The 72089-nt window shown below is 38.5% G+C and overlaps 2 protein-coding genes, 1 long non-coding RNA gene and 2 other non-coding genes across 8 annotated transcripts; 3 read left to right on the top strand and 2 right to left on the bottom strand.

Moving 5' to 3' along the window:
* Window positions 1-921: 921 nt before the first annotated feature.
* LOC136229682 (11S globulin seed storage protein Ana o 2.0101-like) lies at window positions 922-4826 on the bottom strand. Its single transcript, XM_066018594.1, has 4 exons — window positions 4550-4826; window positions 2833-3035; window positions 1948-2148; window positions 922-1360 (listed from the first exon to the last, which is right to left on the bottom strand). The coding sequence occupies exons 1-4, from the start codon at window positions 4824-4826 to the stop codon at window positions 986-988; spliced, it is 1056 nt and encodes a 351-aa protein (XP_065874666.1). The 3' UTR covers window positions 922-985.
* A 43294-nt stretch (window positions 4827-48120) lies between these two features.
* On the top strand, window positions 48121-54728 carry LOC136230018 (uncharacterized). Of its 4 annotated transcripts, none has more exons than XR_010689238.1 (4): window positions 48121-48721; window positions 52098-53152; window positions 53248-53303; window positions 53495-54728. It is a non-coding gene; the product is annotated as an uncharacterized lncRNA (long non-coding RNA). The 4 variants fall into 4 exon arrangements; XR_010689237.1 differs by having other exon boundaries at window positions 48122-48721; window positions 52098-52290; XR_010689236.1 differs by having other exon boundaries at window positions 48122-48721; window positions 52098-52290; window positions 52937-53303.
* LOC136231401 (U6 spliceosomal RNA) lies at window positions 48131-48233 on the top strand. Its single transcript, XR_010689793.1, has one exon. It is a non-coding gene; the product is annotated as a U6 spliceosomal RNA (small nuclear RNA).
* On the top strand, window positions 48440-48543 carry LOC136231407 (U6 spliceosomal RNA). The gene has a single exon (XR_010689799.1). It is a non-coding gene; the product is annotated as a U6 spliceosomal RNA (small nuclear RNA).
* On the bottom strand, window positions 48905-54004 carry LOC136230017 (ABC transporter B family member 15-like). The gene is made up of 7 exons (XM_066018945.1): window positions 53807-54004; window positions 53507-53561; window positions 53240-53424; window positions 52699-53156; window positions 52078-52618; window positions 49367-51312; window positions 48905-49274 (listed from the first exon to the last, which is right to left on the bottom strand). Exons 1-7 carry the CDS (start codon window positions 54002-54004, stop codon window positions 48905-48907), a joined length of 3753 nt encoding a protein of 1250 aa, XP_065875017.1.
* Window positions 54729-72089: the final 17361 nt, after the last annotated feature.

Raw genomic sequence — 72089 nt, 5'->3', positions numbered from 1 at the left:
GTCTAACTTGCGCATTTTTATGGTGTTTATACTCTCAATCAAGGTCATTGGGTTCGACTAATGGTATTTAAAGGTAGGGGTGAGCATGGTCCGGTTCGATTTAAAAACCGAACCAAACCGAATTGGATCGAACTAAATTACTTCTATTTTTTAAGATCAAATCAAACCAAATTATAATTCGGTTTGGTCTGGACCGAACCAAATTATTTCGATCCGGTCCGGTTTGGTTCATGTTTGGACCAAACAAAGCACTAGAGATCTACAACTACTTGTGCCTTGACTAACTAAATAATTATATAAAAACAATAATCATATAATTAGTTTTTCTTATATATATATAATTAGTTGAGAGAAAAAAAAACATATTTAATTGTTTTTTCTTTTCTATATATAATTAGTTAATTAATTTAAAACCTTAAAACTAAAAGTAATACGGTTTGGTTTTGTTTGGTTTTAGACCGGATCAAACTGAACCGAACCAAAAACCAAACTAGCTTAAAAATTAGGACCAAACCAAACTAAAATATAATTTGGTCCGGTTTAGCCCGGTTTTTTCAGTCCGATTTTTTCGGTCTTTGGATTTTCGGTTCGGTTCTGCTCACCGCTATTTAAAGGAACATTTAACACCATTTACTAAGGTAGAATTGAAGGTATATTAGAACTTAACTTAAGTAGATATCATACTCAGTCAAGATGGAGTTCAAAGAAAAATACAAATGTTTAACAATATAATTGTTTAACTTGATAAATATATCTCTATTATGTTTCAATCTATGATTGAAAGTTTATAGAGTTGTTTTTAATCATATGCTTAAAGACAAAACCTACGTTTAGCAAAAGTTTACGTACCTTTCTCTTCACAAAGATATAATCCATATATTAAGAAAAATTATTTATTGCAACATGAAATAAATACTCGGCATTAGTTTATAACAGTTGCAACATTATTCATAATATTCTAGAAAACGGTTATGTGACTTTCTTTTCAGATATATTTTGGTATGATTTTAGCTAAAGATGTCTCTTTCCTTCCAAACTTCACCTTCTTAGCCTCTTCTTTATTAAGTTGGAATGCATTTCTAATAATCTCCAATGGCAAGCAATTAATGACTGAGTTTCGACCAGAAAGCTCAGAGGTGATTGGGTTGGCAGTGGTCTTGAAGGTTGCATATTCGAACATCTCACTTTTTGCTTGTTCCGCCATCAAAAAGCTATGTGGTACTAGGAGGAGTTGTCCTTTCCTTATAATATCGTCGAACACATTCTTTCCATTGTCATCCACTACTTGAATATGACCTTCACCCTTCATCACGTAATTTAATGTATAACTATTTTCCCAATGGGGTAATCTCATAACATCCTGCAAATTAACATTATACAATTTTACAATCAATTCAACTCTAATAATTAAAGGAAAAAACACAATAAGAATCTCTGTTCTTTTTTAATTATTCAGCTCTTTATTTTCCAATTTGTCACAAAAAAAATCTTGATTAATTATAGCTGCACAGTATTAAAGATAATAATAAAAGATATTCTTGGATTTTATCTATCAACTTAAACGTTTAGGTCAAATTGTTCATTGACATGGTATCAAATCCTTTTAGACCAAGTGGTTGACGGTTCAATTCACAAAACTCCATTTATTAAAGGCATGACAATGACTTCTCAGTAAAAGTAATTATTTATGTTATTTCAAATATACTGAAATTTAATGTTTACATTTAATTTTTTTTTTAATAAATAGAGACTTAATTTATGCAATTATATACAGTTGATAGTTAATCGTGCTAAAATAAAAAAAAAATCTTAATAAATACAAATGAGAAAAAAGGCGAATCCTCAAGTATTTTTTTCCACCAACTGGTCCTAAACTATATACTAAAGTGTCATATTTGAATAGCTTAGGACCAGTTTGGTCCAAAACCATAGCAAAAAATTTCTCACCTTTAGGAGAAGGTTGTAAGAAACACTGATTTGGGTAGACTCAAGAATAGGGATTTGGTGGACGTCGATAGTTGTGAAATACCCAAGTTCTGGGATGAAAAGATCTGCCCTTGAAGGATCAGAGATTTTCGATATCCTCGTGTTAATGTTGTAGAAAGAATCTTCCTTAACATTATAAGAATTTTTACGCTTTTGTTGGTCCTGTTTTGGATATGATTGGGTAGTTAGTGAATTTGATAAATAAAGTCCACCATCGGTATTATAGACGGTGTCATCCTTGAAATCCATCTTGTTTTAAAGTTTCATTGCCAACTCATTACTAATGTTGAAAGCTTTATTAATAAACTCCAAAGAAAATCCTTTCAATATAGTTTGGGATCCTCCTATGTTGAATTCCTACAACATATTAAATAGAGAAAAAAATTAAATGCACGGTTAAACAATAAAATAAAAGATATTTAGTGTTTATATATATTATTAAAATGAAAAAAAAATAATAATAATACATTTTTTTTGTTTTTAAGTAGTAAATTCTCTTTGTAAATTATAAGATTTTTTTAATACATTTGTTCGGATTTAGTAATAATTAATATTTTTTACCTTTCATAAAAATGTATTTAATAAGAATCAAATTTGATTTTTTTACAAGCTTAGTTTCTATGAATTGTTATGTGTTCGGATTTTATATACATGCTCCTTCAGTATTTCACAATGTATCAATTAATTTAATGACCAATTAAACGAAACATTTTTTAATAGAGAAAATAATTCCAAAAACAAAATAAAAAATTATTTCAAAACAATGAGAATCTTTATTTATATATGTGTTTTTAAATTATTTATCCTAATTATAATTTATAAATTTTATATGTTATTGTTTCTTACTCGGATGGGGCCAGCATTGGAAATGCGAGAGACAATAATTATAATAAAAGTCTCATTTCCACTATTATAGCCCCAAAAGGTTTCTTCACCCCGTAAAGCTAATACATCACCACTTTGAAGATGAAAAATCTTGTGGCACTCATTTTTTTCACCATCCAATTCTTGAGAGCACGTAGGAATGATCAGACTAAATATACCGCTACCTGCATATTATAAATACAATATTATAACAAGAAAAAGAAATTTAATAAATATTGAATTTGGTATTTAAATTTTGACTTGTTCAAGAATAGATATTAATATAAATTAATCTTTGATAAGGGTAATTCTAGTCATTATACTATAAAGAGTTAAATATTATATACTGTATTTTATTAGACTATTTCTTCAAATGATTAAATAAAATATATAAAATGTATTTTAAGTATTCAAAGTAATAGTATTTTTAAGTATAAAATTAGAATTTGGATATACAATGTAAACACACTAAAATTCAGGACAAAAGATATAATTTACACCTGATATAAAAAAAATAATGTACCAAATATATCTATGGTTTTTGGAGAAATATCAATTTAGGCTTCATATACAAAATAACATTAATATAGGCTTAACGTTTAAAAATGTATCAGTTTAGGTCTCGAGAATGGATCGGACACGTTATTCCTATTGCTACGTGAAGTTCTGATTTCTCCCTCTACATAACAAAACTTAACGGGGTAATATTAATGACATGTCTCGTTCCGTTATCGATGCCTAAATTGGTATCCTTTTTAAATGTTAAACTTATATTTGTGTTATTTTATACTTATAGTCTAAATTGATACTTTCCCAAAAATCACATGCCTATTTTGGTACCTTATTCCATATAAAAAAAAATATAATTTACTCTTGATAAGTAAATGATAAATTAGTAATTTAAATTAATGGAGGGATTAAATTATTGAATAAAGATAAAACTTAAGGACCTCATAATAAATTTAGAAATAATGTACTATGGTTTTTGGGGAAATATTGATTTAGGCTTCACGTACAAAATGGCATCAATATAGGTTTAACGTTTAAAAAATGTATCAATTTAGGCATCGAGAACGGATTGGACACGTTATTTCTATTACTTCGTTAAGTTCTGATTTCTCCATCCGCATACAATTGACAAAACTTAACAGGGTAATATCAATGATGTGTCTCGTTTCGTTATGGAAGCCTAAATTGGTATCTTTTTTAAACGTTACGTAGAGTCTAAATTGATACTTTTCCAAAAAGCACAGACCTATTTTGGTATCTTATTCCATAAAAAAAATATAATTTACTCCTGATAAGTAAATGATAAATTAGTAATTTAAATTAATAGAGTGATTAAATTATTGAATAAGATAAAACTTAAGGATTTCGTAATAAATTTAGAAATAATGTACTTAAATAGCCTCAAATTTCTTGTGCAATTGAAAATTTAACTCCAACGTACAAAATAGTATCATATTAACTCAACGTTTATAAAATTGAACCAATTTAGCATTGGATAACGGAATTTGGCGCTTCAATGTTTATAAAATGGTACCAATTTAGCCCCAAGTTCTTTTAACTAAGACTAAATTAGTACAATTTCACAAACGTCAAAATTAATATAATGTTATTTTATACGTTGAGACTAAATTGATATTTTTCAAAAAATATTGAGACTATTTTAGTACCTTCTCGGATGAATTTAATTAACCTTGAACGACGAAAAAGACTTCCTCGGCATTGATGTAGAGCGGTAATAGATGAGCATTGGGTTTAATGGTGTACCGAACAATCCCTACACCGGCGCATTCAAGCTGGTCGGAATAGGCATTCCAAAATTCGAGAGAACTAGTTTCAGAAGGAATGGAGGTATCAGGTTCCGTCGCTAAAAGAGGAGGGATCACCTGGCACTTTGTTTTAGAAGTAATAGCTCCGCCTCCGCAGCTATGGAGGAGGAAAATAAGGCAGAAGATTGAAACGTAAGCCATGGTTTTCATTCTAAGGATATTGTTGGTATTTATACAACAAACTCATTTATTATAGGGATAAGTATAAACCCCAACATTTTTAAGAAGCCTACGAATGAAATTTATATATAATGGCCCTGTTTGGTAAAGAGCGGTTTTGACCAACTTTAGCGGTTTGACCACTGAAACCGTTGATTGGAGTGTTTGGTGGAGAGAGGTTTGGGAGAGAGTTTTGGGATGAAAACGCTAATTTAGAAAAAGCTTTTAAAATGAGCTTTTTCAATTAGCGTTTTGCAATATTAAAATTAATGGACTTCTTTAACCCTAATAGATAGACTCCTTCTTTTCTCCTGCGCCAAAATTAATGTCCTTATTCGTCTTTTTGTACAAACCGCTATTATCAATCAGCTAATTTTTACCAAACAGGTCTACACAAACAGCTAGTCAAATCAGCTAATATCTAATAGCTAATTCTCAAACATGGCCAATATAAAACAGTAATGATGGAGTTCACGTGTCACTTCCTCTTTTTTTACTGATAAAAAATATAATATAATATAATATATAATATATTAATTTTAATTATATTATTATATTTATCTATAAAAAGATTATTTTATCCGTACTATATCTAAGAGTTCTGCAGAATTTAAATTAATCCATAAAATCTCTTTAATTCTCTGCATATCTATATATAATATAAAACAGTAACGATGAAGTTGGTTGTCACTTCCTTTTTTATTGATAAAAAATATAATATAATTATAATATATTAATTTTAATTATATTATATTATATTTATCTATAAAAAGATTATTTAAAGTAGATGTGAAAATAAAATAACAATATAGCATTGATAACTTGCCGGATCCGATTTGATATTCTCTGTCAGAGTTACCTGCAAAACAGAACCGGAGACAAGATCTCCGAGAAAACTCTCCGACGATCAAATCAGTTTTTGTAAGAAGGTTGGTAATTTGACAATAGTATTGCGGGGAAAATTGTGAGCGTACCTTTTTCCCTCGTTCTTAAGGCCTTTTATAGGTGTTTTTTAGGTAACCGCCGAGGGCGGTTACTCCTTAGTGGGCCACGTTCTGAGGGCGGTTCCCCCTTTTTAGGCCATGTCCCTTTCGTGGCTTTCATGGCAACGAACGTGGTTCTGAGTGGGAGTCTTGATGCTCCGTTTAGGAATTCGGGGCGGTTACTCGCTTCACCCGTTTCTGCTTATTCGGGTCCCATTCGGGGCGGTTACTCGCTGCGCCCGCTTCCTTTATTCGAGTCTCATCCGATCTTAGACCATAGGTCTAAGTATGGGCTGGGCCTGCGAAATGAATATGACCCGGTTTAGCCTCGCGGGTCATCACATGCCTCCCCTTTAGTTTGATACAAGAGCCCTTTAGGGTCTGTTCATAGGGGACGCTTCGTTTTTGCTTGTCTATTCAAAATTCAAAAACTTGTGAATTTTTCCTCTTTCGTTATTTCTTTTCCGGCGTCATCTTTTCCGTCGTTGACCTCTTATTTCCGTCATTTCTCTATGTTGTCTTTCCCATGTAAGTTTTCCTCTTCATAATTTGTACCTCGTTCGGCTTTTTACTTCTGTTTATTTCTTTTCCTCAACATGTCGAACCCCGACCTTGACTTCGCACCGTTCGATGAGAGCTACGTCCGCGAGGTTTCTCATGAAGTTGATGAGATGGTTGATGAAGTTTCAACCAGTTCTCATGGGTCTGATTCCCACCCCGCTGACTTCCTCCACCTGGCGAATACAACCGACGAGGGTCTAGGTTTTGACCCTAAGAAGTTGATTCCGCCACCTGTCCCAACCCCCCGTTTGTTACCAAAGAGGGATAGGTCGGGAAGCCTAGTTTGTCGCGAGACCATTGAGGATTTGCGGGTGCAATATCCTTGGCTCCAAGGTCTCGAGACCATCATTCCCGGGGAGGATAGAGGACCGGGCGATTACCCAAAGGGGTATTTCACCATTTTCGTCGCCCAGATTATCTGCGGCTTCACTTATCCGCTGGCGGATGAGATTGCTTCCATCCTCGGCGGTTACGGAATCGCACCCGGGCAATTACATCCAAATGGATGGGCCGACTTGACCCTGGATAAATTTCTGGCGGATTGTTTGGAGGTTCCTTTCTCGCTTAAAATTTTCTCCAAGCTTCATCATTTCAAGAGTTCGGCGGGGTATTTCACTTTCATCCGCCAGAGCGGATACTATGGTTTTGACGAGAAACTGAACAAGATCCGCGAGTGGGATCGCTCTTACTTTTTTATCAAGTTTAATGAGGGAAATCCGAACTTCCTTCGCCATTGGGGCCGGCCCAATGTGAAGAGTTTGAACTTCGGTTATCCCAGCGAGGAAGAATCCGCCGTCATCAAGTTCCTGAAGAGTACCCCTCCTTTTGTATGGACATATGATCAGGCCTTCCATATGCTAAGGAGCCGAGTAGCGATTGCCTACCGCGAGGGGGATCGCGTGGTCTATATCCCTTATCGCGTTTTTGTACAAGGTACTTTTTATTTCCAAGTTGATGATTTCTTTTAACCCTTTGCAGGGGTGATCCTTTATCTCAAATCGCTGCAGATCGGGAGGCTAAAGCCCTAGCGAGAAGGAAGAAGCGGATGGCGGGAACCGCCTCCGTTGTAGGGGCGGATTCTTCTGGAGGAACGATTCCTTCCATTGAGGCGACTTCTCCTGTAAGGGCCTCCATTTCACAAGGTCCCGCTTCTGCCTCCGAGGATCTTCCTTTGACGAGGAAGCAGAAGATAAGTGCGGATACAGAGTCTTCTCGTCCCAAGAAGAAGAACACCTCCGTGTCCCTTACTGTTGGCGGTACACCCGTATCCGCCTCATCCAAAGGAAAGAGCAGTACCCCAATTCATGAGGTATCCTGATCTATTCCCTCTTTCTATATTGCTACTTTTTTCCTCATGAGCTATCTGCTGTTCTCTTGATATTTTTCTTTACGCCTTTGCAGCCAATTCCCGACATCAGCGGATGGTGGACTAGGACCTTTGGCATGGCCGTGAGTTTTTCTTGCAAGGACATTGTCTCTTCCATATGCAATGTCCTCGGGCGGCTTCCCTCTGCTTCCCGTGTACGTGAACAAGTACCGCTCCCTACCGTTGTGGAGGGGATCGAGAAGCGTTCTGTAGAGGTATATTGTTGCTTGTCATTCTCTTTCAAGGATCTTGTGTCCATTGTAACCGCCTATTTCTATTCGCCCTTTTTTATTCGTGAGCCGTTTTATATGCAGATTATCAATTTCGCTGAGGGCATTCTCCGAAGGGATGCCGAGCGAGCCAAGGAGTTGGAAGGTCTTGGTACTGAATTGGCGACTCAGAAGTCGCTTTATGATGATGTCCAAGGGAAGGTGAAGGTCCTAGAAGGCGCCCTTCACAAGGCTGTGAGCGAGAAGGAGGAGGCTCTTAAATCTCTTCAGGCTAAGTCCGATGAGCTGCGAAAGGCCCTCGATGATCTAGCTGATTCCAATGAGACACAAAAGAAGAGGGCTGAGGAAATTCTGGCTGAAGACGGTGCCCGCATCTACTGGTATGGGGAGCGGATTCATGCCGCTTATGAGCATGGACATCAGGGTCTCGTACTTAACCGCCCCAAGGTTCCCATCCCTGAAAAGGATTTAACTGAGAAGTGGGACAAGCTGGAAGCCGAGGATGCTGATATGGATGAGGTACTCCTCTTAGATTGGAAGAGTTTTCAGGAATCTCCAATTATCGGCGAGATCCCTACCCAGAATGCGGAAGAAGGGGCACCGTAGGACATCTCTCAGCCTGAGCAAGAGGTACCGCCCTCTGAAGCAGTTATTGATTCGAGGGTTGAGGATTCGCTTGAAGTAGATCCGCCCACTGGAGGAGATGAGGGAGTCGCTGGAGGCGAGGAAAGCAATAGGGGTGAAGGAGAGGAAGCTGTAGCATAGTTTAATTTATATTTGGACTTTTTGTATGTAATAAACTGCCCGTATATATTAATTTTCTTTCACTTTCCGCTTTGCCTATACGTGCGATTATTGTCACTTTATTTTCATGTATGATCCTTGCCTTTTGCCGACTTCATACTTGTAATTCTTCATAGTAATTTTTTCTTTCGCTAGGGTGGCCAAACCCTTTTTGTAATTTTTTAGTACTCGTTTATTCGCTTAATTTTATGCCTTACTCTATTATTTTTCTTTCAAAAATAATATAATTATAAGGTTAATCATAAGGTTTTGCGAGTGATGCATAATCATGCATCCGCCTTTCTTTAATAGGCAACACATTTATGTGTTTTTTGAGTTTAACCCTAAGGGTTTTGCGAGTGATGCGTAATCATGCATCCGCCTTTCTTTAATAGGCAACACATTTATGTGTTTTTTGAGTTTAACCCTAAGGGTTTTGCGAGTGATGCGTAATCATGCATCCGCCTTTCTTTAATAGGCAACACATTTATGTGTTTTTAAGAACAATCCGCATTCGGGCGTAACATATTGAATAAATGTAATAATTGAATACCTTTATTGATAAAGAGAAAAGGTTTATTACATAGGTACACCAACTGTGTGGGATCAAAGCCTCATTAAAACCTTTTATCAGAAAACCCAATGGGAAAAACTCATAAAAGGAAAAAGAGTACTCGTCATTTCCTCGAACTACTCGGCCTTTTTATATAGGCGTAGATTCTCTAGATTCCAGGTGCGCGGGAGCTTCTTTCCGCTCATTTCTTCTATTTCAAAAGTGGCTGGTCCCAGCTTCTTGGATACTTTGTGTGGTCCGATCCAGTTGACGCCCAGCTTGCCTTTGCCATCTCTGGATTGTATTTTATCCGCTTTTTTCAAGACCAAGTCGTTCTCGTTGATTATTACTTTTCGCATTCTTCTGTCATGATATTTCTTGATTCTATTGCGGTATACTGCCATTCGCATGTAAGCTTTTTCTCTTCGTTCCTCCACAGAATCCAAAGCATCTCTAATGTTGATAGGATTTTGTGTGTCGCAATAATAAATTATCCGATCTGTGGGCGACTTGATTTCAACAGGTAGGACTACTTCGGCTCCATAAACTAGCGAGAAAGGTGTTTCGCCTGTTGCTGCCTTTACAGAGGTTCTGTATGCCCACAACATATGGGGTATCTCATCCGCCCAACCTGTTTTTTTGTCTCCTAGCCGCTTCTTGATGCCTTGAATCATGGCCCTGTTGGTAACCTCCGTCATACCATTCGATTGGGGATGGTTTACGAAAGAAAAATGATTTTTGATCCCCATGCTTTCACAGTATGCTTTGAACTTAGCACAGTTGAACTGGGTGCCATTGTCGGTTATAAGCTTTTGCGGGATTCCAAATCGCATGATAATGTTCTCTCGTAAGAACTCGATCATTCGCTCAGGTGTTTGTGCGGTTACTGCCTCCGCTTCTACCCATTTGCTGAAGTGGTCAACTGCGACTATCAAGTACTTCCTTTTCTTTGTCGTTTCTGGGAATGGACCCACTATATCGATTCCCCATGTTGCGAATGGCCACGCCGTCATTATAGCGATTTGTTCGGCTCCGGGAACATGCTTTTCATTCGCATGTATTTGACAATTGTGACATTCCGCAACCATCTTCTGGGAATCTTCCACCACCTTGGGCCAGTAGTATCCCATCAGTTTGACCTTTCTTGCCAACGCCGCCGAAGCTTCGTGCGCGCCACAAATTCCTTCATGTAATTCTCGCAGCACGTAGTCTCCTTCGTTGCGACCAATGCATTTCAACCATGGACATGTGTACGATTTCCGATACAAAGTTCCATCCCGAATTGAGTATCGAGCTGACTGCCCAATTAGCTTTCTGGCTAAGCTCTTATCAACCGGTAAATCTCCCTGCTCCAGATATTGGCGAATGGGCATCCGCCAATCTTCATCGTCTTCCAGTTCTTCGATGACCATAATCTGATCGGCCTCGAATGCTGGTGCCGATTTTATTTCCAAATTGCATGCCTTTTGACTCCATGGTTCTCTACTTGCCGCTGCTTTTGCCAATTCGTCAGCCTTTGCATTTTGGCCTCGCGGAACATGCACCATCTCCCAAACGACTCCCTTGTGCGTTAACTCTTGTGTCAATCTGCCGACTACCTGATGGTATTTTACTAGCTCCTCCTGTTTCACCAGATAATTTTTTGTGATCTGGTTTATCATGAGTTTGGAATCGCTGTAGATTACCACTCTTTCTAGGGTGAGTTCATTGAGCAACTTCAATCCGCATATCATTGCTTCATACTCTGCGGCATTATTGGTAGTTTTGAAAGTTAATTTTGCTGCATAGCACAGGCGAATAACCTCCGGGCCCTTGATGATGACTCCCAGCCCAGCTCCATCTGTAGATAATTCCCCATCTGTGTACATGCTCCACTCTTCTTTTTGTGCCTTCGGACATTCATCGTCATCCCAGGTGAATTCGTTCACGAAATCGGCGAGTACTTGGCTCTTTAGCGCTGGTCTCCCTTCATAGCGAATATCGAATTCTCCCAGGCGAATTGACCATTCCATCAACCGGCCGGATGCGTCAGGTTTCTGTAATACCTTTCGCATTGGGATGCCAGTTCTCACAATGATAGTATGCGCCTGAAAGTATGGTTTCAATCTAGCCGCCGTGGTTATCACTGCGAGGGCCATTTTGTCCAACTTCGAATACCGGAGTTCTGCATCCTTCAGGACTTTGCTCACGTAGTACACTGGATATTGTTGCCCTTCTTTTTCTCGCACCATCACAGTGCATATCGCCATATTGGTGACGGATACGTAGAGAAATAAATCTTCTCCATCCTCCGGCCTACTCATTAAGGGCGGATAACACAGTATTCGCTTTATCCCCTCGAATGCTTCTTGACAATCCGGCGTCCATTCAAAGGACTTGGATTTTTTGATGGCATTGTAGAAAGGTAGACATCTCCTAGCTGAGCATGATATGAATCGCCCTAATGCCACCAACCGCCCATTTAGTCTCTGTACTTCTCTTATGCTCCTCGGCGTTTTCATCTCCATTACTGCTTTAACCTTCTCGGGATTCGCCTCAACTCCCTTGCCGCTAACAATGAAACCCATGAACTTTCCCGCTCTTGCTCCGAATGTGCATTTCTCTGGGTTCAATTTGAGGCCATATTTGATTAGCACTTCCAGGATTTCTTTGATATCCTGCGGGTGGTCTTGCATTTTCTTGCTTTTGATGATCATGTCATCAACGTAGATCGAGAAGTTCTCGTCGGATTTTTCTGAAAATATCTTGTTCTTCATCCTCTGGTATGTTGCTCCCGCATTTTTCAATCCAAAGGGCATCACCTTGAAGCAATAAGTCACCTGGTGAGTTATGAACGATGTTTTGATTTCATCCGCCTTCTCCATGGGTATCTGATGGTAACTGGATTTCACGTCGGTGAATGATAAAGCTTCATATCCTGCAGTTCCATCTACCAATATATCAATGTTAGGAAGCGGATACATATCCTTCGGACATGCCTTGTTCAGATCTTTGAAGTCGACGCACATTCTGTACGTTCCATTTGGCTTTTTGACTAGCACCACATTGGCTAACCACTCCGGATAGGTGACTTCTCGAATTGCATCTGACTTTAGCAAATCCGCCACTGCTTTTTCAATCGCCTTTTGCCGCTCAGGAGCATGTCCTCTCTTTTTCTGTCGCACTGGGGTTGCACCTTTGTCTACATTCAAACGATGGGTTGCTACGTCTGGACTTATTCCTTTCAGTATTTCATTTGGGGCGGCAAATGCCGACTCACATTGGACCAGCACCTCGGCAATGGCTTTCTTCGTTTCTTCGGGGAGGCCCATCGCTATTCGCACATTTTTGTCGCTTGAGATGGCGAATAGTTCTGTTTCTCCCAATGCTTCCGCTGGCAACTTCTCCTCTACCCTATCTTCCTCGTCTGGCTTTGGTTCAAGTGACAATGTATAGGCCTGTTGAGATACAAGTTGATCACCTTCAACTATGACTCGCCCTTGGTGTGTTGGTAAATGTAATGTTAAATGCTTCATTGAGATGAGCGACTCCGTTTCTGACAGGAATGGGCATCCCAGAATTATGTTGTAGGCCAATGGGAGATCAACAATTGCGAATTCTAAATCACCTCGCCATTTTAGCTTTTTATCGCCCATTTCTGCCTCCAACACCACCTGTCCACTTGTTTGAGAGGATTGACCCCCAAAACCTGTTACATCCATGAATGTATGTTCCACTCGCTCGTCATTAATTCCCAACTTGTTGAATGCAGTCCGAGTAATAACATTACAAGAACTGCCAGTATCAATAAGGACCCGCTTGACGTCCCATCCTTCTACAGCCATTGTAATCACCAAAGCATCCGCATGCGGCTCCGTGATTCGCGCGAATGAGTAATTGAGGGCATCCCCCCTATGAGTGTTGCTTTTTCGCTGTTCACGGCGAGCTCTTTTTATTGGAGGCTCATAGATCCCGCCGGCTATCACGTTTATCACTCCTTTTTTCTGCTTCTTTTCGGGCCTTGCCTCTTCTTGATGTGGTAACGTTGCTTTCTCGTCACTAGTCTCCTTTCGTACAAATTGATTCAGCTTGCCCCTTTCGATCAGCCTTTCAATCTCCTTCTTCAATTCATAGCAATCGTTCGTGTCGTGGCCGTTCAGTCTGTGGAACCTGCAATATTTGTTAGGATGTCGCCCCAAACTGGTTCGACCTTTTACCTCGGGGAACCGCACATCCTTCTTCAGGGGGCTCTTTTCGATCCAAAGTAACACCTCCTGGCGAGTCGTGTTTAATGGTGTCTGATATCCGCCACTTTGAAAGGGCCGATCGCCTCTTCGAACAAAATTACTTTTGGACTGGGTCTGGCGCCGATTGTCCGAAGTGGATCTAGCGGCATCTCTTTCTCGCCGGGTTTGAGCCCTATGTTCCCTGTTGACATCATCCACTTCCATGAATTCCTTTGCTATTTTCATGAGTTCGGCCACTGTGCGCGGCTTGTTGCGGATGATTTCCTCCCGCATACTCCAATCTGTGGTTCCATCTGCCATGATGTTGCGGATGCTCACGATATTCGGGTTTTGCAATCGCACCAGAATATCGTTGAATGCGACAACAAATTCCCTTAGGGAATTATAGTTCCTCTATTTGATCTCCTTCAGCTGCCTATCCGTCACATCCGCTGCTTTACAGCCCACAAATTTCGCACAGAAATCCCGACTATATTGATGCCAATTGTGAATAGATTCTGCGGGTAAAGATCGAAACCAATCAGATGCGGCTCCGCCCAAAGTTGTCGAGAATAACCTGCAAATGATGCTTTCACTCGCTCCTGCAACATCCATTAGTTCTCTGTAGTTCCTGACATGAGCCTCAGGATCAGAATTTGGATCCTCATAGTATTTAGGTATCGCGGGCTCTTTGATTCTGTGATCTGGAATGAATTCCCGCAACGAAGGGGCAAAAGGTGAATCGCTCTGGACCTCTGCTCTCGGCCTAGGCGAGTACCCCATTCGCTCCATCATGCCTCGTAATTGATCTTCTAAGTCAATATCGGGTATTCGCCGGACTTCTTCCATCCGCTGCTGGTGAATTCTGGGTGGCATCCATCCGCCCATCGGTGTTGAGACGTGTGCCTGTTGGGGGACTAACCGCTGTTGTTAGACGAGGTGCCGCGGCCTAATCTCCCGGGCGAACCGGGGGGTGGACAACCTCATGGCGACGTAAGCGGTGATTGGCGCCGAAAGCAACCAATCGTGGAATCAAGCTGCTCGGTAGGACCGGAGCTCGGAGATATGGAAGAGTCGCCACCCACGAATGGGAAAATGAACACCGATCCCTTGCGGGAGACCGGTGTGGGTTCGGGAAACTTAGGTACGAGCCGAGAAGGCTAGCTCCTTTCCGGAGAAAGGCTACTAGGCACCCCGACATCGCCCGGTTATGAACCACCGACCTCCTACTCAGCATGTTAGGCGATAACGGACTAATCGTATACTTCTTTAAGTTTCAAATTCATTTGAAACCCTTTTCTTTCTCTTTTTGGAAACCGTTTTGAGCACATGATATTGAAAAGCCACATTAGTAAAGAATCACCCATTTATGTTTATACATACACAGAGAGGGGAAAGGAAGAAGTGATTTATTTACAGTCCATTTACGTGTCATGTTGTGTGTTTATACTACACTAACTTATCCCCAAAACAGATTTATTTACATGGTTCGCACCTGAATCGCCGTTGGAACGATTTAGGTGCGTTTTAAAGCCCCGTTTGATGAATTTTACCCGAACCGCCGTTGGAACGACTCGAGTATTTGAAAACGTTTGAGATAAAAAACCTTTTAATGAGAAAACGTGGTTAAACATACAAGTCAATTTTATTTTGTACAAATCCTTTGAGAAAAGGGTTCCAAACTCTATTATTTGCAAAGAAAACGATTTTAATTACAATGATCCTTTAATCCGCCTTTGGAACGGATTAAGGTTTTTAAAAAACGTGGTGTTTTGAAGACGATTTGAAATATTAACAAGAATTACTCTATTTATTTACATTAGAAATCTAAAAAAACCCATTTGTTTAAATAATTCAATTGAAAACTCTCTTTTTGTGATTTATTTTCCCCACTTATTTAATGGACTCTCTAATTATTATACTTACAACAATAAACTTATTTAAATTAATATTTATACTTAAATAAAGCCCATTTGAAACATGGACCCATGAATGGGCTCAAAGAATAAAGAAAATAGTTTATACATACATATATACATTTAAATCAAAAATGGGATATGAAAAACAAAAGTTAATACAAAATGAACTATATGTATATAAAAATAATAAGTACAATATATATATACTTTAAAAATATGAAAATAGTAAGTAAGTCCTATGACTAATGAAATAATTCTTAACCAAAAATAGTTTTATTCAATAATCACTAAAATAACCCAAATGTTTCAAAACCATACATATACATAACTAATATAGTTTTAAATACCAAAAATACCATATGCTAATATATATTAATTATTTCCCCCAAAATACCAAATAACTAACATTTAAAACATGATCCAAATTAATAAAAAAAAGAATACATATATATACTTATACTTATAACATAAAACGGGATAAATAATAATCTACAAATATTCTAAAATAATTATGTATGCTAAAGTTCTAAAATAATTTGAAATGCATATATTACATAATTATATATATATATACTAAGGATTAAAAGTTTAAAAGTTAAGAAAAAGGGACTGAAATGGCATTTTTTACATTTTGGCAGATTTACCGACGGAAAATCCGTCGGTAAACAGCATTTAGTAACAGAATTGGCAAATTACAGCAGCACCCCAATATTTTCCAGATTTATTCAAAAGCTTTAAATCAAATCTAATTCAATCGTTTTGGATTTCCGAACTACCAAAAATGGATCATAGTCGAAAACGGAAGTTCCTAAAACGATGTTTTTATTTTAAAACGTTATTTGGAAACCTCTTTTAAATTAAAAAATCTTATAATTACAACATTTTCGATACCCGAACTACCTTTTTATCGGATCACGGTTCGTATTGGGATATCCAAAACGAGGTTTTTATTTTAAAACAAAACCGAATTTTATTTAACGCGAAACGAAAAAATAAATATGTTAATTAAACAAAATGTGACAACATAAATAAATAACTAAATGAATAAAAACTATAGCATAAAAAAATAGAAGAAGAGAATAAATTAAATAAAATAAAGAGTCTAGTCCTCGGATAATACCTTGAATTCGGTATCTCACAGTCGAAGCCGATTGATTCCACGAACCGCGAGCTCCCGATAAAAATTTAGTAAAAATTGAACTTAGGAAATTTGGAATTTTTGAGAAAAAATATTTTTCTCAAAAAAAATCCACTCTCTCTCTCTCTAAAAATGTTTAGAGCGAGAAAGTTTTTCCCCCAAAAAGGCCTCCTCTTCACCTTGGGATCCGTGCCCTTATATAGGGAAACGGATCCCGGAACAATGGGCGACGCCCAAAAAAATTTGGGTGTCGCCCATTGTGGTTGGGCGGTCGCCCAACCTAGTGTTGGGCTACCGCCCAACCTTGTTGGGCGGCCGCCCAATAATGTTGGGCGATCGCCCAACTTTCGTTGGGCGAGCGCCCAACGCGAGGTTGGGCGCCCGTGCCCAACCCTCGTCGGGCGTCCGCCCGATGCGTTGGGCGTTCGCCCGACGCGGTTGGGTGCCCGCCCGGCGACCCTCGGGGCGTGCCCCGCGCCGTCGGACGCGTGTACTTCGTGGCCACCGAGCGCGCGTTCTGCGCAGCTAGACGCTCGCACGTCGCGACCGCCGAACGCGCGCTCCGCGCTGCCAGGCACGTGTGCTCAACGGCCCACGAGGGCGCGCACCGCCAGCGGTCCCAGGCATTGCTCGGGCGTCGAGAGCATGCCACTCGCGGTGCGTCCGACGGACGCCGCGCGCACGTCTCGAGCCGTCAAGCGGGCGTTCGACCATCGTCGTCCGCGTGCGGGATGCCGTTGTGTGCCCGCGCCGTGCCGTTAATTTTCCCCAGCTTATTATTCTCTATATTTTTTTCAAAACTTTCGGAATCAATCGCTTCGACCGTCTTGTTTCAGGTTTTCGTCACAGGTCCTCCGACTCGGTGTCTATAGTTGCCCCTACTTTTCTATTTTGACAGTGATGTGTGTGGTTCGAAAACGTTTTTGCTAACGTAACACATGCAATGTAAAACATATAAAAGTAAAAGACACGTAACGAGTAGGAGGAAACATACCTGACCTTTGCGCTGCGCGCTCCGGCGTTGCTCTCTGACTGCATCAGACTCTGCTTCGGGCTGCACCCTAGTTCACGACCGCGGGGATAATGGCTAAATAGCTACCCTAGTTTACGACCGTTGGGATAATGGCTAAACAACTACCCTATTTCAAGATTGCGGGGATAATGGCTAAACAGCTACCCTATTTCAAGATTACGGGGATGATGGCTAAACAGCTATCCTGGTTTCAAGGTTGCGGGGATAATGGCTAAACAGCTACCCTATTTCAAGATCACGGGGATAATGGCTAAACAGCTACCCTATTTCAAGATTACGGGGATAATGGCTAAACAGCTACCCTATTCCAAGATTGCGGGGATAATGGCTAAACAGCTATCCTATTTCAAGATCACGGGGATAATGGCTAAACAGCTACCCTATTTCAAGATCACGGGGATGATGGCTAAACAGCTACCCTGGTTTACGACTGCGGGGATGATGGCTAAACAGCTACCCTGGTTTCAAGGTTGCGAGGATAATGGCTAAACAGCTACCCTATTTCAAGATCGCGGGGATAATGGCTACACAGCTACCCTATTTCAAGATTACGGGGATAATGGCTAAACAGCTACCCTATTTCAAGATTGTGGTGAAGATGGCTAAAAAGCAACTCCGGTCAACGACCGTGAGTCAGATGACTCAAAAGCAACTCCGGTCAACGACCGTGAGTCAGATGGCTCAAAAGCAATTTCGGTCCACGACCGAGAGTCAAATGGCTCAAAAGCAACTTCGGCCAGCGACCGAGAGTCAAATGGCTCAAAAGCAACTCCGGTCTGCGACCGAGAGTCAAATGGCTCAAAAGCAACTCCGGTCTGCGACCGAGAGTCAAATGGCTCAAAAGCAACTCCGGTCTGCGACCGAGAGTCAAATGGCTCAAAAGCAACTCCGGTCTGCGACCGAGAGTCAAATGGCTCAAAAGCAACTCCGGTCTGCGACCGAGAGTCAGATGGCTCAAAAGCAACTCCGGTCTGCGACCGTGAGTCAAATGGCTCAAAAGCGACTCCGGTCTGCGACCGAGAGTCAGATGGCTCAAAAGCAACTCCGGTCTGCGACCGTGAGTCAAATGGCTCAAAAGCAACTCCGGTCTGCGACCGTGAGTCAAATGGCTCAAAAGCGACTCCGGTCTGCGACCGAGAGTCAAATGGCTCAAAAGCAACTCCGGTCTGCGACCGTGAGTCAAATGGCTCAAAAGCGGGTTCTGTTTCTGGATTTTCTTACCACACGGTTGTCTGTATTTTCTCACTAGAGCTATCATCTCGACGATTCGATGGGCACACGTCTGAGTCCGAAATGAAATAGACTACTAATTGTTTTTCTATTGACTGTCGTCTGTATTTTGACTGGTGTCACTGTTCTGTAAAAATTAGTTGTTGTCTGGAATTGATGTTTTGACAATATTAGTCACTGTCTGGGAGAAATGCAGGCTGAAACGGACTGCAAATCGGAGGTCTGTGCACCTGGTAATTAATTATTTACTTTTTACCTTTATGTCAAATCGTACTTTTTTCACTATTTACGGGAATGCCATTCCCTTTTCCTATATAAGGTGGTGGGGTTTCATTTCAACCCCACACCTTCTCTCTCCTCTTTCTCTCACTAGACTTCAATTTGGATTATTCTCGGGATGGATTTAGACGAATGGGATGGCACCAGAGGCATGGACGAGGTTTATGTGAACCTGGATAGAGTGGATACCTTCCACGACCCTACGATACATTTGAGCAGGACACGCTGCAACGAGGTAAGTGGTTTCTCACTTTTATTTGATTTGAACTCTAGGCTTTAGCATTCCTATACGAACATGATTTGCATGCTAACTCTTAGACTGCCTTAGAGGACTTTAGCTAGAAAACGTGAATTCCTTTATTTACACGTAACACCTGTTTGTTTTTGTAAGAATGCGCGCTATATGCATGTGAATAGTACACTACGAATTTATGCATGTTAACCGTAAAAACGATGTGAATAGTAAAAACGTGAATAGTAAAAATGTGAATAGTGCACGTGAATAGTAAAACGTGAATAGTGACAACGTCAATAGTAAAAACTTAGCTAATGCACGTGCATAGTAGAACGTGAATAGTGACAACGTGAATAGTAAAAACTTAGCTAATGCACGTGAATAGTGATCACGTGAATAGTAAAAACTTAGCTAATGCACGTGAATAGTAGCACGTGAATAGTGACAACGTGAATAGTAAAAACTCAGCTAATGCACGTGAATAGTGCACGTGAATAGTAAAACCTAATCTACGCTCCTCGCCGCCGCAGACGAGAGTGGATCAAAGAATTGACTCAACCTTACGTGAAGGACCCTACATGAGAGATTTTTTGCAGAAAATTGGTCCTAACTGACCGGATGTCTCTAGGTTAGAAAATGGAAGAATACCTAGTCTTAACGCGTTATTTTCAATTGCCTGCTTTAGGAGCTGTATTTAAATTTTCTTGTCTTGTTCCTTTTTAGTTCATTGAGATTTCGGGGACCACCGCCGAGGTTCTCTCATGGTATGATAGGCTAGGTGCCGCGGCGAGAGCCCGCATGCGCGAGTTGGGCTTCGAGCCCTTTATTGCAGCGCTGCCCCGCACCAACGGGGTGTGTGATCCTTTTGGCCTACGGGCCTTATGCGAGCGGTGGGTTGACTCGACCCACACCTTCCACCTTTCCTTTGGGGAGATGACCATCTCGCCTCGAGATTTTTCGCTGTTGACAGGATTGCGAGGGAGCAACACTCCCGTCCCTTTCCACTTTGGTATGATGCGACCCCGGGTCGACCCTGCTAGGCTTGCTACCTTGATTGGACCGGGAGTTCGTCTATGCGCCAAGTCTACTCCGGCGAAGTTTGTCTCTACCGCGAGCCTCTTGAGTAGACGTGATTTCTGCGAGACTGACGCTACCGACCTGGCGGTTCGTAGTTTCTTAGTATATGCTCTGAGTGAGACAATTCTCCGCACGAAGGGCGGGAAGGTACACGCAGGTCTCATTCAGGCACTTAGCGATCTGGATGCGGCGGCTTCTTATGATTGGGCAGGGGCAGGCTTAGCCTTTCTTTACAAATTCTTGGATCTGACTTGCCGGAAGCGCAAGGACTTCGGCGGTTATACCTTTGCCCTGTTGGTACGTGGCGCCTTCTTGACTTATCCGTCTTATCTTTTTCGCATTTTTCACACTCCTAGTCCTTGTTTTTACCGCAGGTGTGGGCATATGAGAGACACATCCTTCCTAGCCGGTCTCGACCTCGACCGAGAGTGCCGAGGCCGCCATTTATGACTCGATGGAGGGACTTCGACTTGAGCGCTGAGAGGAGTCGGACAGTGTCGTGGCTTCTGGATTGGATCGACTCGCTGACCCTGGGACAGGTAGATTTTGCCTAATCAAGCTAGATTTTTGTTTGAGTCCCTCTGACTTTCTCCTTGTGCATTTTTCTTTAGATTAAGTTCAGGTGGGATGATCTTGACTTCGGCCCTGATTATGCATACGCATCGATGATCCAGGAGCAGCAGTGCGTGCTCACCGGCCCTTGTGTGCGGGCGTGGTATTTGGGAGATCGAGGCATCACCGGAGTGAGTGATGTTCACTGGACGCCGGGGGAGATTCCCGTTTCCATGTTTGCTGTACGGACTCTGCCCTTATCGACTATTCGTCGAGATCTGACCCGCCATTTTGTCGGTAGAGTGGTCTGGATTCATGCCGGGGGCCGCGAGCCTTATTTGTCTACTTTACTGAGCGCGAGGGATGCCCCGACGGCAGCGATGGAGGTAGATCCAGTGGCGGACGTGTTTTCGAGAGAGGCGGTCGAGGCCGTCTTTGGTCAGGCGGAGGTTCCGGTAAGTGATTCCGCCCTCTTTTCATTTTATTCATGATATGCTCGGAGGTTTTATTGTGTGTGTGTTTTTTTTTTTTGCAGGAGGGATCTTGGAGGAGTGCCCACTTATCTGATTTTTTCGATGGCACTCAGACTCAGACACCAGCGCGCGAGCAGCCCTACTTCGTCGGCGAGTCCTCCAGCGCAGCCCGACCGGAGAGATCGTCCATAGGCGTGCCTATACCAGGCTACGGGAGGGATTATGCTACGATCCGCTATGACGAGTCTGGGACACCTTATGCGGGATTTGAGGCGGCCCCTCCTATCTTCTCCTCGAGGATCCCGTTTGATCCCTCGGACGCTTCACTGACCACTAGGGAGACCTGTACAGACTACGTGGATCTATCCGGCTTCCTACGAGATTGCCTCAGCTTGCGCTGCACCGACCACCTGGTATGTATCATCATTGTACTTTAGTGTAGTGAAATGTATGCATGTATGTATGATTTACGTTTTTGCCTATGCTGCCTCTTATCTTTTTTCTTTTTTTTTTTATAGAGTGATCTTCATGCCCATGAGCGAAGACAGAGTGAGCTAGTGCGGGAAGCTGATGCCCGAGTTGGTCGTGTGTATCAAGAGAGGAACGACCACTGGTCGGGAGTGATGCGACGGGAGACTGAGGGTCGCCTTGCCGTCGAGGAGAGGGCGCGTGATGAGTCGATCAGACGCCTTGCTGCAGAGGAGAGAGCACGAGCTGCTGATGAGAGAGCACGGGTTTCTGATGAGAGAGCGCGAGCTTCTGATGAGAGAGCGCGTGCTGCCGAGGAGACACTATCTGCGGAGCGGGCATCTCACCTGAGAGATTTTGAGAACTATTGGGACTTCCCTCCGTATTAGGCTCGTAGCTTTCATTGTCGCTTTGTAGCTTTTATTAGGGTTTCTCCGATGTATAGCTGATGTATAGGGAGTGGGGTGGATAGTAGGTAGGCTTTTTGCGAAAAGTAGGATAGGAAATGTATAACTCGTGATTCATATTACCATGCATTCAGTAGATTATGATGATTCCAATCATTCTCGTCAAATATATTCATGCCTTTATTTATTTACAAACAACGGAAATACTTAGTCTCTTATACATTGTTTTTGTAATTGCTCAAGTTATAACTATTGTTACCAGGACCCGCCTTTCGGTTTTCGGATCCCGGCGATTTTTTCCTCTCCTTTTACTATCCCGGAATTTTTAAATGAGTGCCCTTTCGGGTTTTCACCATTGGGATTTCCCTTATTGTTGCATAGGTCGCCCTTTGCGGGTTTTCAACCTATCGGGAATTTTTCTTTTTTTTTTCTCTCTTTTTTTTTTTTTACGAAAAGTATTTCTTAAGCCTATCCAGATTGGTAGGTTCGGAGAACTCCATGCCGTCCATTGTGGTTAACTTCACCGCTCCTTTGCTTAGTATCTTCTTTACGACGAATGGTCCTTCCCAGTTAGGCCTGAACTTCCCCCTCGGGTCGGTGTGCGTCACACGGATCTGTTTCAGCACCAAATCTCCTTCTTTGATAGGGCTGGTCTTGACTTTTTTATTGAAAGCCCGAGCCATCCTTCTTTGATATAGCTGTACATGGTAAAGGGCTTCCATCCTTTTCTCATCAACTAGAGCCAACTGCTCATATCGCTTCTTCACCCATTCCGCCTCGGGAATTTCTGCTTCCACTGCGATTCTCAACGATCGCTTTTCAATCTCAATCGGCAAAACTGCTTCTGTGCCATACACCAAAGAGAATGGTGTTGCCCCAGTCGAGGTTCTGACTGTCGTGCGATAAGCCCACAACGCGAGTGGGAGGTGCTCATGCCAGTTCCGATGTGATTCTACCGTCTTTACGAGGATCCTTTTAAGGTTCTTATTAGCTGCTTCTACTGCCCCATTAGCCTGTGGACGGTACGGAGAAGACCTGTGATGTTCAATGCCATATTCTCGGAAAAGATTCCTTACTTCCCCCTGAAACTGGACTCCGTTATCCGTGATCATGTGATGAGGCACTCCGAACCTGGTGATCAAGTGCTTTTCAATGAACTTTCTCATCTGCTTGGATCCCAGTTTGCTAAACGACTCTGCTTCTACCCACTTGGTGAAATAATCGATGGCGACTGCCATAAACTTATGTCCATTTGAAGCATTAGGCCTTACTTCGCCGATGATGTCAATGCCCCAGGCAGCGAATGGCCAAATAGGTGCTAGCACATGTAGTCCCATGGCCGGAAGATGAATGTAATCGCCGTGGATTTGACAATCGTGACATTTCTTCGCATACTCGCTACAATCTCTTTCCATGGTGAGCCAATAGAGGCCTTGTCTGATAATTTTCCTAGCTAGTACTGCTCCTCCCATATGGGCTCCACAAATTCCCGAATGTACTGATTCCATCGCCTCGCGGGCTTCCCCCGCATCCAAGCATCTTAGTTGTAATCCGTCAATGTGCCTTTTGTAAAGCAAGTCATTATGGATGACGAACTGACGAGCTAGCCTTCTAATCACAGCTTGATCCCTAGGTTCTGACTCTGCCGGATATGTTCCATCTTTCATGAAGTTCACGATATCGAAATACCACGGTTTTTCATCTGCCCCTAACAGCATTACGTCTTCGTAGCACGGTTTGTGAGATCTTCTCAATACCAATGGTTTCGAAGCAAGGTTCCGGGGGTTGTCCCAAACTGACACCAAAGTGGCCACGGCATCCGCGGCCTGATTCTGAGCTCGAGGAATGTGATAGAAGCGACATTCTTGGAATCTCAATGCCAACCCTTCTAGCTGATCTAGATACGGACGTAGCCTTTCTTCTCTCACTTCCCAGTTTCCTTGTGCCTGTTCGATGATCAACTTGGAGTCACCCCAAATTTCGACATATGACGCTCCCAGTGCTGCTAATGACTCCAAACCATAAATGCATGCTTCGTATTCGGCCATATTGTTGGTAAGGGGGAAGGATAACTTCTTCGCCATCGGGATTCTTTCTCCTTCTGGGGAGATAAGTAGTACTCCTACTCCGGCTCCATTCGAATTAACTGCTCCGTCGAAGAACATTTTCCACGGTATAACTTCGATTGCATTCAAATGTTCATCGGGGAAATCATAGCTTATCTCTTCTTCTTCTGTATTCAGGGGTTGATTAGCCAAAAATTCTGCCACGGCTCTTCCTTTGATAACCTTCTTTGTCACATATTCAATGTCAAACTCCGACAAAAGCAACAACCATCTGGCTAACTTCCCCGTCAAGGATGGAGTTCGGTATAGATACTTTACGGGGTCCATCCGAGAAATAATGATCACTTTATACGATTGGAAATAGTGCCGCAGTTTCTTCGTCAACCACACCACTGCCACACATGTCTTTTCGATCATGTTGTATTTGAGCTCATACTCCAGGAACTTCTTACTCAAATAATACACCGCGTGTTCCACACCGGTGTCTCCCTCTTGAGCTAACATTGCTCCGATAGATCGCTCCTCAATTGCTACATAGAGGAGAAGTGGCTTTCCCAGTTTAGGCGGTCTCAACACTGGCGGATTAGACAAGTAATTTCGGACACTCTCCAACGCCTGTTGACACTTATCATTCCAAACGACGGGTTGGTCTTTCCTTAACAACTTAAAGATTGGCTCGCAGATTGTGGTGAGTCTCGCTATGAACCGACTGATATACTGAACTTGCCCCAGAAACCCTCTCACTTCCTTCTCATTTCTCTGCGCTGGCATTTCCTTTATAGCCTTCACTTTATCGGGATCCACCTCAATTCCCTTATTTCCGATTACATAGCCTAAGATTTTCCCCGACGAAACGCCGAAAAAGCACTTCTTCGGGTTTAACCTTAGCTTGAATTCTGCAATTCGGGCCAAAAACTTCTCGAGTGCGGCAAAAGGCCCTTCTCTCGTCTCTGATTTGACCATCATGTCATCCACGTAGACTCCTACCTCCTTATGTATCATGTCATGGAACAGGGCTGTGGCCATTCGCTGGTAGGTTGCCCCGGCATTTTTCAAACCAAATGGCATCACTCTGTAACAGTATGTTCCCCACTCTGTTGTGAACGACGTTTTCGCTTTGTGCTTTTCGGCCATCTGAACTTGCATGTAGCCCATGAAACCATCCACATTTGTGTGTAAGACGCTTGATGCTGCACTGTCGATCAATACATCGATATAAGGCAAGGCGAACTCATCCTTGGGGCATGCCTTGTTAAGATCTCTGTAATCCACGCACATCCTCACTTTGCCATCCTTTTTCGCGATGGGCACTACATTTGCGACCCAAGGGGGATAGTCGATCACTTCGATGAATCCTGCTTCTAACTGCTTCTTCACCTCCTCTCTGATCTTATCTGCCCATTCGGGTCTCATACGTCGGAGCTTCTGCTTTACGGGCCTCGCCTCGGGATATGTTGGAATGCGGTGAGTTACGATTGATTGATCGATTCCAGGCATGTCTTCGTATGTCCAAGCGAATACAATTTCGTATTTTTTAATTATTCTCTCAAATTCTTTTCTCTCTTCAATAGTTAATTCTTGAGCAATTTGTATAAGTTTAGGATTTTCATCCGTACCAAGATTGAAAGTTGACATTTCTATCGTATTGATTTCAAATGTAGGCATGTTATATGAATGAGAATGCATGGAATGATCATGATCAACATCAAGCAAGTAAGCAAAATCAGAATTCATTTCATTGATAGCGTGGGTGATTACATCATCTGACTCAAACAAAGCAGTAATACAACTTTCATCCTCAATATCTTCGGACTTCTCATATACTCTCGAGGTACTAGGCTCAATTTCAGCTCCTGTAGCCGTTTCAATGGTAATGACCTGCTCCTCGGCATTTGAATCCAGCATCATAATCTCCTCGATAAAGCAGCTTGCCTTTCCTTTGCCCCAGTCGACGACATCATTGAAGATTTCAAACCCTGGCAGAATCTTTCCTTCCGTGCTAGTCCACGACTCGGAGGTTCCCGAATATGGCTTTCCATGCCCCTCGCTTACAAAATGCTTCCTCAAGCCTATTTTTCCTTCTGCACTCATGTTGGATGGACTCCCCTGCTCATATCCCAAACCCCTCCGGGTTTTCTGACTCTTAAAATCCGAAAACTCCGACAACCCTTGATGGTGTGCTCCTAAGCCCATTCCCGGGATGAAACCTCCTTTCATCATCTTCACCACATCGGTGGTCATGCTCGACTCGTAAATCCCAGAGACTTGGAATCCGGAGAAAAGTTGAGGCTCAATTCCCAATGCTGCCACCGAGCTCAGTTTTTCAGCTCTAATTGTAACTATCTCCTCCCCGAAGGGGAACTTAATCATTTGGTGGAGCGTGGAGGGCACACCTCCCAGCTTGTGGAACCAAGGGCGTCCCAACAACACAGCAAAAGTTACTGGGATATCCAACACTGTGAACTCAGTTTCTTCCTCGTTCGGCCCCACTTTTAACTTGGCCTTGAAAACTCCTTCAATATGCCTACGGCTGTCATCGTATGCTCTGATCACTATTTCAGAAGCTGTCAAATCTCCTCTCTCCACTCCTAACTTGGACAAGAGCTTCAAAGGACAAACATTAATGGCCGATCCATCATCGACCATAACACAGCTAGTCTTCTTCCCGTTAATTTCCGCTCGGATATACAATGGCTTGTTGTGAGCCTTCCCCTCTTCTGGGAGATCCTCGTCGGTAAACATAATCTCAGTCTTCTTTCGGGCCATTATTGCCCCTACCAGCGCTGCCGGCTCAGTGTCGGTGGAGATCACCAAATTCTGCAACTCCTTCATCAGGTTCTCACGATGGTACTTAGAATGGCATAAAACTTCCCAGACCGTAGACTTAGCTTGCGTCTTCTTCAACTGTTCAAGAACTTGGTCGTCGGGCTTAGGAGCCGAACCTTCTCCAATCTCAGTCTCTACCATTGGTGCCTTTCCCTCGGCCACTCGACCTGATCTCGTCATCACCGCAACTTCCGGCTCGTCATCTGATTCGTCCCAAATGTTGATAGGGATCTTTCGATTGGCATCCTCCTCGTCCGAGGAACTCGCCCAGATGTCTACGACCATTAAATCCATGACGTGAGGAACACTCGGATTCAGGGAAAAGGGATCCGCCGATCCATACAAGGCCCAACCTATCAACTCATCATAGTCACGGAGGGACACTCTACTCATCCTTCTCGCGGCCAATGGAATAGCGCCTCGTTGTATGCACATAAGCTGCACCTTATCGCTCATTGCCTCATTACCCTGCTCATAACGGTGCCTCCACCTTCTAGCATAATCTACAAAATGTTCCTCGGGGAATTGCCTAATCCTGTCCAGATCATCCAGGGATCCCGTCCATGGAATGTACACTTCATATCTCGCCACAAAGGCATTTCGGAGCGGTATCCAATGACACATCTCTTCCTCTGACAGACCCTGATGCCACAATAAGGCTTCACCCATCAAGGTTTCCGGAAAATGTTAATGCAACTCACACTGTGGGAATCCAGCGTTATACATATGATCGCGGAATATCCTCGCATGCTCTACAGGATCCCGGTATCCACCATACCTAGGCATTGCTAACACCGCATCAGGTGTTTGGTAAGACGGGGAATCAGGAGTTTGCTCTGCTAGCATCCATACCGTATATTCCTTGATAAATCTCTTCGTCATAGCTGCCCAATCGGTCTTAACATACATTGGCAGCGATATGTACCACATCAGCGGTTCACCCATCAATGAATTACAAAACAAGCTAGTGATCTCTTCCTCTTTGAAACTCAAGGCTGTCATAGCTGACAAATAGAAGTGAAGGTGCTCCATAGGGTCCTTATTGCCGTTATACTTGCTCACCCTTGGCAATGGATGCTTGATGGGTCCAATCTGCATTGCAAAGTGCTCTGCGGTTCTATCCTCAGCTCTCTGATACTTTCCAAGAAACAAATCTGACAGCCGATCCCAATCGTGCTTGCAAGAGTCGGGCAATGAATGGAACCATTGCAAAGGCTCACCTACCAGTGAATGGTGGAACCACTGAGCAATTTCATCTACCCCGAAGGATTCAATAAACATGTCGTGCATATACTCACGCAAGTGCACTTCGGGATCCCTTCCTCCACTGAACAAACCCAAATTAGGCACGATAGTCCGAGACGACCCTTCTCCGGTCTCTTCGGCACTATCCTCGTCATATGGTGCTCCACCATCTGATCCTTCCTCCATTGGTTCGTCCTCTTGTTCCTCACCCAAGAAGGACACATACAAACCATTTCCCACATTGCTTCTTTCGACGGAGTCCAACAACTCCTCTACATCTTCCTCAAAAGATTCCATTACTACAGTTTCCGTTAAACCAACTCCGATCACGCTCACCCTATGATTAGGCAATGGATTGCGCCTAACGGAAGGGTTTGCTGACGAAGGATCAGCTATCTTCTTCTCCTCAATCAAATCTTGGATTTCGTGTTTCAGCCTCTCGCAATTCTCAATCGTATGTCCATAGCTGCTGTGGAATTCACAATACCCTCTAGCCTGAATCTGCGGAGTAGGTTGAGCTTTGTTATACGGGGTAAGGGCTTTCAACAACCCCTTCTTCTGCAGACGTTCAAAAACCTTTGCGTAAGTCTGATCGAATTTGGCGAACCGACTCTTTTCGATAGCATTAAGATCAACCACTTTCACTGTCGCAGATTCCGCACTCGCGCTAGGCCCTCCGGCACTATATCCCGACTTCGTCCACTTGGTATAAGCTTTCTTCGGCTCCCCATCGCCCTCGACAGTCAAGGCGCAACTATACATCTGATTGAAATCTGTGAACGGCATATATCTCAACTCATTCTTAATGTACGGCAACGTATTGCCAATCACCATTCGGATCTGATCTTGCTCAAGCGGCTTCTGTTTCATGACCGCGGCCTTAGCCCTCCATCTCTTCACGAAGTCCGAAAGGGATTCCCCAGTCTGCTGCTTAGTGCTCTCTAACTCTTTCAAAGTGACTTCCAACATGGTGTTAAAACTATACTGAGCGATGAATGACTTTGCTAAATCCTTCCAATCCTTCTTTGTCACCATTGGCAGCGCATGGAACCATGTGAGGGCAGCCCCCTCCAGGTAAGTGTTAAACAGCCCCAAGACTTGATCCTCGGTCAGGATCGTGTGCTTCATTACCGCAACGTACTGATTCATGTGAGCGGTGGGATCTCCAGTTCCATCGAACTTTTTCATGTCGGGGAGACAAAATTTCAGAGGCAAAGCTGTTGCCGTCAAGCAATTCTTCAAGTTATAGAAATCCTGACTTCCGGAGCTTCCTCCGCGCAAGTCCTGCACTTCCTGTGTGATGTGTTGCCTCCACTCCTCTTCCTTAGCTTTCTCCTTCTCTAACTGTTTTCGGACATAATCCTGATAATCCTCCTCATTCCCAAAGCGAGGGCCATCGTTCACCTCATTCTCAGCACGCTTACTACCACTCTTGTTGTCCTTCAGTGCTAACTCAGCTAGCTGGGCCAAGATTGCGGCCAGCTGGTCGTTGATATTGTTCACAGAATTCTCTAATTCAGCCACCTTCTCGTCGGTTGCAGACATACTGACGGAAGACTGAGCATACTCGGATGAAGATGATTCAGGAGCCACAACTACTGATTCGGAACTGTCTACTCGCAGCTGATCAAACTGTCTGACAAGCCGATTACTCTCATGAAACCACAACCGCTTAATGATGACGTCTGCGCGAACGGTATCCATTAGTATGTATGCATGATTCGTGGTGTGTGCGTTTATTTATTTACGATTATAAGATAAGAAGAACAAACGTTAGTTCTATTTACATGTATCACAACATCTCTCTTCCACCCTTATTCCTCCACACACTCGTTGGTCCAGGTCTCTTTCCTAGGATTTTGGTTTTTTGGCTCACATTGCGGTCCAGGGGACGCGTGATGCCGTCGATTATTGCGGGAAAATAAATCATTCATCAGACAATACAGTTCGTTTTGACGTATCCACGTTCAGTGACTAAGAAATCGACCACGTTGAATTGTTCTTTCAGAATAACTCGTCTGTCGTCCTTTCGTGAGACGTGTTAATTCGGGTTTTGACTCCCTTTGAGCGCATCTCAGTTTTTAGACGTGGTTCGAGTTATTTTTCTAGTCCAATCGTTCGTTATTGTCAATGACTCGTTCCCTTTTGTTCGCGTGGGTTCGTGTCTCGATTTTTGGATTACAACAGGACCTTTTGGATCTATCGAGAGACGTAACCACGTGTTTATTTAGTGATGGAATCACTTTTGGATTTTATTTTAGGGAACGGACTCATCGCGTAACGTGTTTGTTCTTAGCGTCGAGGATCCGTTTGCTCATTTTGCTACGTGAAAAGACGGCGAGTCTTATTTTGAGCGCACGATAATCTTTCGTCTAATTACAACTCTTTGTTCCTCCCACTCCACGGGATATATCATCTCAGTGTGGTTATAGAAAATAAACGTTTCGTTGAATCGCGTGTTTATTCGAAGGAAGGATATCACCGTTTTCCTTCCTTTAGGCACGATTTAAGCAAACACGTACATCGGGCCATATTTCTTGCAATTTTGGTAACGGTCGAAATGATCGAGTCGTTAGTCAAAACCCGCAGTCTCGTCCATATGGCGCAATTATATGGTTTGGCTTAATTCGGCTTCGAGATTTTAAACGGGGTATACACTCGTTCGAGGCACGTATTCAACGGTATTGGTTTATTTTCTTTAACTACTCTCGGGATTTGACATATATCGCAGATTCGGAATGATTTTGGTCTTTTAGTTCATTTTTCTTTTCTTAGTCACCTTTTGCGGACACGTCCATTTCTCTTAAGAATGACGCAAGGCATAACGTAAAAGCTCGTCTTTTATTCGGAAGGGACGGGCTACTTGTGCGAAACTTTTCACGTTACAACAAGGTCGTTCGAAACAGAAATGTTCTTCGTTTTTGTTTCGTCGTGATCTCGTTTTATCCCAATTTATTTAAAGAATGTGAATAACGGCTACCGTTAATATGGTCTTTTGTATCGAAATGTAACTATCCTTAACACCGAACCGATTAATACTAATACGTGCTTACGTCATAACGTATTTCCTGAACACGTGCCTTCGTCGGGACACCGAAAGGGACAAGGCGGGTCGCACATGTTCATTCATATGAGATGACTAAGTCGTCTTTAGTTCAAATCGTTTCGATGTTTTAGGGTAATTAGTATGTCGATTCATGAGTATATATTAACGCATCGTCTCATTTTCTTTACATAGTTTAGGATTAGACACGTATCATGGCGGTTTGAAAACACGAACTGATTCATTTATCACATCAAAAAATAGTAATGGGTAATCCTATGGAAACTTCTAAGGCTACTATATGCTGACACGGCTGACCGCGGGACCTCACAGGACCGCACAGATTCGCCCCTAACGAATGGATGGGGACCCTCTGGCGCCTTACTGTAAGGGGGAACTTACGCTATCCTCTTTCGAGCGACGAATGGACTCTCGCTAGAGGTTTCGTGGAAATTACCCAAAGGGTTTGCAATAATGCTCGTGAATGCATACGAAAAGAAGTAAAACGATCCGTCCCCGTTAAGGGCTTAGTGCATGCCTTCCGGAATCAAATTTCTCGCTTCCCCAGCAGAGTCGCCACTTGTTAGACGAGGTGACGCGGCCTAATCTCCCGGGCGGACCGGGGGGTGGACAACCTCATGGCGACGTAAGCGGTGATTGGCGCCGAAAGCAACCAATCGTGGAATCAAGCTGCTCGGTAGGACCGGAGCTCGGAGATATGGAAGAGTCGCCACCCACGAATGGGAAAATGAACACCGATCCCTTGCGGGAGACCGGTGTGGTTCGGGAAACTTAGGTACGAGCCGAGAAGGCTAGCTCCTTTCCGGAGAAAGGCTACTAGGCACCCCGACATCGCCCGGTTATGAACCACCGGCCTCCTACTCAGCATGTTAGGCGATAACGGACTAATCGTATACTTCTTTAAGTTTAAAATTCATTTGAAACCCTTTTCTTTCTCTTTTTGGAAACCGTTTTGAGCACATGATATTGAAAAGCCACATTAGTAAAGAATCACCCATTTATGTTTATACATACACAGAGAGGGGAAAGGAAGAAGTGATTTATTTACAGTCCATTTACGTGTCATGTTGTGTGTTTATACTACACTAACTTATCCCCAAAACAGATTTATTTACATGGTTCGCACCTAAATCGCCGTTGGAACGATTTAGGTGCGTTTTAAAGCCCCGTTTGATGAATTTTACCCGAACCGCCGTTGGAACGACTCGAGTATTTGAAAACGTTTGAGATAAAAACCTTTTAATGAGAAAACGTGGTTAAACATACAAGTCAATTTTATTTTGTACAAATCCTTTGAGAAAATGGTTCCAAACTCTATTATTTGCAAAGAAAACGATTTTAATTACAATGATCCTTTAATCCGCCTTTGGAACGGATTAAGGTTTTTAAAAAACGTGGTGTTTTGAAGACGATTTGAAATATTAACAAGAATTACTCTATTTATTTACATTAGAAATCTAAAAAAACTCATTTGTTTAAATAATTCAATTGAAAACTCTCTTTTTGTGATTTATTTTCCCCACTTATTTAATGGACTCTCTAATTATTATACTTACAACAATAAACTTATTTAAATTAATATTTATACTTAAATAAAGCCCATTTGAAACATGGACCCATGAATGGGCTCAAAGAATAAAGAAAATAGTTTATACATGCATATATACATTTAAATCAAAAATGGGATATGAAAAACAAAAGTTAATACAAAATGAACTATATGTATATAAAAATAATAAGTACAATATATATATACTTTAAAAATATGAAAATAGTAAGTAAGTCCTATGACTAATGAAATAATTCTTAACCAAAAATAGTTTTATTCAATAATCACTAAAATAACCCAAATGTTTCAAAACCATACATATACATAACTAATATAGTTTTAAATACCAAAAATACCATATGCTAATATATATTAATTATTTCCCCCAAAATACCAAATAACTAACATTTAAAACATGATCCAAATTAATAAAAAAAAGAATACATATATATACTTATACTTATAACATAAAACGGGATAAATAATAATCTACAAATATTCTAAAATAATTATGTATGCTAAAGTTCTAAAATAATTTGAAATGCATATATTACATAATTATATATATATATATACTAAGGATTAAAAGTTTAAAAGTTAAGAAAAAGGGACTGAAATGGCATTTTTTACATTTTGGCAGATTTACAGACGGAAAATCCGTCGGTAAACAGCATTTAGTAACAGAATTGGCAAATTACAGCAGCACCCCAATATTTTCCAGATTTATTCAAAAGCTTTAAATCAAATCTAATTCAATCGTTTTGGATTTCCGAACTACCAAAAATGGATCATAGTCGAAAACGGAAGTTCCTAAAACGATGTTTTTATTTTAAAACGTTATTTGGAAACCTCTTTTAAATTAAAAAATCTTATAATTACAACATTTTCGATACCCGAACTACCTTTTTATCGGATCACGGTTCGTATTGGGATATCCAAAACGAGGTTTTTATTTTAAAACAAAACCGAATTTTATTTAACGCGAAACGAAAAAATAAATATGTTAATTAAACAAAATGTGACAACATAAATAAATAACTAAATGAATAAAAACTATAGCATAAAAAAATAGAAGAAGAGAATAAATTAAATAAAATAAAGAGTCTAGTCCTCGGATAATACCTTGAATTCGGTATCTGACAGTCGAAGCCGATTGATTCCACGAATCGCGAGCTCCCGATAAAAATTTAGTAAAAATTGAACTTAGGAAATTTGGAATTTTTGAGAAAAAATATTTTGTCTCAACAAAAATCCACTCTCTCTCTCTCTAAAAATGTTTAGAGTGAGAAAGTTTTTCTCCCAAAAAGGCCTCCTCTTCACCTTGGGATCTGTGCCCTTATATAGGGAAACGGATCCCGGAACAATGGGCGACGTCCAAAAAAATTTGGGTGTCGCCCATTGTGGTTGGGCGGTCGCCCAACCTAGTGTTGGGCTACCGCCCAACCTTGTTGGGCGGCCGCCCAACATGAGTTGGGCGATCGCCCAACGGCATTGGGCGAGCGCCCAACGCGAGGTTGGGCGCCCGCGCCCAACCCTCGTCGGGCGTCCGCCCGATGCGTTGGGCGTTCGCCCGACGCGGTTGGGTGCCCGCCCGGCGACCCTCGGGGCGTGCCCCGCACCGTCGGACGCGTGCACTCCGTGGCCGCCGAGCGCGCGTTCTACGCAGCTAGACGCTCGCACGTCGCGGCCGCCGAACGCGCGCTCTGCGCTGCCAGGCACGTGTGCTCAACGGCCCACGAGGGCGCGCACCGCCAGCGGTCCCAGGCATTGCTCGGGCGTCGAGAGCGTGCCACTCGCGGTGCGTCCGACGGACGCCGCGCGCACGTCTCGAGCCGTAAAGCGGGCGTTCGACCATCGTCGTCCGCGTGCGGGATGCCGTTGTGTGCCCGCGCCGTGCCGTTAATTTTCCCCAGCTTATTATTCTCTATATATTTTTCAAAACTTCCGGAATCAATCGCTTCGACCGTCTTGTTTCAGGTTTTCATCACAGGTCCTCCGACTCGGTGTCTACAGCTGTCCCGTTATAGGATCAAAGTTCCATGTGTGCTCTCGCCCAGGAGTCATCAACTCCAAATGTCTGTGAGGAAAAGGTTCCACTTGCTGTATCGGAAGAGTGCCTTGATTTGGCGCCTGAGATGGCTGCGGGAGGGCCGATATGACAGGGATAGTCGGTGATTGTGTTGAGATAACCACAGGTTCTTGAGGAGCAGCCGCCACGGCGGTATTGTGTTCGTCGAGGGCAGTTAGTAAATTAATCATTCGATCTCCAGCCGCCTGGCTCATGTTCGAAGCCAAGACTTGTCCTGCCATCTGCACGAAATCACTATTGGACATTTCCATCTCAGTTTGCACTTGGACTTCCAATAAGGGACTCAATTGTTCCGAAGGACCCGATGAGCTAGGCACCACAGGCTGTGTACTTGCAGGTTGCGAATTCGCAATCCGTGGTCCCCTGGAGTTCATATTGGTTGATCTAGTGGTAACGCCGGTCGTTCGTGATGGTTCTGACATGTTCTTCGCGTACCTTTAACCAAATGTTGGTAAAAAAGGTCCACGATCACCGCACCAATGATAACTTGCCGGATCCGATTTGATATTCTCTGCCAGAGTTACCTGCAAAACAGAATCGGAGACAGGATCTCCGGGAAAACTCTCTGACGATCAAGTCAGTTTTTGTAAGAAGGTTGGTAATTTGACAATAGTATTGCGGGGAAAATTGTGAGCGTACCTTTTTCCCTCGTTCTTAAGGCCTTTTATAGGTGTTTTTTAGGTAACCACCGAGGGCGGTTACTCCTTAGTGGGCCACGTTCTGAGGGCGGTTCCCCCTTTTTAGGCCATGTCCCTTTCGTGGCTTTCATGGCAACGAACGTGGTTCTGAGTGGGAGTCTTGATGCTCCGTTTAGGAATTCGGGGCGGTTACTCGCTTCACCCGTTTCCGCTTATTCGAGTCCCATTCGGGGCGGTTACTCGCTGCGCCCGCTTCCTTTATTCGGGTCTCATCCGATCTTAGACCATAGGTCTAAGTATGGGCTGGGCCTGCGTAATGAATATGACCCGGTTTAGCCTCGCGGGTCATCAAGCACCTTTATATCATTAATTATAATTATTAGATTATACTTTTTTTATATTTATATGTTAAAATGAATCCGTGAATCATACGGACCAAAAAAATAGTTGTGTAAATATAATCGTAACGTTTTCCGATAAGATCAATTTTACCCATACGTTTATGGATGAATTAAAGTAGTTTCGTGAATTTTTTGGTTAGTTATTCATAACTATATTATCAGTAACAATCTAGACACTTTGACAAAAAAAAAATTTATGGTTAACTTATATGTCCGTTTGTTTTAATTTTTCGAAATTACTGTTTATCTTTTAAGTCTAAACAGAAGACAATGAGTGTTTGGTAGAAACTCGAAACAACTGCTTTTAACGTGAAAAATCAACTAATATCTACTGAATACCAATAACAGCAAACAGAATATGTGAAACAAGCGGGTCTTTAGTTGTTCGTATTTTAATAGGTTTTTTGTGTAACTATGTTAGTAACATATTAAGGGCCCGTTTGGTTCAGCTGTTAGCTAATAGCTGTTGCGGTTGCTGTTAGCTGTTTGCAGTTGCAGTAAGCTGTTAGCTGTTTGCAGTTGCAGTAAGCTGTTAGCTGTTTAATTACTAGTGTTTGGTAAAATTATATTGAACTGCTGTTGTTCGGATTTAAAATGTCTAAAATGGACATGTTTTAAATTAATCAACGATAAAATTATAAAAGGAAAAATGTGAAAAAATACCTATAATGTTTACAACTAGGAATAATTTTACTCTTAACCTTTAAAATGGTGCAATTTTACCCATAACGCTAGCAGCTAAGAGCAATTTTACCCCTAACATTGACAAGTTGGATCAATTTCAAATATTATTATTTATAAATTCGGCGAAATATTTGAATTTTTTTTGTCTAACTCGTACAAAAGACAATATTTTTTTTATTTTCTGAAAAAAAATTCATGTCTAATCATATGTTTGTGATTTGTTACAAACGATGATAAAATGGTATGTAAAGTGTAGATGACAATATTCATGATCAAGAATGCAGTTTGATAAATTATTTCTCAAATTGACCCAACCTGTGAATGTCAGGGGTAAAATTGATTTTGGCTGCCAATAATAGGAGTATAATTGCACCATTTTAGACGTTAAAGGTAAAATTGCTCCTAGCTATAAATGTTAGGGGTATTTTTGCACCTTATCCTATTATAAAATAAAAAATGTGTTACACAAACTAATAAAAATAATCTATATAAAAAATAAAAAATTTATTGAACGCAACAAAACATTGTTTTTTCGGTAATTATTTTGTAGAAATATAAATAATATTAAAGAATAAACATATTTTGTGGAAATAAAAAGGATAATTCTGTCAATAACAAATAACTACAAACAACTGTTTATGAAAAGCTCCAAATAGGAGCTTTTCGTGAAACGCTCCAAAACGCTGCAGATTTCAGAAAAAACGCTAAACGCTGCGGTTATATAAACCTAACCAAACGCTATTTTTCCAGCGGTTTGGAGTGAAACGCTAAACGCTCTTCCGAAAAGCTAAAACAAACACCCTCTAAATATCTTGAACATAATTGATGTTTAGAATACCTGATTAAATAACAGTCAAACCGGTTTTTCTAAATTTTTGTTAACGTACGGCTAAAATTGAACTCAAAACGCTATGGTTAAATTTATACTATTTTATAAGTTAAGATTAGGACCCGTTTGTTTCAGCTGCTCCTGTTTGTTGTTTGTTGTTGCTGTTAGTTATTTGCTGTCAGACATAGGCATCAGATGTTAGTTGATTTTCATCTAAAAAGCAGTTGTTTCGAATTTTTACCAAACGCTTTTTGTCTCCTGTTTAGACTTGAAAGGTAAAAAGCAGTTCCGAAAAATGGAAACAAAGTGCCCGTTTGTTTCCATTTTTCGGAACTGCTTTTTGCATTTCAAAACTAAACAAGAGACAAAAAAGTGTTTGGTAAAATTGCAATCAATTGCTTTTTGCAGAAAAAACAACTAATATTTACCGTCTATCAGCAATAACAAACAGCAAACAGGAACAACTGAAACAAACTGGCCTTAAATATACAATTAAGCGAAAACGTTATTGTCAAACTTTATTCTTTTATTATAGGCATAATACCCATTTGGCTTCCTAAACTAAGATGTCAAAGTCAATTAAGACTTTAAACTATTAAAATCATCAATCAGATCCTTGAACTAACAACAAATCATCAATCAAGTCTCCATTCTAAACAAAAACATCAATTGGAGTCTCACCGAATATCATTCGGTTGAACGATTTCAGACCTTCTTCTCTAAATCTATTTTAAATCTATTTTGAACCAATATAGAGATTATTACAATTCATATCAAATATTCATTGTTTCTGATTGTAAGATAGAATGATGATTCAATTAATAATTTTTGTTGATAGTTTAGGGACTTTTGAAGTTTTAATTTGGTGAGCCAAACAAATGTAATGCCTTTAATATATTATTGGTCTCATAAAACTATGTGGGACAAGTCCAATTAAATGAGAGTTCTAAATTGTTATATGTTTTCAATAGAACAGAAGAGTTTGATGATGATTAGTAAACCATAACATTTAAAAGAATTGTAATAAATAGCAACTTATTTATACTCTCAATTTTTATATTCATCCTACATTTAATTCTTTCCAAATTCAGCTTCACTTTTCTTTTCAATAACTAGTTACACATTTGGATATATATAAATGATATTTTCTATACATATAGGGCTCCATCAGTTTTAATAACTAAATGGGTTTGGTAGCTCTTTTTTTCAAGCTCCTTCATCCCTTTTCACTTTAAAATAGAGTTTTAGATGTTTGGTTAGATATTTTGTTTGCCTATAAAAGCAGAAAATCTCTGTTTTCTAGAAAAGCAGCTATTTCCAACAGCAAACAGTAGATAAAACAAACGGGTCCTAAATTGGCCCCACGAACCAATTGATGTGAGCTTCTATGTTAAAAGTCTTAATTTATTTAAATTAGAGATTTTGAGTTCGAATTGTAATATATATACTAACACGTAAATTATTTGAAAAATATAAGAAAATGTTGGTTAAAATCCATAATATAGGCTTTACGTGTATAATATATATATAGTAAATTATGAGCTATCATATATATTTATCTGTTAAGTGACCTAACTAGTTTATGGAAAAATTATAAAATTGGATCAAATGGAAGACTCATTTACATATTTAACTCATTTACTCAACCTACTACATATCTAGACTATTTTTGTGTGACTTTCCCGAAATACCCTCAATATGTTTGTAATTGTACGACGTGGCCGTATCCCTCCCGTCTGACTTCGCGAAACGATGCTTTCACGACGTATGCGAAGCTAATGTTTGGTTTAGTTGATGATTTTAATCCGCATATGCGAAATATGGACATGTTTTTAAGAGTATTCGCGAAGTGGTATATAACAAAAAAGGTCAAACAACAAGGGATTATAACATTATCAAAATTTACAACAAGATTGCCATAATAACATTAAAATTATAACATTAACAAAATTTACAATAAGATTGCCACAATAATCTCCTAACAAATCACTACAAAGTGAACCTGACGAAGCTGGACGGAAATTTCTCCCTGGACTGGAAGTCCAAACTTTTTGGGATGATAAATGGAAGTCCAGACTTTTTGGAATGGACGTTTCCGATGGTGCACACCAGGATTGGCACAATCTCTCCTAACAAATCATTTTAAAGTGAATGTACCAATATTGAGGGAAATTTCTCCCCATACATGAAGGAAAGTCATCTCCCCTGCACCCCAGTACGCGGCCTTCTAGAAAGGGATGTTATGTATTTAACCACCTTCAGAAAAAATTAATCGTGTTAGGCAGAAAAAAAAGACGATTTGGCTTCGCGAAATGAGGATTAGTGAAGCATGCGAATGTAAATGTGCAGGTGATATGTGTATATTATACTTATTTTTACCCCTTAATTCTCATGATTTAATTGGATAATTAAGCTATTAATAGAAATTTTAAGTGATTTTTCTATAGATTGAAGAAGGAGGACCTTGGTAGATCACTTGTGCTTAATTGGAGTGAAATTGATATTTTGGAGGAACAAAAAGACCAAAATGGAGAACCAAGGATCAAAGATGTATTTGGAGAAAAACATATTCTGCTTGTTCAAGGGTCACTGCCTGTTTAGTGGAAGAGCTCATGATGTGCACAAGGAGAAGAACAACCAGGAATGAGTGAGAACAACTGTTCGGATGAAAGATGAACCCAAAAATGTGGATTATCACTCTTCCCTGATTTATTAGAGATCCTTCCTGAAGGAGAAATTGAATTTGCTGCAGAACAACCATGATTGTGGAAGAAAATAATAAAGCATGGGCTGTCTGACTGTTCAGCAGACTGCTCTCTGTCTGTCAGATCAGTCTGGCAGACTATATCTTCAATATTTTAATGTATCTAGAACAATGATTTCTGCTGGATTTTTAGGCTATTTAAAGAGCCTTCTTTTATGTTTTTGATTCATTTAGATTTTAGATCTGAATCATTAGGGTGTAATTTTGTTTCTTGTTCTTTTAATGCATTGTTTGTTCTTCTTTATTAGTTTTGTCTTACTTCATTTAATTATGAGTAAGTAATTTAATTAACAGGTATGCAGCTGTTCAGGAATAGGTAAGGAGCAGGTTTACTTCCCTCTAAATTCATTAAGTATACTTAGCTTGGCTGTTCAGTGAGTAATTAGCGTTAAATAGGAGTAGCTAACCTATTTCTTAGTGGAGCAATTACGAGGAGACTCTCTTTGCAAAACTGAACTTTCACTAAACACATTTAATCATGAAACAGAGACATAATTGATTATATGTTAAGGGTTTTAATTGTTCAAATTAAATGCTTTCCTGTTCTTAAGGCTTAAAGATATATTAATCTCAAGGAGACTTATTTTAATTGTTTTTAAAGAACGTTGGGAACAAGGGACATCTGACTCAACCGATTTTCGTGAAAGATGTCTTAAGCCAAAGCTGTTTCTACTTAATGAACAATGAGCGAAGTGCCTGTTCACTATCATTTTTGTGCATGTTGTCTGCCTGTTCTTCCCAAATCTGATATTAAACTTCTTTTTAACTTGCTTTACCATTTTATTTTATCAAATCAACACCACATCAATTTAAGTGATCGGTTACTCTTTAAACTTGACTGTGCTCATCCTTTTAAGTAATTATATTCACTTGTTCTATCCTCGTGGAGACGGTATCTTACTTATCACTTTATTACTTGTACCTAGTGCACTTGCTAGTGTTCACATTTTAGGACAACAGTAGGAAAGAGGATGATTTTACTTAGTGAATCGATGCTTTCGGGAAGTCTGCGAGGTCTGAAACGTGACGATCTATGTCGTCTATCGATCTTTCATGAAGTCTACGAGTGAAATCTTGAACTTTTCTACTCGCAGACCTCGCGAAATAATCGATCCTCTAAGTAGATCGTCACGTTTCAGGCTCTTTCTCATCGCAGATCTTCGTGAAATCATCAACTACGCCAAGTGATTTTCTGGAAAAACGCAGAGAAAACAGTAGATACTTACATTTTTCACGCCTTTCACCCTTAAAATCGACAATAACAATATGATAAACTGGAAAATGGATGAAAATAACGTAGAATAACCATTTCTTCGATGGTCACAAGAAGAAAGAAACCAAGGAACAAGCATGGACAGGAAGATGAAGAATCATGGCTTCGTTTCTAGGATTAGGAAGATGAAGAATCAAGAGATGGAGAGAGGAAGAAGAGAAATACATTATGATGTGGAGAAATGGTACAGATTTCATGCAATTTAAATAAAGGGAGGAAGATCAAAGGTCTGGAAATCATTTGGGGAAGAGCAGTGGGTTCACGTAACCGGAAATGAGAAGGGGGAAGATGAAAGGGTAAGGGTATTTTGAGAAAGTCACACAAAAATAGTCTAGATATGTAGTAGGCTGAGTAGATGGATTAAATATATAAATGAGTCTCCCATTTGACCAAATTTTATAATTTTTCCTTAGTTTATAGATCTACGATATATATAATAAGTATGAGCTTATTTATGTGTGGATACTTAGTTGCAATATACTAATTCCATAATGACGTTGGCCCATAAAAAAAATTATTTTTTAGTTTTATATAAATAAAAAGCATATAATATAAGTTAATATTAAGTTCAACAAATTTTACTTTGCCCGATGTGTGAGGGATGTTGTTTTTGCAGTTAAGGGAAAAGCCGCTCACGCGGCATGTGGAGCAGCCACACGACGTGCGAGCGCAGTTTAAACTCTCTGCCTGAAAATATACTAATTCACACGACATGTGGTCTACCCTACACCCAGTGTGGAACATAAAACGACCAATAAAATAAGAATTTTCAAAACTCTGAGTTCGAGAGTGCGCACACACACTTCCAGCCTGCCTCTAGTCGTACTGAGTCCCTGAGCGATGACAAAGGAACTCTAGGCGATATCAACTGCTCTAGACGGTCATAAAAGGGGCATGGACAGTCACAAAAGAGAGGTTTGATCAGGAGTTTGGACGGTAGCGCCTACCTCTAGGCGATAACAAAAGGGTTTGGGCGGTAGCGCCATGCTACAGGCGATCACAAAAGGTGCCTGGTCGGTCATAGGATTTGTAGAAAACTACCTTTTCACCACTGAACTTTGCAAAACATTAAAATTAAACCCTTTTACACATCACTAAACATATAATACAAATTGTTGTAAAAAAAACATATAATACAAATTAAACGTTAAAAATAATATAAAATGGAACTATTAGTCAAAGTAACCAAAATAATTGGAACAGTCCGCCCTTTTTTTTTGACAATGGAAAGAATACTTTTATTGATCAAATGCAAGTGCATTACAGATACAGGGGGGAGGGATTGAAATCCAAACCATCCTATCAGTAGCAGCTGTAACTACACGAACTAACGAATGAGCCACTATATTGGCTGTTCTACGAATAAAGGAGAAGGAAACGATGGCTAAATCCTTGAGCAGGAGTTTGAAATCTTCGATAATTAGATCAAGAGCCGAATTGCCGCTAGTTTCTCGCTGGACAGCATACACTAGTAACTGAGAATCCGATTCTACAATGACGTTTTGTGTACCTGTAGATTTAAGCCAACTGAGCGCCTCCCTGCATGAGATTGCTTCGACAAGGAAATGGTCAAGGCGACAGTGAAATCCTCCATGGCCACCCGCAACGAACCTGCCTAGGCTATCCCGAACCACAAAACCGAAACCCGCATAGCCCCTATCAGAGAATACGGCTCCATCTATGTTTAATTTGAGCGACCCCGGAGGCGGGTGATTCCATCGCTGCTGTTTATCAACCTCCGCCCTGCTCTGCCCAGAATTTCCTTGCTGCGCGGCCCGCCAACGATCCTGAAACATCAACGCCGAAGCTAGAAGTTCGGTCGGGGGAGATGTTTTGTTCGACCAAACAGAGTTGTTACGGTTCAGCCAAATAAACCAACAAAGAATAGCTGCTGTATCTAGATTACCGGGATGGGCCAAAGCTATGTTCGACCAAAATTCCATGAAATTACTGCTGCTGCATTCACGACGAAACCGTGTAAGATTCCACAGCGAGCGAACCTTGTAACACGACACTAGAGCATGGAAATCGTCTTCGGATTCCAACTGACACAAAGGGCACATACTCGCAATCGGAACCCTCTTATTATTTAGCGCTTGCAGCGTCGGAAGGCACCCTGAGAGAATCCGCCAAACCATATTCTTGACCTTGGGAGGAACTTGGAGGGACCAGATTGCTTCCCAATTCACTTCATTCATTCCTGCCCCTGCATCTGACCCATAACGATTAGTCTACAGCTGCTGATAGGCGGTTTTAACTGTAAATTTGCCTCTTACTCCCCAAAACCATTCCCAGGAATCAGCTACCCTGCGCTTGCTCAAGGGGATACTACGAATAAGTTGCTCATCCCTTTCTACAAAGATACCTCGGATCAGATTCAAATCCCAATCACCTGCTTCATTTCTCAGGCTCTCAACCATACCACTTTCCAGGCCCATAAACAAGGCTCTTTCCACAAACGGATTAATTGGGTCCGGAAGCCACGGATCCTCCCATATGTGAATCGTATCCCCTTTGCCGACCACCCTCTGAGCACCCATTGCCACAACTGTTTGAGCCGCGTATACACTCCTCCATATATAACTTGGCTTGTGACCCAATTCAGCATTCAGAGAAGAGGAGTGGGGATAATATTTAGCTTTATACACTCGAGCTACTAGGGAATCGGGGTTCATTAGTAGCCTCCATCCTTGCTTAGCCAGTAGGGCTAAATTGAAAAGGTGCAATTTCCTGAAACTCATACCTCCATCACACTTCGGAACACACAGTCGATCCCAGGATTTCCAATGAATTCCTCTTCCTTCCGAGTTCGACGAACCCCACCAGAAGGAATTCATCATCCTTTCAATGTCCGCACACAGCAATTGAGGTAATAAAAATAAGCTCATAGCATAAGAAGGAAGAGCCTGGATGATTGATTTTAGCAGTACCTCTTTGCCCGCCCTTGAAAGGAATTTAGATTTCCATCCTGCAACCCTACTTCTTACCCGGTCAGTAATGTATTGAAAGACCTGTGTTTTGCACCTCCCAATTAACGTTGGCAAGCCCAAATATGTGGCTGTTACTGTGCCCAACGGGATCCCAAATTGTGATCTCAATTCTGTTTTCAGTGCAGAGCTACAATTTTTACTGAAAGAGATGGAGGATTTTTTAAAATTCACCTTCTGACCCGATGCAGCTTCATATTGAGCTAGGCACAGCTTGATCTTTGAGCTCTCCTCACTGGATGCTTTAAAAAATAAATAACTGTCGTCCGCGAAGAACAAATGTGAGATTGGTGGGGCTGATCTTGATATACGACACCCTGTAATTGCACCCTGCGCTTCTAGTGCTGACAAAGATGCTGAGAGGCCTTCTGCACATATCAGGAACAGATAAGGGGAGATAGGGTCCCCCTGTCTAAGTCCGCGTTCTGGTATTATTGGGCCAATTAACTGTTTACCGTGCACAATCGTATATTTTGCCTTTGTAACACACTGCATGACAAGAGAGATCCATCGGTTATCGAAGCCCAACTTCTGCATAATCTGTCTCAAGAAATTCCACTCTACTCGGTCATATGCTTTGGCCATATCTAATTTCAGCGAAACAAACCCTTGCCGACCCTGGGTTTTATGTTCCATGTAGTGATTTACTTCAAAAGCCACCATAACATTGTCAGTAATAAGTCTACCTGGGATAAAGGCACTCTGCGTTGGGGAGATTATGGTATCCAGGACCCTCTTGAGTCTGTTAGCCACTGTCTTCGCAAGAATCTTGTAAATTACATTACACAAAGCAATCGGTCTCAGATCTGCAACTGTTTCAGGCACCTTTTTCTTTGGGATCAGGTGGAACAGTCCGCCCTTATTTCTGAATCTTAGTTCCACAATGTATATTTATAGTAATATGAAATAATAGCTTACATAAAAAAATATATTTTTTTGGTGTAGAGTGACCCGCGTAATAACATGGTTTGTCCCTCATTGCAAATTTCCAATTCCAATTCCATAATCGGTCTTATCATATGGATAATATTTACTTGGTGATGTTATTAATAACTTTAGGGTGTTATTTAGAGATATCGGAAACATGGAATACGTGTTCAGCAGTTTCTAAGCCACCGCGAAAATAAGAAAAAAAGAAAAAATGTGAAGTGATGAAATGAAATTAAAATGGAATAAAAATAACGTAGAGGATTGATTCCCCTCAGAAACTCCAATTACCTCTGGGTTTTTGGCATAGTAGAGACTCCACAAATAGTATACGAGAAGAATGACTTAACTTAATTGAATTAAACAGGACCTAAATTAATTAATTAAATATTAATTAATTCAGAAATTTAATTGAAGGATAACATTTTGTTCTTTTTTATTGAAATTAAGTGAACTGAACTGAATTCTACTGAAACTGAAATAATAATATAATCCTTTAAAAATAGCAATAATTAAAATAAAAAGCTTATAAAAATAATAATGGTTATAATAATAATAATAATGAAAAAATAATTATAATAAATAATTATAATTATATTTATAATAAGTAATGATAACTTACTGAACTGAACTGATTGCTGAATTAAACTGCTGAAATTAAGTGACAAAGAACAGGATTTAAGAACATGACTCCGAAGACTTAATTAAAATCTGAAAATTCACTAAATAAGAATAAAAATGGCTTAAATTTATGAAAAATCTCCTAAATCTTTTTACTTTTAATCGAATGAACAAAAGTCTATTTATATAAGTAGGGTCAGATTTCACCCCCAAATCCAGCCAAGGCCAATTTTTTTTATATTCAAATTATGTATAATTTTGAATTTTCAAATGCACATGACCATGTATACATGGTCAGACGAGAATACATGGCAAAAGTCTATGTGACCGCATATACACGGTCACATAGTGAATCAGCACAAATGTACGCACTCCTGATTAGCTCGGGTGTGTGTCCATGGGACCACATAAGTGCGATCACATGCACTATTAGAACTATGAGACCATGTATAGCTAATCGTGATTAGTCTGTATAGCCAATCCACATGAATGTATATACACAATCATGTAGGCGATCAGGATCATGTATACATAGTCTTGATGCTCAAATACCACTCGAGATGGGCCTTTTAAGATCCGGTAGTTTCTAAAGACCGCAACTCCTAAACTGAAAGTCTGATTTAAGCACAGTTAGTTTGTTGGGTTCGTAACGAGACACTCTATGAATCTAAGGTAAAATTTAACTCTAATAATGATCAACATATCAGTCAAAGCTGTTTTTAGTCTCGAATTTCCAATGATCATAACTTGCTTGTTACAGATATGAATCTAGCCTAGTTAGTTGTGTTCGAACGCTAATCCCGAGTACTACTCATCTCGTAGATTATGAGAATCTAACTGGCCTCTGATCAAAGGGTTGGTGTTCGACTCGATCATAGTTGACCTACTTCCACACTTTTAGGATATTTTCTTCCCCCAAACATTATCACAGAGTTTCGTAGTGACCAATATAAGATTTTCATTATTTGGCTCCAGTGTCTACACCTAGGTACGTAGTGTTTTTATCAAGAGACCGCATTAGTTTCAGCACGATAAGAGCCTCATTCACTACCTGAATGGACTTTCAACATTGGCAATCGGAAGTCTAGTCCCAAATCTACAAGCACCCCAGTGTTAGGTGCTCAGAACCTATCAATTCTTTTAAACATTGACCTAAAAAATTTAAGGACTTAATATAAATATAAATATAAATACAAATACAAATACATTGATCTAAAAAAATATTAATCCAAATATAAACATATAAATACATAAACACAACAAAATACAAAAACATTACTACAAATTTAAGATAGATAAAACAATTCTTGAAAAGTTGATTTTGGTAGTTTCCCTAATGATTTAGGGAAAATTACACAGAAATTCATCTTCTAAAAACTATTTACAACTATGTCAAGTCATAATTTTAGATTATATCAAACTAGTAAAATCAGTACTTTTAATATAATTTAAGGATTAGAATTTATAAATTATAAGTCTATAATATATTTTCTAGGATTTATGATTTATGAATTGGAGTCTAGAATTTTTAAATCATGGTGTAAAATCACAATATATAGAAAATAATGACATATTAAAAATTAAGTTTGGTGATATGACTTAGTTGTAATTTTGTACTTAATTATAATATTCATGTATTTGACCCGAATAATTTAGGTGATTTTAGAGAATAAGTAAACCCAGCAGGGAAGAAGCCCAAAACTCTAAAAGGGGTTCATATATAAACAGGCTTTAAAAAGCCCGACGTTACGAGACCAAAATCCAAATCCCACATTGCCAGTTTGTGCTACTCTATAAGTCTTTAAGAACCGAAAGCTAACAAGTATCTTTCGTCCCTTCGGGGACATCCGATAAAATTGGAACGATACAGAGAAGATTAGCATGGCCCCTGCGCAAGGATGACACGCATAAATCGAGAAATGGTCCAAATTTTTTTGAATTTCATTTTCTGCCAAACCCTAATTTTCGTTTCTCTGCTTCAATTTAGCTCTACGTCAACAACTGTCAATAGATTCTTCATGAAAAGGTCAGTTGCTATTTGCAAATCCCTGCGAAATTCTTTTTAAATCTCTGCTTCAAATCCCACATCGCCAGTTTGTGCTCTTCTACAAGTCTTTAAGAAGCGAAAGATAAATTTTTTGTCCCTTCGGGGACATCCGATAAAATTGGAACAATACTGAGAAGATTAGCATGGCCCCTGCATCAAGGATGACACGCATAAATCGAGAAATGGTCCAAATTTTTTTGAATTTCAATTTTCCCTAAACCCTTGCTTTCCAGTTCTACTGCTTGAGAATTTAGCTATGCGTTGATGGAATCAGTTGTTTTCGCGAAATTACTCTTCAACTCTCCTACAATGGCTTCTTCCTTCTGCAAATTTAGTTCTGCGCCAGTGGTATTAATGGAGTCTGCATATAAACAGGTACGCCGCTATTTTCTATTTCCCTGATTCGATTCGTGGGTCATTGTACACCGATTTTGGAAATGGCTATAATTAAGAAACTGGTTTGATAATTTGTATATTATATTACTGCAGTCTACATATATCATGGCTAGACCTATATTGTTCATCATCTGTAGCTTAATAAGAATCAATTTTACAATTTCAAAGGGAATGACCACCTTGTAGCTTAATTAGGGAGTAGTAGGAACCATTTTTTCCAATGGCTAGTAGATCAGAATGTGATCCTTTTTCTACAACCTTTCCATTCTTTATAACAGCTATGGTTTCTGCCTTTTGTATGGTTGATAATCGGTGAGCAACTACTACACATGTTCTCCCCACCATCATCTTCTCCAGTGCTTCTTGTACTAAGTTTTCTGATACACTGTCTAGAGCACTTGTTGCCTCATCTAACAGAAGGATTGCTGGATTCTTTAGTATGGCTCTAGCTAATGCTATTCTTTGTTTTTGCCCTCCTGAAAGTTGCACCCCTCTTTCTCCACAATAAGTCTCATAGCCGTCTTTCATGGAACTGCATTGTATATGTATGAAACATCAGAACCAATGAGCCTTTGACTTGCATATATAATAAGAAATAAATTTTTGAAATGAGGAACTTCATACCTTATAAATTCATGGGCGTTGGCTCGCATGGCTGCTTCTCTTATTTCAGCTTCTGTAGCATCCTCTTTGCCATACACAATGTTCTGACTTATAGTTCCAGCAAAAAGAGTAGGTTCTTGACTCACCAGTGCTATATATGATCTTAACTTTTTCAAGTTGTAGCTCTTAATGTCTTGTTTGTCTATCAGAATTTTTCCTTTTTGAGCGTCGTAAAATCTTTCGATCAAGCCAATGATGGTTGATTTTCCTGAACCACTTTGCCCGACAAGTGCCATTGTTTTTCCTGCTTCGATTTTGAGGCTTAAGTCCTTGAAGATCATTTGGTTAGGCCTGGCGGGGTAGGAGAAGTAGATGTTCTGTAATTCTATGTTGCCTTTGATACCCTTTTTAACTAGAATCCCTTCCGGATCATCAGGATTGATTTTGCTTTTCCTGTCGAGAATTGCAAAAACTGATCTGATGGCATTGCTGCCTTTAGCTAGATCAGAACTCATGCTTGCTGCATCTCCAATGTTTTTACCTGTGCTCATCAACATGAAGAATACCTGGAAAAGGTTCTTTGAGGTTATTTCTTTCTGCGCCATTAATCTCCCTCCATACCAAAATGTTAAACAAACAGAAGATGCAGTCAGAAACTGAGAGCTAAAGAGACCAAAGCCAGATAACCATGATTGCTTTACAGTTTCTTTCTTTGCACCTTCCATTGTTTGTTGAAAGAACTTCAATATCCTTTTCTGTGATGAAAATGCCGTGATAGTCCTGTGGTTAATGATAGCTTCACTTGCAAGTTGGCTTCCTTCGCTTTGCTCTTTCTTAGCTTTTTCAGACATACTTTTCATTAGAACATTTTTTGAATAAAAGCTTCCAATTAGCAGTGGCTGCATAGCTATCATTACAATCGCTATTTTCCAAGATAACAACAGAGCCAGCAAAAAGGCAATAGAACTACCAAAGAAAACTTGAACCAGCAATGACATTCGATCTGCAATAAGGGATTGAAACAATTGAGTCTCAGTAGCTAGCCGCGCACAAATGGCAGCACTAGTATTTTGGTCTTCATCAAACCATCCTACCTCAAATGTGAACACTTTCTCGAGCACTTTTTCTCGTACCCTTTTTGTTAACCGTTGGCCCATAACCGCAAAATTGTAATGCTGTAGGAGATTAGTAAAGAAACTGACAACTGCAATGCCTAAAAAGATGAAGCAATAGATTTTGGATTCTCTCTTGATTTTTGAATAGTCTGTCAAGAAATAGACTGCGGAAATTGATCCTAGACAATAAGCATGACCAACCTGAACCAGTCCAAAGCCAGTAGCACCTAGGCAACCAAGCAATGCTTTCTTCCATTCTGGTGCATTCATTCGTAGCAATTGAAAAAGTGAAGGGGAAGGATATAGGGATTTTTTCAAGTTGCTTTGATTTGGGTTATCATAGGGATTTATTTGGACTGACTGGGACAAACTAATGGAATACACAGGGCTGAAAGCATAGGCTGGACTGTTTTGATAACTTGATCTGACACTAGCATGCTGTGGAGTCCACGGACTTTGCATTCTATGTTGTTCTGTTGAGTAATGAGGGGAGTAGAAGGGTTCTTCTTGTGCAGCTGATTGTTGCAATTGCACCATTTTGTTGTATGCTCCGCCTTCTCCATTATTCATTTGGATCAGTTCATTGTGCGAACCTGATTCAATAACTCTCCCTGATTCGAGAACAACAATCAGGTCAGCCTCTCGAATGGTAGACAGACGATGAGCAACAATAATAGTTGTCCTTCCTTGTGAAGCTCTATCTAATGCTTCTTGCACAACTCTTTCTGACTCCGCGTCCAATGCACTAGTAGCTTCATCAAGTAAAAGTATCTTCGGATCTCTGATTAATGCCCTTGCTATGGCAATCCTTTGCTTCTGCCCTCCAGATAATTGAACTCCAAATTGTCCTACCTTTAGCATTTATAAAACATTTCCAAGTTAAATTCTCATGATGATAAGTACACAATACTAGGTGCTTCAGAATTCTGATCATTTGAGGATACTAATTTAGTTTTAGTAATGTGGTTTATCATTTATTTGTGTCATAATTTACGCTAGATGGATCATAGTCTGTATTCTGTGAAGAAAAAAGGAGCCTGTCATGAATAAAAAGCCACAATCAGAATCTCTAGTTCTTAGACCCAAACTATGCTGCACTGAAACTTTGATTTTTAAGTGTTTCACATTTCGGTAAAAGTTCTCAAGAATTAGTTGAAACTCTCGGGAACTTGTATGAAATGTTTCAGGTCACATTTCTGTAATTTTAAAAATTAGAAACTCGTTTTCTAGGATATAATGTTTTTCAGAAGTGGATATCAATGATAATCACATGTTCAATACATCCCTAATATTTTCTAGGTCATCTTCTACAACCTTTTAAAATGAATGAAAAAAAAAAAAAAAAAACTCATTTTCCTTCCATCAGGTGACTTGTATGTACTTTTTTTTAGTGTATATATATATAAAAATCAAACATACTTTTCTTGAAAATTTATAGATTATCCATATATTTTTCTTATTTACATGTTTCCTCCACGTTTTCGGTTCCTATTTTTTTAATAATATCATTTTCCTGTTTCTGTTTCCCTGTAACATAATAGGATCCTATCCTAATAACCACATAATAGTTTCTTATACTTGTCTAATTAAGTGCAAAAAAAAAAAAAAAATGCTAACCTGTGTTTCATATCCATCAGGTAACTTGAGGATGAAGTCATGAGCATTTGCAGCCTTTGCTGCCTGAACAATAAGGTGCATGGGAGCTTCTTCTTTACCAAATAAAATATTCTCCTTTATTGATGTTGCAAATAGAACTGGCTCCTGGTTAACTAGTCCCATTTTGGATCTCAACCATTGAAGCTGTAGTCTATTTATTCTGCACCCATCAAGGTAAATACTTCCACTAATAGGATCATAAAATCTCTCAAGCAAAGAAATGATTGTAGACTTCCCAGAGCCACTGCCTCCTACAAGACCTACTGTCTTACCATCTTGCACTTTGAGGTTGAATCCCTGCAAGACCGGTGTGTCAGGTCTTGATGGGTAGCTAAATTCAACATCTTTAAATTGAATCTCTCCCCTAAAATGTGCTAGGATTTTCCCCTTTCCATCTTCAAAGTTTATACTTGGAACTTGATCTATCATCCTCTGTATCCGAGCAGCAGCAATTGCTGCTTCTGATATAGAAGAAATATTTGGAAGCACATTCATGATGGACCTGTGATTACGAAAATTCAAATGTAAGGTATAATTAAAAACTTAAGACTTAAGGGTATCATCAGATGTTGTAGAACTCACACTCCACTCAAGATGACACAGGTTCCGGAAACGAAAACAGCTCCGCCATTTTCTCCTCTTTCAGTAACAAGAACACTTCCAACCCATGCTAGAAAACCCCAAGCTGCAAAGATCATTCCCATGCTTCCTATCAACAATCCTTTAGCTAACCCTTGCTTTATGCCAAGCTTCATATTATTTTGAAGTGCATTTTTATATCTATCTAGTGTTTGATTCTCTCCTACATATGAGTAAACAGTACGGATTGATGAGATTGCCTGTTCTGCAATTCCTCCTGCCACTGCGTAGGACTCTCTCGCAATTGTTCCTATGTGCATTAGTAGCTTCCCAAATGTTACTCCTGGAATGATGAACATAATTACGAATGGCAATGTTGCTACTGCTAATCGCCATGAGAGTGTGAAAGAAACCACAAGTGTAGCAATGAATGCTGAGAAGTGAGCCAGGGAATTCGGTATCTACAAGAAAAGAAATCTGATTAGTTTAAGCAAATGAAATTGAGGTAGTAGTAGAAACTATATGGCTGATGGAAATTCTAAACCTTTTCAGCTATAGCATCTTGGACTGAATGTGCATCAGAAGAGATGGCAGAGATAACATCAAAGGTACTATTAGAATTAGCTTGTTTATCGAAGAAACCAACTTCTTGTTGTAGGACTGATCTTAAGTACTCTATTTTCATTCGAGATGTCTGTCTTTCAGCTGTTCGTGTCCAACAAATTCCCTCTGCATAATCATATGTGAAATGATATTGATTACAATTTATACTAACACATATCTATCATTTTGTTTGCAGCTCGATACGTACCTAGAAAAGCAGATGTTCCAACTAAGATAGCAACAAACAGCAGCCTGAGTGAATACTGTTGCAGGAAAAGAAAGGTAACTACCCATTAATCTAATAACCAAAGGAATAGCAGGAGAAAAATAGTTCTAGCAATAGTTAGTATCTATGTTGCACGGAAACTGATACGGAAACGCAGACCGGAAACGTTTCTAAAAAAATATAGCTAGGAAACGGTTCTGGAAACGGAAAAGAAACGGACACGAAACTCGGAAACGCCAGTGACGGAGAGTTTCCGTGCAACATAGTTAGTATCATTCAAACCTTGTCTACTATTTCAAGGGAGAGAGATACGGCATCATGGGCGGTTTCAGAAGTTGCATATTCATTCATGATTTTACTAAGAGTATACATTATAAGTGGTGTCAACAACCCATCTCCAATGCAACCCAAAGTTCCAACTAACATTAGCAATTTATCTATCTGATCAGCATATTGAAAGAGCCTGCCTTTAGCCCCCATGTCAGTAACTTATGCTATGCAAACTCTTATTCCAAAATTCAGAGATTTAGAGAACCCCTCTTCTTTTTTTTGGTAACAAATGGTATTTCTATATTCAGAGAATTTTCCTCCTTTTATTGTCTTTCCACTTGTTACTAGTCCCACATAGACAAGACCAAGTTTGAGAGGAATTAAGCCGGCAACATTTGGTAGGATTCTAATGGCAAAAAGCATTCGGACTCCCTGATCGTTCCAATTTTGCTGGATTGAATCCCTGATCTTTTATTTTTACACATCAGACCCCAGATCATTTATTTTTGCTTATATTAAATTAAGTTCATGTTTGCAAATTAGTTAGCTGTGAACATCTAATTTAGTTAAAAGAGTGTTTTTCATTTCATCTATATCTGAAATTGTATTTTTTTTTTTAAGTTCGAAAGGTTTTTACAATTCCTATATAGCCACGTCACATAAAAAAATGTCTTTGAACTTTTAAAAATGCAAATTTTGCAAGTAGATGAAATGAATAACGCTCCGTCAATCGAGGTTTATGTCCAAAGCTGTTTTGTCTAGTCATTTGTAACCAAATATAAAAGATTAAGGACTTAATATGTTGAACTGAAATGATCAGGATCCAGAGATGCTTTTCTTGCCAATACTAAGTCTTCTTAAGGAATAGATTGTCGCTTTCAATAATTCCATGAAATTGACTTTTTTATGTTAAACAACAAAGGTATATTGTTCTTGTTTTCTTTTCTATTCATTGCATAGGGCTCTTGTAATTATTTGCCAGCATGATTCTCTTGTTTTTTTTAAACTTGGGTTGTTATGGTTGTTTAAATTCTATATTGCCCATTAATAAAAACAAGAAGAATTGATTCAGATGGTAGATGACATATTCAATGAAGAACAAAATTGAGTATTATCATATAATTTTTTATTTATTCCCTTTCCCAGTATTTCAATTTTGGTATTGGATTTTCTTTTTCTGTGTTTATTGGCTTGTATGGAAGTGAGTGTTTTTCTACTTGATATATATTATATACAGATGATACTGACAGATATATATTTTTGTCTTGTTTTGTCAACAAGCTCTTGTTGTATGGAACTTAGTGTTTTCCTTTATGTATGGGTAGCTCTGCATTGATGGAGATATAAAAGGCTTTTTCTTTCATCTTTTCATATTTTAACTTTGTCACTACATCCTTAAACTTAAGCACATTTTGTCTATTGGCACCTCCGAACTTTTAAAATAACCTATCATATACTTATAGTTGGCTTTAAAAACATATCACACACCTATAGTTGGCTTTAAAAACCTATTGCATACCTATAGTTAGCTCATTTGAACCTCATGCATACAAAATCGTTGATCTCTCATCTTTGACAGATGAGACGGCATACAGAATGAACTCACACGCTTTTCTTTTTTCTATAGCACGCATATGCCGCCTCATATGCTATGTTGGATGGAAACGGATACGGAAACTGAAACGGAAACGATACTGGGAAACGTAATTTCTACAAAACATAGGAAACGGAAATGTGGGGGAAATGTGTAAATATTAAAAATATAGGGGCATATTTATAAATATTAAAAATATAATAATACATTAAATAAAGACAAGATTAAAGAACAAGATGAAGAAAGTCCAAACTCAATCAAGATTTAAGAGACAAGGATTACAGGAGAAAGAAATATGGATAAGTTCTTTAAATTGAAGGATATAAGGAAGTAATTATCTCTCAAATAGAGAGTTTCAATTTTCATAATCTTAGATTGAACAGGAACGGGAAAATAGAAAGTTTGAATTTCCAGAATTTTAATCGAAATATGTAGGGAAAACCGTTTAAAAACTGAGAGACGTGTTTCATATTTTTGGTAATTACGGAAACGTGCTCGGAAACGTTTCGTATCCGAGAGTTTTCGTTTCCCACATCTGCCGGAAACGGGGAAATGCTTGTCATTGAGAGTTTTCGTGCATTATAGCTCATATGTCCATGATTTTGTGTGTAGAAGGTCCGAATGAGGTAACTATAGGTGTACTATAGGTGTCTGATGGGTCTTTAAAACTTACTATAGATGTGTGATAAGTCTTTAAAACCAATTATAAATGTGTGATAGATTATTTTTAAAGTTAAGGGTGCCAATAGGCAAAACTTGCCAATATAAATATGTGATAGGTTATTTTAAAAGTTAAGAGTGCTAATAAGCAAAATTTGTCAAGTTAATTCATTCCACATCACCACTTGAATAAATTTTTCATGAGGTGCCTTAGTTTTTTAGATAAAAAAAAAGTTGGAGGATGATTTATTTAAATCACGAGACTACGTTTTATTGTTAAATTTTAACATATGGTAAAATGAGTTTATATTATAAATTTCAAAAGGTATTTTACGTGTGCAAAAGTGTGTTAGAAATAATAATAACTATTAATGTTAGATCTTAATTATCAACTTTAATAGTTAAGATCAAATAGTTTATTGATATGATACGGGAGTCGGTTTGATTAAGAGGTTAAGGTTCAAATTTTCACAATAACATTTATTATTGAGTTTTAATTTAACATAAGTTATAGTGTTTTCATGTAGTACATGCTTCAAGTTTGTGAAATTTTTGCATGTAGGAATATATTAAATATTATTTTTGAATCTTACTTAAATTTAAGTTGTTAAATGCAGCGACGGAGATGAATTGGTATCCAGCCCAATGGGCTAGGCACCATAGTCGGGCTGGACACCATATTCTTTTAATTAGGCCCTGTTCAATATTCTTCTATTATACTTTAACTTTTAATGGTTTTTATTTGAAAGGTTTTATTTGTTTTGGAAATTTTAATCATACCTATAGGTTTAATTTGATTCGATTTGTGAAATTGTATTACTATGCTGGGTTTTGTTTAGGAATAAATTTTCTATATTAGGAACAATTATTCTATTCCATTTTATAAACCAAAAGACACCTTATTCTTATTTTATTTTTTTAAAATTTACGCACAATGCGCTTACATTAAAGAAGAAAGAAAAATCTCCACCCCACCTGGATGTGATTCAAACCCATGACCTCCCTAATCATAGGTAAGCTCCCAACCACTAGGCTAAGAGCTTCACCACGAAAGACACCTTATTCTTATTCTTATATCACCAATTGAAAACAAATAATAATAATTGTGTACCTCTATCAGTGGCTTTGGTCGAGGTAATGGTCTTGTGGATATCGATGAAATGGTGTTCTACGTTGCATCTGCAAAAATATTATGTTTGAAATAGATGCGTTCGGTGTGATGGAGAGGATTCGAATCGTCAAACCGGTCGATAAGAGTTAGGAGGTGTGATTGAGGATATTTTGTGCCTTAATTGTTTGAATGACGGAATTATTCAATGGTTTATGTCTCTAGATTAGCAAACGGTGCGGCTCATATTATGGTCCGTAAAGCACGTTCCAATGCTAATTTTTTCAGTGATTCATGTATTCCTTTCTATTTACTTTCTGCTTTGTGTAATCACTCAGCTACTAATTAATTAAAGTTCTAGTTTTTTTTCTATAAAAAAAAAAAAAAAAAAAAAAAAAACTTATTTGGTTCCAATGGTAATCAAAATTTTGCCATTGTATTGCTTTGTAACATTTGCCTTATATGTATTTCTATACGAATATTTAACCCATTTTATATGAAAATTGATTAAAAGTATCCATAATTTTTAACATGTGGTATGTGTATGGATCAATTGTTTTAATTATTATTTTTTTTCATATATGTGGATAACGGTATATTACATTCATGGCTACTGAAATTTACTCATTTTAATATATGTGGATGTGGTCATCAGTGACGAATACATGATTACTCGATTGGGGAGCTGATTTTACACGTGTGTTCGTAAAAAAAAAAAAAATAAAATAAAATTGCTAAATCAAGCTTGCTCTTTTTTTTTTTTTTGTATATATGTATGTTATACTTTGAATGGTCAAGAACCAATTTTTAAGTATTAATGTATAATTTTTTAAAATTAAACTAGATTTCATTTAATAGTCCTAACATGTAAAAAAAATATGGATTTAGGGAGGGCTGAACAAGTAAAAAAATTAAAAATTTTGATTATTGAGAATGTATCAGGCGAAAAAGAATTAATAATTTAGATTTAAAAAGACCTAACAGGCCAAAAAAAATTAGAAATTTGGATTTACGTAGGCCTAACAGGTCAAAAAAATTAGAAATTTAGATTTAGAGATGTCTAACAGGCTTAAAAAAAATAGAAATTTGGATTTATAGATGTCTAAGACGACAAAAAATTAGAAATTTGGATTTAGAGAGGCTTAAAATGTCCAACAAAAGTTAGAAATTTGGATTTAGGGGTATCTAATAAACCGGATAAATTACACCAATGATATCTGAACTTTACCTTATTTACACTTTGGTACCTAGATTACATTTTGTCCCAAAAATATACCTGAAGTAATGATGACCGGACAATTTAGTACATTTTACCGGTTAATGACCGGTCAATAAGAGTTTCATGAGTTAGTTACACCGATGGTACCTGAACTTTACCATAATTCACATTTTGGTATCTGGATTTTATTTTATCCTAAAAAACATAACTCAAGTAAAGGTGACTGAAAAAGTTAGTTGGTTTGACCTGGTAATGAGTTTTACCATTTTGAACTAAACATTGGTACTCGCCATACAATTAATTAACATAAAATTACAATACTTTATGTTAACTGAGTATATGATGGATCTCAATTTTTAATTTAAAATAGTCAAACTCGTGTTGAACGATCACTAATCAGTTAAATGTACTAAAATTTTGAGTCATTTTTACTTGAGGTGTATTTTTTGGGCAAAATGAAATCTAGGTACCAAAGTGTGATTTAGGATAAAGTTCGGGTACCATCAGTGTAATTTACTCATCAAACTCGCACAGACCGGCCATTGACCGGTAAAATATACTAAATTGTCCGGCCATTGTTACTTCAAGTATATTTTTGGGACAAAATGTAATTTAGGTACCAAAGTATGAACTAGAGTAAAATTCAGGTATCATTAGTGTAATTTACTCCTAATAAACCCAAAATATTGAAAATTTAAATTTTGGACAAGCCTAACAGCGTAATTGGTCATTTTGGGAGGCTAATTCAACACTCCGGTAATTTCTTTTTTGAGACAGGGGGCAAAACTACCAGGGATCAAGGTGGTTCCGGCGGCCGGAGGGGCTGGGGCCCTCCCTCCCCTGTCTACGCCCCTGATGGTCATTGAACTTTACACTTTTAACACCAGTGACCACTGAACTTTAACTAACTCCTCAAAATGACCGTTAACGATCTCAAAATGAAAATATTCAAAAATTAAAGTTGTCGAGAATGACATTTACCATAAAATCACGTTTTTTATTTTCCAAAATCAACTATTTTGGGAGTTTTCTCTCTTTAAAAATTCACTTTCTCTATCATAACCAAACAACACCTAAATGACCTCAAAATAAAAAAATTCAAGAATTAAAGTTCCTTCGAATATCATTTAATCTTTGAATATTTTATTGTGAGGCCATTAACATCCGTTTTGAGACGTTGAGTAGCTACCGGTGTTAAAAAAAGTGTAAAATTCAATGGCTACAATATTAAGAATGGATAAAGTTTAGTGATCATGGATGTAATTCACATATTATATCAAACCATTTTTTATTCAAAATGGATTAAATGTCACCAATTTTAAATATTACTAACTAATAGTAACATATAGAATAAATAAAAAGATTTTGGATATCATAGCAGCCAAACAGTACTTTAATATCATAGCAGTAATAGCAGTAGCGAGAGAAGACTCTAGAATTTAACTATGGAGACCATAAACTTATTAATGAAAGTTGTTATGGACACCATCAATCTTAGTGTGGATATTTCTAGAAAATGAAAGTTCAATTTAAGGCTCACCCAACTCAAATTAAAATAGAATACCTTAAACTTTTTGAGATCTGCAATAAATTGAACTCTCATTATCTTCAACAATATTGTAATAATACTTCAAGTTTTTCTTGTCTTTTCTTTTTAATAAGAGTAAATTACAAATGAAAAAATTATGTAGTTTCAACTTTTTTTTTTTTATGGTAGGAAAGCGGATTTAGCATCTATATATATAAAAATACAATTTTAAGATTAATATTTATGTAATTTTAAGGGTAAATTACATCCATGGTCACTGAACTTTACCTATTTTCACATTATAGTCACTGAACTTCATTTTTTCCCGGTATGGTCACTGAACTTTACACTTTTTAACACTCGTGGCCACTTAACGCCTCAAAACGACCGTTAACGGCTAAAAATAAAAAATCCAAAGCGTTAATGATATTCTAAGGAACTTTAATTCTTGAAAATTTTCGTTTTGAAGTCATTTGGGTGTTGTTTGGTTAGGAGAGAGAAAGTGAATTTTTAGAGAGAGAAAGCTCCAAAAAATGTGATTTTCGAAAATAAAAAAATGTGGTTTCATGGTAAATGTCGTTCTGAACAACTTTAATTCTTGAATATTTTCATTTTAAGGTCGTTAACAATCGTTAACGGTCATTTTGAGAAGTTAGTTAAAATTGAGTGGCCACCAATGTTAAAAAGTATAAAGTTCAATGGCCATACTAGAAAGAAATGAAGTTCAGTTGCCATAATGCGAAAATAGGTAAAATTCAGTGGCCATGGGTATAATTTACCCGTAATTTTAAACTCCATTAACAAAAGATGAGTTATTTTCATTAACAGAAGATGTGCAATTTCAAATCTTATTAGGTCGTAGGTTGGAGGATAGCCAGAACATGAAATTGCACCGTCTGGTAAATGTTAAGATTAAGATTTCTCTGTTTTGTACGTGAGGTTAAATTTGCTCTTCCCTAATAACCATAAAACTAAATTTGTACCTTATCTCACAACAATATAGCTGTTGATTGCTTATTCTCCAAGTTGTTCAAAAATTTAAATTATTTATATATATATTAAATTTTAATTTGTAAAAAATATATAGTATGTGAGCTGCCTACGGCACAAAAATATTAGAGTCGTTGTTGTATATAGGGTTTGATTTTACAAATTAACTAAACCAACACGTATCTTTTCACGCAAACGACAGAAACTACACACCTTTATTTATAAGGGCATGTTTGGTTCAACGGTTGTTGTTAGTTGTCACTTGTTTGATGTTGCAGTTAGCTGTTTGTTTTATTAGCTAATTAATTATTAGAGTTTGTTAAAATTGTGATTATATTGATATTAGTATATAAAATGTCCAAATTGGTCATGTTTTAAATTAATCAATAAAAAAATTATAAAAATAAAAATTATAATACACAAGATAGTAAAAATAATTTAAATAACTAAACAAAAAAATATAAAGAATAATTTATTAAACTGACTAAAGCCTTGTTTTTTTGGCAATAATATTACAGAGATACGAACAACGTTAAAGAAGAAATATGTTTTGGAAAAATAAAAAGGATAATTTATCAACATCAAATAAATACAAACATTTGTTCATGAAAATTTTCAAAAATAAGTTGTTGTGAAAAGCTTCGGATATGAGCTTTTCATTAAAAGATCCAAAATGCTAATGCTTCTATTTTTTTTTATGAAAGAAAGAACAAGTTCACTGATAATTGGCAAATGTTATATCAACATCCAACATATGACCAACAAAGGTCGGACTTTGGGGCCAAAAGGAGGGACTAGCATAAGATTGAGTTGTTCGAGCAAGGCTATGAGCAATATGATTCGCTTGTCTATGAACAAAATAATAGTAACTCCAACAAGTTGACTAACAAGTAAATGACAACTATGAATGTCACTATCAAACTCGGAGAATATATCAGTATCCTGACGAAAAACTTCTACCACGATTTGAGAATCATTCTCCATGTAGCATGTGTCTTTAATCTAGGAAGGAGCTTCATTGACACCCATTGCTTCATCTACTTTAGGTTCAGAGATTCCATCCCACGTTTTACAAAAAAACAACCCATAGCGACTCCTCTCCAATCTCTGACAATGAAGCCACAACTTGTTTCCCCAGAATCAGAGAGAAGGCTAGCATCAACATTAATTTTCAATGAAGGGACAAGAGGCGTGGTCCAATGAGGCGGATTAACAAAGGGGAGAGTAGGGCATGGCGAGCTGCTTTGCTAAACCTTGATACCCTTATAACTCGAAAGAAAATATATGGAGATAAGCAAAGAAACACGAGGAGGAATCATAGGATTATGCTAAATATTATTATTCTCATTCTTCCAAATTCCCCACATGATAGTACAAACCTTCTTAACAAATTCGCAATAATGTGTTGGTCCCTTATAATGTTACAAGTATAGTTCCAAGGGGGGGTTAGGAACTATTTAAACTTTTTAAAGATTTAGGGCAGACTTCTTTTCTCAAGAGAAAAGGTTTTAACAGCGGCGCTGAGTAATCAGTAAGATACTGGCTTAGTCAACTGGTGACTAGGTCAGTTTCTTGACTTGAGTCAGGAGATAGCACTTAAAGTCTATTCCTGAGCTCAGATGTTCGATGCGCACAACTCAGTTTAACCTCTTTACTTGGTCAGTTTTTGGTTATTTAAGCAAGCAGTATATATAAGGAGTTTAAGGTAAGAAATACGTTACTCAGCGGATTTATCCAGGTTCGGCTTCTTCTAAGCCTACGTCCTGTCCCCAGAACACGTTCCGAGATTTCGAATCCTCTACTGAGCTCTTTAAAGGTAGAGCCTCAAACCTTTTACAATCTTAGCAACTGAGTATAACAAGAGTACCTTCCTCTATACCTTTACTCAATCCTAATCTCTCGCTGAGTACTATAACCGAGTACTCAGCCTCTCCTTTCTACTTTCTAGAAATGATAAGTGTTTGTCCTAAATAATGATTTGCTAAGACACCTTAGATGATTGAATAATCACTCTAGACTTTTACACAAAAGATATTGAATGTAGTGTAAGGTTGCTTTGCTTTTTGCTTGCAGAACTTTGCGTAGAGATTTGGTCAGCGTAATGGCTTGATCAAGTTCTGTGTGTTGAAGCTTCTGATGGCACTCTATTTATAGAGACGTCTGGGCATCGGTCATTTCGAATTTCGAAATAACCCTAGGAGAGGAGGTAAGGTTTTTAATCCGAGCTAGGATGTAATAAATAGGGCAGGGCCTCAGCCAGGTTTGGGCAGAATAGAAGAGCAAGCGTTCGAAAGAGGCCTAAACCTGGCATAAAATGGTCCGTTAGAGGGAAATGGCTTCCTGTCGTTGTCATCCTGACTTGCTCAGAGCTCTCAGCCAATCAGATTTGTGTATCTTCTGTCCTCGGTCAGCTCAGCAGAATGTCTCTCCTTTTATGGTAAAGTCAACTGGACAGCATACTGTGTCATCTGAACTTTACCCAAAGTAGAAATACTTTGTCTGGAAGTTTTCCTTAGTCAGCTGCTGTCTTGTACGCTTTGTCAAGTCTACTCAGCTGGAACTATACTTGTAACATTATAAGGGACCAACAAGTGGTATCAGAGCTTAAAAGCTCACTGTAAAAGGTCTAACAACCTTGAGCTGATCCCTACCATGGGCAAAAACAGTACTCGGTTTCTCCCAGGAAACCAAACAACTCAGATATTGCCTGAGGGGTTGTCCATCACTCGGCCTCCCCTATTCTTCGGGTCTAACTATACCTTCTGGAAGAATAGGATGAAAAACTTCATTCAGGCTACAAATATGAGTGTCTGGCTATCTATAGTGCAAGGCCCACTTGTACCTGTCGAAGTTGTGGCTGGCCAAACAGTTGTAAAAGCTGAGGCCAAATGGACAGAGGATGATCTCAAGAAGCTTTAAAATCACGCTTCGGCTATTAATATGCTTCACTGTGCGCTCGATGCTGCAGAATATAATAAAATCTCAGGTTGTGAGTCGGCGCAAGAGATCTGGAAAAAGCTGGAAGTCACCTACGAGGGAACCAATAAAGTAAAGGAGTCCAAGGTGAATCAGCAGATGAGACTGTACGAGCTGTTCGAGATGAACAATGATGAGGACATTTCAGACATGAATGCAAGGTTTACCAACATCATTAATGAGCTCAAGAGACTTGGGAAAATCTTCACTGAGGAAGAACAAGTCAAAAAGATACTCAGGAGTCTTCCTAAAGACTGGCAAGCAAAGAAGACCGCTGTTGAGGAAGCTCAGGATTTAACCACCTACAAATATGACGAACTCATCGGCTCGTTGCTGACCCATGAGATATCTATGAAAAACTTCGAGGTGAAGGAAAAATCTGAAGACAAGAAGCAGAAGTCTCTTGTCATGAAAAATCTGAAGACAAAAAGTGTCATGAAAAATCTGAAGACAAGAAGCAGAAGTCTCTTGTCTTCAGATTTTTCCTTCACCTCGAAGTTTTTCATAGATATCTCATGGGTCAGCAACGAGCCGATGAGTTCGTCATATTTGTAGGTGGTTAAATCCTGAGCTTCCTCAACAGCGGTCTTCTTTGCTTGCCAGTCTTTAGGAAGACTCCTGAGTATCTTTTTGACTTGTTCTTCCTCAGTGAAGATTTTCCCAAGTCTCTTGAGCTCATTAATGATGTTGGTAAACCTTGCATTCATGTCTGAAATGTCCTCATCATTGTTCATCTCGAACAGCTCGTACAGTCTCATCTGCTGATTCACCTTGGACTCATTTACTTTATTGGTTCCCTCATAGGTGACTTCCAGCTTTTTCCAGATCTCTTGCGCTGACTCACAACCTGAGATTTTATTATATTCTGCAGCATCGAGCGCACAGTGAAGCATATTAATAGCCGAAGCGTGATTTTGAAGCTTCTTGAGATCATCCTCTGTCCATTTGGCCTCAGCTTTTACAACTGTTTGGCCAGCCACAACTTCGACAGGTACAAATGGGCCTTGCACTATAGATAGCCAGGCACTCATATTTGTAGCCTGAATGAAGTTTTTCATCCTATTCTTCCAGAAGGTATAGTTAGACCCGAAGAATAGGGGAGGCCGAGTGATGGACAACCCCTCAGGCAATATCTGAGTTGTTTGGTTTCCTAGGAGAAACCGAGTACTGTTTTCGCCCATGGTAGGGATCAGCTCAAGGTTTGTACTATCATGTGGGGAATTTGGAAGAATGAGAATAATAATATTTAGCATAATCCTATGATTCCTCCTCGTGTTTCTTTGCGTATCTCCATATATTTTCTTTCGAGTTATAAGGGTATCAAGGTTTAGCAAAGCAGCTCGCCATGCCCTACTCTCCCCTTTGTTCATCCGCCTCATTGGACCACGCCTCTTGTCCCTTCATTGAAAATTAATGTTGATGCTAGCCTTCTCTCTGATTCTGGGGAAACAAGTTGTGGCTTCATTGTCAGAGATTGGAGAGGAGTCGCTATGGGTTGTTTTTTTATAAAACGTGGGATGGAATCTCTGAACCTAAAGTAGATGATGCAATGGGTGTCAATGAAGCTCCTTCTTAGATTAAAGACACATGCTACATGGAGAATGATTCTCAAATCGTGGTAGAAGTTTTTCGTCAGGATACTGATATATTCCCCGAGTTTGATAGTGACATTCATAGTTGTCATTTACTTGTTAGTCAACTTGTTGGGGTTACTATTATTTTGTTCATAGACAAGCGAATCATATTGCTCATAGCCTTGCTCGAACAACTCAATCTTATGCTAGTCCCTCCTTTTGGCCCCAAAGTCCGACCTTTGTTGGTCATATGTTGGATGTTGATATAACATTTGCCAAGTATTAGTGAACTTGTTCTTTCTTTCATAAAAAAAAAAATAGAAGCATTAGCATTTTGGATCTTTTAATGAAAAGCTCATATCCGAAGCTTTTCACAACAATTTATTTTTGAAAATTTTCATGAACAAATGTTTGTATTTATTTGATGTTGATAAATTATCCTTTTTATTTTTCCAAAACATATTTCTTCTTTAACGTTGTTCGTATCTCTGTAATATTATTGCCAAAAAAACAAGGCTTTAGTCAGTTTAATAAATTATTCTTTATATTTTTTTGTTTAGTTATTTAAATTATTTTTACTATCTTGAAGTTGTTCCCGAAGGTCTTCTAGATCCTTCTTTCGCTGAGTTGCGTTTTGTCCAAAACGACAACGTGTTGACAAACGCGGGCCGAGTTGTACTGAGTTGTTTGACTTGGGCTTTGACTTCCGTTTTGGGGTTGGGCCTTTTAATTCTTGTGTCTTATAGACATTTTAACTCAACATTGAACAAACACATTAGTAGAATAAATCAAAGCATTTAAACTTAGTGTGTTTTAGAATATGTATTTCAATTATACTTAAATAATTTTGTCAAATCAAAATTATGTGGAAAGGTGTTTCAACATAATGTATTTCCACTAGTAGCTCAAACCAAGTGATAAAATAATCCACCGACGGATAACGATGCACATTCACTACCGCACAATAATTGCGGGCATAATCACAATCAACGAAAAGATTAAGAGCATGTTCACTAAAAGAACCACACATCTCTCATAAAGTATCAACATTGGGACCTTTTAGAATAAGATTATCCAATAGAGGGATAAAGTTGCGACATAATTTCCACACAAAAATTTTGATGTGCGGGGGAAGATGAATATGCCAAAATTTTGCCCAAGAGGCCCAATGTCATTTGTGTAGACCTGGCAATTGTCGTGTTTCGTGTCAAAATCGTGTTATCTCATATTTATGTTCCATATGGTTTTATATGTTATAAATGTTAGAAAAATGACTTTCGTGTCAATCGTGTCGTGTCAGTCGGGTTGGCTCTGTTTTCGTGTTTTCGTGTCAGAAATTGCCACCTCTACATTTGTGTTAAGAATGGGAAGCAAGTCCTCAGCAACAATCCTATATCTGAATTTAACACTGTAAACTCATCTTTTATCAAAATTCCACCTCAAGCCATCTTTGACATCAAGAGAACTCCCCGGGAGGCTCAACACTACATTGCTATCTTCAGGGGACATAATAGACTCGACAAAGCTTGTATCCTATAAGGTAGTCCCCGAAAGCCAAAGCTTATTAACTTTAAGAACAGTAATATTAAAACCAAGTCAATAGGAGTGATATAGAATCATTTAGAAGTGCATTTGAAAATCCAATAAACCAAATGTTTTTTTTAGTTTGCCATGTTTATAATTATAACTAAAATAAATTTTTGTTGTGAAATAGAAATATTTTAGTGGTAATTATATTTCTACTGCTGTAAAAAAAGGGTAAATTTCAAAAAAAACCTTTGTGGTTTCACTTTTTTGTCAAAAAAGGACTGTGGTTTTTTTCGTTTCAAATACAGGACTGTGGTTTATTCCGTTACACTATTTACGGATTTGGTGAAGATGCCGTTAATTTGCTGACGTGACTGAAGGGCAATTATGGGTTTTAAAAAAAATTAGGGTAAATTTAAAAAAAAACCCTGTGGTTTCATTTTTTTTTTGCAGAAAAAGGACTATGGTTTTGTTTCTTTTCAAATACAGGACTGTGATTTATTCTTTACACTATTTACGGATTTGGTGAAGATGTCGTTTATTTGCTAACGTGGCTGAAGAGTAAATATGGATTTTTAAAAAAATTGATCAATAAATTTTTTATAACTATTTTGGGTCTACAATATTTACCGATGAATTTTTTATAACTATTTTGTGGCTACAATATTGACTATAAAATCTCGCATGAGCGCAATCTCACATGGTTGTTCAAGGCCTTTTATAGTCAATTTTTTTAAAAAAAACTCATATTTGCCCTTCAGCCACGTCTGCAAATAAACGACATCTTCACCAAATCCGTAAATAGTGTAATGGAATAAATCACAGTCCTGTATTTGAAAAGAAAAAAAACCACAATCCTTTTTCTGCAAAAAAGTGAAACCACAGGGTTTTTTTTTTAAAAATTTATCCCAATTTTTTTAAAAACCCATAATTGCCCTTCAGCCACGTCAGCAAATTAACGGCATCTTCACCAAATCCGTAAATAGTGTAACGGAATAAACCACAGTCTTGTATTTAAAACGAAAAAAACCATAATCCTTTTTTGGCAAAAAAAGTGAAACCACAGGATTTTTTTTTGAAATTTACCCTAAAAAAAATTAAATGAATAAAATAAATTTACACTAGTAAAAAAAAACAGTCAATTATTCCCATTTGTTAAATTTAATAGTTACAGATATACGTCTAATCCTAATAATTTAGAGTTGGAATTATATGGACCGACTTACTTCACTAATGGAAGACTTTTCACACACAGGCGCATTTAATTAAGACCGACACTTATCACTTTCAAAGTATCAGATTCAACTACGTGGGACCAACCATATTTAATTACGTGGGACCAATTTTGAATTTTATAAGCTAAATTTCATATTTAAACCCTTAAAACTTTTAACATTTTACGGATTAGGCTACTAATTATTTATGTTTTTAGATTGAACCTTGTAACTTTAATTTTAATACACATTGAGCCTTATTAATGTCTTTGTTAGTCAAGCTGGTAGCAAAGTTTGTGAAAATTAAAAATCATGGATTTATGGGGTCAGTGGCGGAGCTAGGACCTAAACCTCGGAGGAGTTTAATTATGTGAAAAAAAAAAATTAAATGCTACTTAAACTGGATGGAATACCCATACTATGGAGTTTTTTGGAAAGCCGGAGGGTCGGGCGACCCTCCCTAGCTCCGCCCCTATATGTGGTGTTGGTTTACTTAATTTTTCTCATTATGTTTGTCTTTTCATATTAAAAATGAGAGTTTTAAGTATTTGATTAGCGATTTATTATTTATTTTTTTTATACGTGAAAAGTAGTTTTTTCTAACGGCAAATAACAAACAACAACAGTAAACAACAAATAACTAAACTGATTTTTAAAAAAGAAAAGTTATAAAAATAAAAAATTTAAATATAAGTTTTACCTATAATAAAAAAAAAATTGAATTAAGGAGTTCCAATTCATTACTTCCATCGTTAGTATAGAAAGTGACAATTTCAAACTTTTACCCGTTTATTTTTTAATTCTGTATCCGTTCTATTATTTTAACTAATATACTGTTTTGCATCTCATATCATTTAATTTACGGATATCGGGTACCTTAGGTATATTATCATACCCATTCTATTACCCTAACAGATAATGGTTAAGATCTTATATCCATCACACACCCTTTTATAGAGAATATGAATAGTTTCATTAAGATCGAATAGTACCTTGAATCGAATAGTACTTACAGGTACAGTACTAGTTGCCATCATATGGTGGCTTTTGAGAAAAAACAAAATTTCATTTTATGTGTCGTTTTTAGATATCTAAAAGACATTTATTATTATCTTTTTCAATTTTACTCTGTGTTTACGTTGAATGCATTATTATAGGATAAATATATCAATGGTCACTTAATTTTGGAATAAGTTCACTTAATTTTGAACATGTCATTCATATTACTCCGTTAAGTTCTGATTTCTCCTTCCATGTATAATTAACAGAACTTAAAAGAGTAATATCAATTACGTATCTCGTTCCATTATCGATACCTAAATTAGTACATTTTTTAAACATTAAGTCTATATTAGTGTTATTTTATACGTGGAACCTAAATTGATACTTCCCAAAAAAAAAAAATAATAAACCTATTTGAGTACTTTATTCCCTTTTTAATATGATTTTAATATCACCGTTCAGTTGATGTTTTCTATTTGAAATGTCCGGAATGATTTTATTGAATCGAAATAAAATTTGACGATTATTTTGAAAGTAACTCCATACTTGAGTGACCAATATTGAAATTACATCCTCTCGGCGGCCTTTAAATAGCTTTGCATCTTCTTCGGATAATTGCACACACACACTACACTTTAGAAGCCAAACTAATACTCTCTACTCTAGTGAAGATGAAGTCCTTCTCTTGCTCATCCATGAAGCTGGCGGCAGTGGCGGCGGTTCTGATGGTGGTGATACTAAGTGAGATCCAAATGTCAGATGCAGCGACATGTAGCGTATCGCAGCTGAGCTCGTGCGGATCGGCGATAAGCTCAAATGCGGCGCCATCACCCACGTGCTGCAGTAATTTAAAAGCTCAGCAGCCATGTCTTTGTGGATACCTGAAGAACCCAAGTCTGAAGCAGTATGTTTCATCTCCTGGTGCTAAAAGGGTTGCTAAAGCATGTGGTGTTCCTATCCCTAAATGTTAAGATCACCTTAATTAATTTCTTAATTAAGTGTGATCAATTAGACTTAATTAGCACAGTCATATATCTCATCTTGATTAAATAAATGGCTGCACCAATTTACACATAGATGTGTAATGAACATGATGTTGTACTTTACATCTATGTTTGTTTACTCTTTCTGTGTATTTTATATATGTATCTTTCACTCTTTTTAATAATGATATGTATCATGTTAGTAGCATTATTACACTTTCTAATGTTATGGCTACTAAACTTCAATTAACGTCTCAAAAATAATTGTTCGATACTTCAAAATAGAAAAGTAAACGAATTGATTATATTCTAAGTAATTTTAAATCTTTAACTTTTTCGTTTCGATGTTATTTAGAAAGATGGTAATTTTGGAAAATAAAATACTTGGTTTCATGATAAATTTCATGATAAATGTGGTTATGGTCCTGTTTGGTAAAGAAATTTTTGGAATAAAATCAGAGATTTGAACCATTTTAAAGGTTTTTACTAATCAAATCTCTAATAGTAATATTTTGTGAAGAGAAAAAACTAACTTTGAAATGAGCTTTTTCAATTAGTTTATTGCTCCATCTCTTTTAATGATATTTTTACCCCTAATTGTTACACTCCAAATAAATGATTTATCATGTCTTTATTTGTTATTTACACAAACAGCTAGTTAAATCACTTAACCAAAAAAAGTAATCAGCTAAAAGCTATTTGCCAAACGTGACCTATAAATATAGATGTGGAAATTATCGGATTCGAGTCGTGTCAATTTCAAGTTAGTGTTAGAAAAAAAAGTAAACTCTCAACTCCAACAATTCTATGTCATAATCATGTTAACCTAATCGGGTTAGTGTCAATTGTGTGTCGTGTTTTCAGGTCACGTGTAATTTTACTATGTACGTATATTAATGTAACTTTTAAAAATATAAGAGGATATGACATTATTTTTAAATATTTTATATCATTTTGATTAATATGTTACATTAATCATTTTGGATATGACATTATTGGTTTTTATTTTTTATTTATTTATTTTGATTTGGGTTCGGGGGTGATTGTCTGAGGGATGCCAACCTTGTTGGGATGTCTCGGGCCTCCTTTCCTTGCCCTCTACCTTCTAATAAAAAAAAAACATCTTAAAATCCGCTACTACAAGGTTATGTAATATGTTTGAGTCGTATTTAGAAGTAATAATTATAATTTTAAATATTTATGTCATTTTATTTTTTTTTTTTTTTTTGTTATAAAACATTTGCGTGTTAATTCCGTGTGTCAACCAAAAAGTAACATATTATCAAACAAACTAAATTTAAACACTAAAATTTCATGTCATACAATCATATCGTGTTATTTTACCATTTCTATTTGGATAATTTTTCAGTTCCTCCACGTAAAATAAAATAAAATATTAAACCCTTGTTTAGGAGGAGGTTAATGAGAGTAAATGAGAGTAATGGAAGGTTAAGTATTAAGTTAACCTTGTTTGGGAGTTATTTTTTGAGAGTAAATGGAGGTTAACGGGGTTAAATGTTTACTTCCTCTAACCTCCAAACTCTAACCTCCAAATTGAGGGTTAAATATGGAGTAACGTAAAGTTTTTTAAAATTTCTTGTCTCTGCATAGTAAATTTAGTCCATATTTAAACTCTCAAACGAAATTAAACATTTAACCTCATTTTCATTCTATAAACTTTCAAATAAAGTTAATTTTTAACTTTCTTTTTCATCACTTCCCTTCGCTTTTCATGATCTCCTTTAAATATCACCTTCACCAACCTCCAAACTCTCAAACAAACAAAGGCTAAAGGTGAAAAACAAATGATGATTTAAGCCACTTTCAAGGAAGAAAATTTCAGTATCTCTTTCGTATCTTTCTCATAAAAAATGGTCCTTTTTCTTCCCACTTTCAATATTTAAGCATTGAGTGGAGTGA

Source organism: Euphorbia lathyris, chromosome 5 (genome assembly GCF_963576675.1).
Source record: "Euphorbia lathyris chromosome 5, ddEupLath1.1, whole genome shotgun sequence".
Taxonomy (NCBI): Eukaryota; Viridiplantae; Streptophyta; class Magnoliopsida; order Malpighiales; family Euphorbiaceae; genus Euphorbia; species Euphorbia lathyris.
This window is presented reverse-complemented; position numbering and strand designations above follow the sequence as displayed.

Bases quoted from the DNA above. Each gene is read 5' to 3' on its own strand.
- LOC136230017 (XM_066018945.1), bottom strand. From the start codon at position 54,004: ATGGGGGCTAAAGGCAGGCTCTTTCAATATGCTGATCAGATAGATAAA. The intron at 53,562-53,806 runs GTTTGAATGATA...TTCCTGCAACAG, and splicing joins CCCTTGAAATAGTAGACAAG to TATTCACTCAGGCTGCTGTT. The intron at 53,425-53,506 runs GTACGTATCGAG...ATGATTATGCAG, and splicing joins TGGAACATCTGCTTTTCTAG to AGGGAATTTGTTGGACACGA.
- LOC136229682 (XM_066018594.1), bottom strand. From the start codon at position 4,826: ATGGCTTACGTTTCAATCTTCTGCCTTATTTTCCTCCTCCATAGCTGC. The intron at 2,149-2,832 runs GTAAGAAACAAT...TATCCAAAACAG, and splicing joins CCAATGCTGGCCCCATCCGA to GACCAACAAAAGCGTAAAAA. The intron at 1,361-1,947 runs GTGAGAAATTTT...GTTAATTTGCAG, and splicing joins CTTACAACCTTCTCCTAAAG to GATGTTATGAGATTACCCCA.